Genomic DNA, 60,948 nt, shown 5'->3' on the forward strand with positions numbered 1-60,948 from the left:
GATCCATAATCATGTGTGGATCCCATCATGAACTCATTGGAATTTGTGTTGCATGTAAGGCAATCTTTCCTGTTGTAAATCTTCCTTTTTTTATGTACATATATTTTGAAAAATATGAATAAACATGAAATTTTAAAGCTGCTGAACTGTAGCTTATATTTAAAAGCTTCTAGTATACCCTTAAAAGTAGCTAAGTGTTGCATTCAGCTGAGTCTTTTCTACTCCTTGGAATAGCTGCTGTCCATTTTCCTTTTTATTTATTCATTTTAATTTTTTTAATGTTTATCATTGAGAGAGAGAGAGGGAGACACAGAATCTGAAGCAGGCTCCAGGCTCCAATCTGTCAGTGCACAAGGTGGGGCTCGAACCATGAGGTCATGACCTGAGCTGAAGTCCGATGCTTAAGCGACTGAGCCACCCAGGTGCCCCTCTGTTTTCCTTTTTAAATACAAACTCCAGTTAATTTGCTTTTGAATTCTTCATCTGGATGGTAAATGATGTTTCTAGATATATTGAACCTGATTACTTAATGAATAAGAGGTTTAAAAAAATCATTTTGCATTTTATTGAGGTCCTTGTTTTCAAGATTGTAGATTGCTAATGTTCAGCTATGTCCTTAGACTAGGAAAAAAAAAATACAGTCCTACAAAAGGGTTGATACACCCTATAGACCTGATCTTAGAAAGTATTTCTAATTTCTCTTATGCTATTTGGCAGGTAATAATTCTTAATTTCTTAGACCTGTGCTAAGAATTCACTACTCTTCTGGAATCAAAAGTTGGAGGATTTGGGTTGGTTTCTTTGTTTTATGATCCCACTTTTAAAAAGATACTTTGAATAGTCACCTGGTGGTTATATTGTCCAGCAGGTGCTCCAATTTAGGGTAAGAAGTTTATGAGATCATTGGGGGTCCTTTCCCACTCTGCCATTCCGTAGTGAGCAATGTCATAACTTGGTCACGTCATGACAAAGTTCAGGTAAGGACAAAACTGTCCTTGCTTCAGCATCTTGTAAAGGGAGATGACAAGAGGGCCGCTCCATCTTCAGAGAAAACCCCTGTTATCAGAGACGGACAGGCACCTTACTTCTGTTGAGATAAAGAAATGTTTGGTTTTTCCTCCCTTCCAGGCATTCTAAAGGAGTAGAATACATAAATTTTACTTCCATGTTACAGAAGGAAAAACCGCGAACTCCAGAGGTAATTCTGCATGGATCAGTGGCCTCAGGACTCTCTGCTGGTGACTTACGAGCTCAGTTATAGTGTTTCACATACTTTTTTTTATGTTTTATTTCTTTCTGAGAGAGAGAGAGAGAACATGAGCAGGGGAGGGTCAGAGAGAGAGGGAGACACAGAATCCGAAACAGGCTCCAGGCTCTGAGCTGTCAGCACAGAGCCCGACGCGGGGCTGGAACCCACGAACCATGAGATCATGACCTGAGCCGAAGTCGGACGCTTAACCGACTGAGCCCCCCAGGCGTCCCTCACAAACTCTTCAACCACCTACAAACTACCTTTGATAAATGGATCTCTGAAAGTACTGGGAGAGAGATTGTCAGCTTCTTAACCTACCTGGGAAAGGAGAGCTTCTGTTGCAAAAAAAAAAAAAAAAATGACACCTTTTCTTGGTGTTAGAATAAAAGCATTCAATACAGATTATAATCATCCACATGGTCTTAATTAAAAGGAAGTCTGATCCATTATAAAGCTTAGAAAACAAATTATGTTTTAATCATGTCTATCGGGTATAATTAACCAGAAAATTACCTGAAAGCAGGAACTAGGTAATGTGCCAGTACCTTTAACATTCTTTCCATCATTCTTCTTAAAAAAGTTTGTCAGCCCTAGTTTAGGTTTGCTAACCTATTTTTTTGTACCTACTTTAAAGAACCTATTCTTGCCCAGGCTGTGATAGTCTTGCCATCCTGTGGCAGAGTGGGAGAAAGAGCTTAAGCCAGCCATATGCATGAACTGCTGTATTTAGCCAACTAAGAAGAGCTTTAAAAGTTTAGGATTGTAGTGGAGATTTCTCATCTTTGGAACCTGCAAAATGATATTAGTTTATTTCTCTTTGGGTTAAGCAAAAATCCTAATTGTGTTCATGACGGGAAATTCTCTTCTTAATTAGAAAAAGATCATTAATAAGCTCTTCCCCTAGAGGTTCTGATTGACGTTACTTCCCAGCATGCAGTTCGTTTTGTATTTTCTGGGTAGAACAGATGGTCACTCAGTTCTGCGGAGCTGAAGCTAAAGAGCCCGGACTGTGGGAGCTCTTGGCTTAGGAACTGCTTGACGGACTGTGCTTAGAAGCCAGGAGAGATGGCTAAACGGTGTCCCTCAGCTGCATGGCATTTGCCTTTTCTAAGAAACTAATCTCTTAACATTTTTTTTCTCTGTTAAATCCTTCTGTCATTTTCCACAGATTCGTCACTGTTTTTTTGCTGGAGAAACTTTCAACCTTTGATTATTTAAGTTTATTAGCTTAGTCTGAACTGCTCCTAGTTTTGTCAACAACCAGTATGTGAAAGGAGGCTTCAAAAGGTACCTTCCCTAATCATTTTCCTCAAAAACTGCGATTCTCTTTCTCTTGATACTGTATATAAGTGTGTAATTAACACTACTTGCTATTGAATCTTTGTTTACCAAAGAGACCTTTCTCTGATGCCTTGAGTGTTCACTAAAGTGTAGTTACAAATTTGACTTGTTAATATAAATAATAATAGTGACAATAAAGCCGACTCTAATTGAGTTCCTTCTACAAGTCAGGCTCTGTACATACATTATATCATTGAATCCTTGCCACCTTATGAGATGGTCATTGCTTATTAGGCCCATTGCTTATTAGGCCCACTTTACAGAAGGGAAAACTAAGGCACAGTGTGACTCAGAAACTTGCCCCAGGTCATAGTCAGAATTAAACCCAGACTCTGAATGCAGAGCCCTCTCTAGCTGCTCTGCTCGGTTTTCTCCCCTTGGCAATTCTTCAAGTTTCTGAGTTCCCTCATCCCACAGCCCGGTGACTCTGTTCTGCTCATGGAAAACAAAGGGCTTGAGAGTGGAGAGGATTTGGAAATGAGATGAAACTGTCACGTTTGCTTCTCGGAGTCACTGTGGCTTTTGTTTTAACAGGTTCGGTAAGAACCATCACAGTCCGATCTTGGATCTGTGTCACCCAACCAGTAGGAATGTTGTCTCGGCTGACCTAAGTCAGGATCTGGGTACTGTGCGAGTGCCTGGTCATTCGCACATCCTAGCCTTGGGCTACTTCCGGTTTCCTCGCGGTTTCCTTACTACAGGCAAGTTCGTTCAGTTCGCAGGATACTGATGCCTGTGAGAGCTTTTCCTCCAGGAGCTACAGCTTCTATCAGAACTTTGACATTATGAGCTGGAATATTAGTACTCCTCGCTCGCTCTCCTCCTCATTCTGGGAGAGACCTTAGTCATCTGGCCCCCCTGCTATCCTGGGCTGCTTCACCCCCAGTACCAACAGCTTCTCTTCCCTAAAACCCAGAGAGTTGCTCACCCATGTTACTGTTGAAGAATTTCTGCCCTGATGAAATTCTTCTTTACATCAGACCTAAATCCCTTACACTGCCTGTCTGTGTAGCTTAAATCTGCCGGGATAGTATATAAAACAGGAAATTTTCATCAGTTCCAAACTGAGATGGTCCCCTGGCTAGGGTGCATCCCTCGGGTCAGTATCCTAACATCTGTAGCTGTGGTCCTTGGAGGCTGCATCACGTACTAGCTGTGGGGCCTTGGCCAAGGCCCTTCACCTCCCTGAGCTTTGGTTTCCTCATGTGTAAAATCAAGGTGTTTAAATCCACCAGAGGTCTAGGCAGCCATCAGCTGCCACTTGGGCCAGAGCTGGCTGTGGGTGAAGAAAGGCTACAAAGAAAACTGCCTGCTGCATGTGTTTTTGTTTTTGTTTTTGTTTTTGTTTTTTTTTAAGTTTAAGTAAGTAATCTCTACCTCCAGCACGGGGCGTGAACTCATGACCCTGCGATCGACAGTGGCGCACTGCTGCTACTGAGCCAGCCAGGTGCCCCCAGTTTTCTTTATTTTATCTGTCCCTGGCAACAAAGTCTCTAACAAGTGTTTGTGGAGAGGGGTCCTCTTCCGACCTACACCTTTCAGTTGGGAAAGTACGAGGATCCATTCCTCATTCCCCTGCTACTCAAATAGGGTAACAGGGAGCAGTAAGAGAAAATGCCTGTTTTGAGGGCACCCATTTTATTCCACTGTGTTGGTGGCCGTGGGGTCATTATGTTAATGGTAAGATTGAAACAGACGGGAGTGCAAAGCCCACAACAGTTAATAAGATAAAACTAGATCCCTAGAAATAAAGAGGCGGCGGCAGCACTATGTGGGCTGCTCGGGGGGATCCTCAGGGCAGGGCCCATTCACTCTCCTCCAATAGCAGAAGCGCTGCCCTACCTGGGACCCTAAGACGGGCGCCCACAGGCTGCGTCCCATTTGGAGCTAACGGTGCAACGACACGTCGCTTAACCCTCTGGTTCCCACCTGGAAAAGTGGTACCATTTCTCTGATCCTAGAATCTCCACGCTTTGCCAAACCAGAAGACACGGGAAGAGGAATCTGGCCCTGGGGTGTTGCGGTCCACTTTCTGAATGGGTGGAGGGGAATTTTAATCACCGTAGGACGTGTGCTTGGGCTGCTCTAACAAAGTAGCACAGACCAGACCAGGTGGCTTAAGCAGCAGTTTGTCTCAATTCTGTAGTCTAGAAGTTCAAGATCAAGGTGTCCACAGGGCTAGTTCTTTCTGAGAGCCAAGGGAAGATCTGTTCCAGTCCTCTCTCTCCTTGGCTTATGGATGGCTGTGTCTTCACTTTGTCCTTGCTCTGCGTCTGTGTCTACATTTCCTCCTCTTTTTATATATATAAAGTTTATTTATTCTGAGACACAGAACGCTCAAAAAAGGGAGGGGCAGGGGTGCCCGGGAGCTTGTGCTGTGGAAACCAGATGTGGAGGAGACGGTGCGCCGAGGCCTGCTGCCAGCTCACGGGCTTGGCGATCAGATCTGAAATGATGTGATGTTACTTCCCACTCACATTCATTAGCTGGCAAGTCCAGTACCAGATTCTGAGACTTTAGAGAAAAGGGAAGATTGCAATAGCAAGCTCACGGCTGGAGTTTAGTAACGACCATTGACTCATCAGGAAATAGCCATGTGTGCCCTAACATGTTCAGGGATCATGAACCCAGCACCCTAGCTTGCCTTTGTTAGGCGTGTGTGTCTGTCATCTCTTCTTCTGCTTCATAGAAATGACTCCTTCGGGCTTCCTGCAAAAGTGAGTCATTAAGCCAATGGATGAAGTTCTTCTACCCTGTTGGCTCCCGGGAGCTGTGCTGTCATGAGCGTAAGTGGAGGTACCTGGGGCGGATAATGATGCGGTGATGACCGTTGTGCGCCGCTGTCCGGCACGGAACTAGGTTAGCCTACCCAGGAGATGGCTGACATCCACTGAAGTTGGTTTCTTTTGATCCAAACCTCAGCTTTTATATCTAACAGACCCTTAGTAAGGCGGCATGCATAGCAGAAGCTTGGACTTTCTGTGCTTTTCTTGGAATTAGATCAACTGAACTTGGTAACCTGGGAGAAGAGCTCAGGTGAGCAGTTACATTACTTTGATACATAAATAGAAATGAAGGAATGAACTTCATATGTATAAATGCATTTGGTTTTGAAACATTGTATTCTTGGGGCACCTGAGTTGCTCAGTGAGCTAAGCATCCAAGACTTTCACTCAGGTCATGATCTCATCGTTTGTGGTTCGTGAGTTCGAGCCCCACCTCCGGCTCTGTGCTGACAGCTCAGAGCCTGGAGGCCGCTTTGGATTGTGTCTCCCTGTCTCTCTGCCCTTCTCGGGTTCACACGGTCTTTCTCAAAAATAAAACATTTTAAAAATAAATTAAAAAAAAAACAAAAACATTGTATTCCTGAGGGTAAAGACCAATAAAAAGGGGATCTTTGGTGGTCAAGAGCCAATGTCACATATGTATTTCACACATTATCTTTCCAGGTTCTGTTTTGTTGTGAATCTCAGCATCTCTGGGACCTAGCACAGTGCCTGCCGCTGAGACCTTGACCCTCTGTCCCCTTATCCTGAGAAAAGTTTAGAAAGCAGAATTCTCTGATTTACCTATTTCACCATCTGAATTTAATTTCTTGGTCTTTTCATTTTGACCTGAAACAAATTCCCGTCACTGTTTTAAAAAGCGTGTGCCTCGGAGCTAATTGCATGCATCCGAAACTTGTTAGAGCCATTAGTTAATGCAACTGTGGCTTGTGTTGTTTTCTCTGAAAAGTCAAAGTAGGACTGCGAATCTAATAATTGGTAAGCCCTCTATTTAAAATTTACATGTTTCTTTTTTAAAGAAAGCTAGTAAGAATTAGCCCTTTATCTTTTGTCTGACACCAGCTAGTATTAAGTATTGAGTGTTTCAGTCACTGTGGGTCAGGAACTGTGCCAAGCACTTTGCCCAGGAAATTCCCTGGAATCCTCACGTCACTATGCGTCAGGTGTTAGTAACACTCACAGATGAGGCACTCGGGATTACAGTGATTAAGGTGTTTGCCCAAAGTCCCACATCTAATAAGACGTGCCCGAAGCTGGGGCCAAGCCCCTCACCAATATGCCCCAATGCTGCCTCTGGAAGGGCATGCAGATGCTCTGGGCAGACAAAGGGAATGCCCAGCACAGAGGTGTGGCTCAAACCAGCCTCCTCCCCACACTCACCTGAGGCTCTCAGCCCCAGGCTTTATTTCTCTGCCTCGCCCACCTCTGTCAGGGTGCTCACTTCCTGGGGTGCAGCCTTTGCTCTCCCACTGGACCTGAGCCCCATCCCTTTTTACTGAAGAGTGGCGCATGGCCGACGTCTGGTGTTTCCTCTCTGCGGTGAAATTCACGTTTCTCATACACCAAAGTCTGGGCTGAACTGGGTTTGCAATTTATTTTTTGGCACCTACAAGGTGCCTGGCCTGATGGGAACAAAAGTGCTTTCCAGTTCAAAGCAGTAGCTGACACGCTGGCTGGATTTGCTCACCCGAAGGACGGGGTCACGGCCCCTGTGCAGTGACCAGCGTTCACGCCGAACTGAGTAGACTCAATGGATCCTCCTAGGATAAGAGCCCGGCGGGAAAAGGATGAGGAAGAGAATACGCGATACCCTCTACCATCTGAGAGCGAGGGGAGGAAAGGTGAGGCTAGCCCGATTGCTGCGGAGACCCGGTCCTCGGCGCATTCACTCACTCACCTAGACCACAATCACTGAACGAACCAGGCTCTGCCTGCGCACCGGGGATGGAAGCCCCTCCAGACCGGTGCCGCTCGCACTCTAGCAAGAGGAATGGGGTGAGCAGCAAGCGTTGCGAGGGCTCTCCAGAGGTTAGAGGAGTCACTGGTGGTCTGGGAAGGCTTCCCGGAGGAGGAGCTGCTGAAGTCGCCGCTTGAAGGAGGAGGAGCTAGCTAGGGAGCAGAAGGGAAAGGTCTCTTCAAAAAGGGGACCGCCAGCCGGGGTAGAGGGGCCCCGCGGTGGGCAGAGATGACCCCTCAGGCCCTTTAAGGCGGAGCGCCGGGGCGCGAGCTGGCAGGGGCGGTGCGAGGGCCCCTCGCGGTCGCTGATTGGGCGGCGCGCTTGATCGGAGCCGCTCCGCGGGCGCCGATTGGTGAGCGAGGGCCGGGCGCCGCCGCCAGGTGATTCGGGGTGCTGGTTCCCGCGGCCACGTGGGGGGCGCCGCGAGGCGGGCGTCGGAGACGCGCAGGACGCGCGGGGGGTGCGGCGCGGAGCAGCGGCGACGGGACTCGAGACGCGGAGGCCGCGTTGAGTGAGTGCAGGGGAGCCGGGCAGGGGCTGGGGCTGGAGGGTCGGGGGGGGCGGGGGGCNCATCACCGCCACCTCTGCCGTCACCGCCGTCGTTCCTCCGCCAGCGTCCTGCCTCGCTCGCCCCTCGGTCGGTGCGCGGAGTTTCTCTGCCCCGGGCCGGGGACGGTCAGCCCCAAGCCCTGGCCTCAATCCGCAGGAAGCACATAAGAGCGGGAATGATGACCCGCGTCGGGCAGCGCTCTGTGCCTCCCCGGCGCTGGCCCCCTGCGTGCCTTCGGCCTCACTTAATCCCGAAAACAGCACTTTCCGCTCAATGTCGTCTGCTTGGAGCGCCATCCTCGACCACCCCATATGAAATAGCACCCCCCCAACACCCACACCTCATATCCTCCCCACCCTACTCTCTTTTTCTCCAGATCACTTAGGTCCCCTGAAAGGTTGGTATCTAGTACCCTCACCCCGACCCAGCTTGGGTGTTCCCCAAGGGCTGGGACTGTTTTCTACCTGGCCCGTAGCTGGCGGTTGAAATATTTTCAGAAGGAACAATTAAACAACCCAGAAGACAGCTGCTATTATTATCCCCAGTTTACAGTTGAGGAAATGGAGGCTGAGAGGTTAAGTGACTTGCCCACGGTCATACCAGCCTTGTGGACATCAAGATCTGTGACGTTGATCTTGACCTCTGGCCGCTTGGTCCAGTCCCCTCCCACCTGGAGGCCAAGGGCAGGTGAGGGTGGCAAAAGGAGTGTGTTGGTGGCAAAAAGAGAGAGGCTCTTCTGTGCAACTGAGCCAGAAGTGGTGGAGGTGCGGCAGGTGGCCAGACGGGCTCTGGCAGCCCCGGACCATCTGGGCAGAGAGGCTGTCAGAGGAGAAAGCAGCTAGTTTGGCTGCTCACGATCAGCCCCCAGCACCTGAGGTGCTCCGGGCAGCTGGATAGACTGGGACTCACCAAACCCCAACGTGGACCCCTTGCTTACTTGGGAGGGGGGTGTGAGGACACTGCCATGGCCCAGGGGAAGAGCCCACAGAGACCTGGATTTCCTTCCCCCCACCTCCCACTTCTGCTGTGTGACCTTTGACAAGTGGCTTCACCTCTCTGAACTGCCCTTTGCTAAGCCCAGACTCCAGGCTGAGCGGTCTCCCAGGAGGCTGTAAAGGTGGGCCCCGCCATGACTCAACTCAGCTATAGTGCGGTGCAGTAGAGGGCTTCTGCCTTGCCCCTCGGGGCAGCCATCTAGTGCCCTGTCTCTAACCAGGGCCCCCTGGAAAGCCCCAGGGGAGCAAGAGAAGATTCCCAGCCTTAGAAAGGTGTCCCCTTAGAAGGTGCTAGTCTAGCCAGTCTCCTGTGTAAAACCTTGGAAAAACAGTTGTGCTCCAGAGCGATAAGTGGGTGTTTGTGCCCAGAATGAGTAAGCAGGTCTGTTTCCCGGGGTTAGGGTGAGCCTGGGGCCCTCAGTGGTCTCTCGAAGCCCCCAGTCCAGGCTTGGGGCTGAAATGCACTGGGAGGGAGGTTTGGGAGGGAGGGAGAGGAAGAGACAAACTTCCAGTTTCCTGGGGCATGTGGGGGGGGGGGTGTCAGGAGATGGTAGGTGGTGGGGCCTACCCACCTGCACCGTCCGGACAGTGGAGTGGCCCCAGGCAAGCTGCCGCCCTGGGTCTGGAGGGAGGAGGCGGCTCGCAGCCCCGGCGCAGCTGTCTCGGCTTGTGTGGGAGCGAATGTGAGTGTGCCTGGGGACCCATGTGGCTCTTTGCTGCCTCACACCCTTCTCGTCTGAGGGGCTGTGTCAGCACAGGGAGGATGGGAAATGTGCTCCTTGTCTCCCCCTCCTCCCATCCCTCCTCCCATCCGTTGTCGTCTCACCTCCGTTCCCACTTCCACTGGCTGCCCTTCATCTCCTCTTCTCTCCCTTTTGCCCCATTTGGTTTTTGGCCTGTGCCTGCGGGTCCAGGGCATCCCAGCCCCTGATGTGATCGTGAAGGCAAACGGCGAGGTCACTGGAAGCCCCAACTTCATACCTGGACTGGCAGCCACTTGCTCTTGTGCCAGTTACGCATCTAATTTAGTGTGTTTCAACATAAAATGGGTGCTAGTTAATTGACGTGATGTCCGAAGAACAGTCAGGATCACAAAGCAGATGTGAGACCAGAAAAGCAGGAGGGACGAGGGCCCAGGAGGAGTAGGAACACAAAGGCATCGAGGGGACCGCGCAGCTTTTACTTCGGGCTCTTCTGGTGCCGGCCCCTCACAGAAAGTACGGCAGCGGGTTGCTCGCGGAACGTGCTGGAAGGCCGCTGCTGCCCCTACCCTCACTGAGCCTGGGGCTGAAGGTCTGAGCTGGAGGAGGTAGGGGCCCTTCCCGGACTCTAGCGCTGGGAGTGTCGATTTCTAAGCACCCGCCCGAAGGTGGGAAAAGTGTAAAGGGGACACACCCATTTCCGGCGGGCCTCCTGATGCCGCCTGCTTTCTCCTGGAGGAATCATTGCTCCCAGGCAGGCCTCTCCTTCTGCCTTGCTCTCCTAGCCTGGGAGGGCTTCCAGTCTTCCGGCGTCAGCAGGGCCCGGGGAGTGGTCAGACCTCGCTGTCTTCCTGAGCTCCCTCCCAAACAGCAGGCTTCAGGGTCCCCCATCCTCTGTACCTGTCGAGTGTCGCTCCACGCCCAGATGGCGTCATGCCGGGCGCCTGCTCCTCCATTCAGCGCTTCCCTCCTCACGTTATGCCAGGTTTGGGGAGGAGGAAACGGAGGCTCAGAGAGGTGGAGCAGCTTGCCCAGACTCACACAGCATCTGGACACACGTCTCTCTGATCCTAAGTGCAGTCTGGCGAGACAGAGCCAGGCGGGATGGAGGATGGAGGTGGGGGGTCTAAGTGGGCCCCAGCGAAAACTAAGAAAACTAAGGCAGCGAGTCACTGGGGACCCGGGCAGAGGCAGTCAGCCATTCTTTCTCAAGATGCCTGGACCTCACGCTCCCTGTGCTCCAGCGGTGGTGGTGAGCTCTCACGAGGGACGTGGGCACTCTCCGGGTCCTCGAGGACAGTCTAAGTAGGGGAGGGTTCCTTCTCTCCTCCACTCGTGGGTCTGGGAGAGGGGCCCCAGGAAAGACCAAGCCCTAGACTGGTTTGCGGGNCAGCCCGTGCCCGGCCTCGGCAGCTCCGGCCCTCCAGCTCATGGGTCACTCCCACAGGTGACAGAGCTCCTGGCTTGCAACTGCTGTGGCTCCCCACCGCCCACAGGGCACAGCCTAAATTCCCTTGGTGTGACATTCAAGGCTGATGCTGGCCCGGCTCTGGCCCACTCTTCTGATAAGGTCTTCCCATCCTGTGACTGCCCACTGTTCCGGAAGCTGTCTTACCCCTCCTCTCTTCTGGTGCCTTCCCAGTCTGTCCCCCTGCTCCTGGCACTACAGGCTGGTTACAGGACCCTCGAGCCTACTTCCACCCCGGGGCAGGCCCAGCCCAGCGCACAGAGGTGTCGGTGTTTGACCCAGGGTGTGGACTGCCTCACCCCTACCTTCAGCTCTTTCTCCCAAGCTCACTTCTCAGTGAGGCCTTCCTAGCTGCAGTCGGCCCCTAACCGGCATTTCATAGCCTTCTCTCTGCTTCATCATGGTCTAATGTGTGGCATATCTTTTTTTTTTTTTTAACTCTTTTAAAGTTTATTAGAGAGAACATGGGCACATTCATGAGTGGGTGAGGGACAGAAAGAGAGGGAGAGAGAGAGAATTCCATGCAGGCTCCATGAGGTCAGCGCAGAGCTCAACTTGGGGCTCAAACCCACAAACCATGAGATTATGACCTGGGCCCAAACCAAGAGGCAGATAGATGCTCAACCCACCGAGCCACTCAGCCGCCCCTAGCAAGTTCCTTTTCTTACTGATTGATTAGTTCACTTTCTTCCACACGAGAATGTGGGCTCCCCAAGGACAGGAGGGAGGCTGTCATGTTGTTCTGGGCTGTGTGTTCCCTGTGTCCCCAGTGCCCGGGACACTGCCTGGCACACAGCAAGCGCTCGGAAGGATTTGGGAGATGAAGGAGCTCACTGGCCTCTGAGGGGAGCAGTGTGGCTCCAGTACGTGGGAACCGTCCCTCTCCCCTGCCCTTTGCAGCCTCCTGTCCTGTGGAGCTCCAAGCTGGGGACCCTGGGGGCCATGCAGAGGGCCGGGGCAGGGGGCCGGAGAGCCTCTGACTGCGGCCCCGCCCCTCACCGGCCCAGGTGCATCACCAAGTTCGCCCAGGTGGGTGGGGCCGCCCCCGCGGTGGGGGGCACTGTGGTGGTGGTGACTGAGGGATGACAGATGCCTGGGGAGTGGGGAGGAGCCCTTCCTGTGTCTTCCCTCCCTTACCCGGGCTCCAGAATGTGTGCGCGCACAGGTGAGATGGGGCGTCAAAGTGGCTCGGGCAAAGCCACCTGCTGGGAAGCGGCAGAGCCTCCGAGGCCCGAGCACGGTGCTTCGGTGCTTGGTCACTGTCCACAGCTCCCCCCACAGGGCAGAGTGTGTCGGGGGAGGGGGGGATTTGGCGGATGGGATCAGGAGCCATGGACCTGCCTTGCCTCCCTCCCGTCCTCACCGCACCCCCAAGCAGTACGTGGGCTCCTTCTCCGTGGACGATCTGGACACCCAGGAGAGCGTGTGGCTGGTTCAACAGCAGCTGTGGGCACTGAAGGTAGGGCGCCGGGGAGGGCACGTCCCTTGCGGCCATCACAGCCACGGAATGGCCCCGAGACCGTCCAGTCCAGCCCCCTGGTCACGGACACGGAGCAAGTGAGGCCCAGGGAGGGACCACACCAAGGCCATTCTGAGAAGTGGACCCAGTGAGGGCCACACCCAGGCACCCATAGCTGTGTCCCTTATGCCAGGGGACCCCTTCCCTCCAGCAGTCGTGACCTGTGTCCCGTGGGTGGAAGCCATAGATGGGACCTGTGGGGAATGGTCATAACACGGCTCTGGCCCTGCTGGGGGTGTGGTGCGGCGGGAGCCATCCACACTCAGTCCCTTCGCAGCTGGGGCGGGGTTGGCTGACCGGATGTGGTGACTGGTACTGAGGCGGGGCGGGGTGGGGCCTGGGAGGTAATGCCTGCCCCGTCCAACTCTCTCCCGCCTAGGACTGTCCCCGACGCCGGGCCGTCATCCTGAAATTCAGCCTTCAGGGCCTCAAGATCTACAGCGGGGAGGGTGAGGTAGGAGCCCGTGTGGGTGCAGCTGAGGACTGGGCAGGACAAGGTGTCCTACTCCCTCAGAACGCACCGGGCCCTGCGCCACGCGGAGCCTCCCGCCGCCCCAGCCTGCTCTGGGCCTTTGAACATCTTCTCTCCCAGGGCCCTGCCCTCTGGCAAGCCCTCCAGGATGTCCGGGGATTCACTCCTGGCCGGAGCGTCAGGACCGTCAGCCCCAGCTTTTTGCAGGTCCCCGGGCCTCGCTGGAGACCCGCCCAGGGTTGGCCTGTGGGCCGTGGCCGGACTCAGGCTGGAGGCGGGGCAGGAGCCGCTCCTCCTGGTGCAAGCCAGCGTGTGTTGAACGCCAACCTCGTACCCCACGACCCCCAGGCCACTCTCCTAGGACTATGGTGCAGATTGTGTCCCAGACGTGTCCCAGCATCGCAGGAACCCCGGGGCCAGGTCCCGTGCCACGTGCAGGAGGTCTCACTGACCCTCCCCCACAGCCCCGTCAGAGAGGGGTACTGTCCCCCTTAACAGTTGTCTCAGGGGCTCAGAGGGCCGTCCTTACGTGCCCACGGCACACAGAGTGGGACAGAGCTGGGACCCAGACCTTGGTCAGCCGACTCCAAAGACCAGGCGTGGGAGCCGCAGGCGTGCAACCCCCTGGCCTGCTGCCACTGTCTTTCTCCGTGGCCCTGCAGGCCCTGAACTCTTCGCCCCTCAGTCCCAGTGACGATCCCAAGCAGCAGGTTGGCAGCGGAGAGCAAGGGGCCGAGCCCAGAGGCCATGTGAAGGACGAGGGTTCCCCTGTGAAGCAGGGTTTGGGCAGGCCTGGGAGGGGGGAGGAGCTCCTCCGCCGGGAGCGGGGTGGGCCCTAAGCTGGGCGAACAGGCTGGAGAGGAGGCCCCTGGGGCCGGCCGGCAGGTGCGTGGCGCCCAGGGCGGTGGGACTGATGGAGGCCACCCCCTGCCCCGCCCCACCCCAGGTGCTCCTGATGGCTCATGCTCTGAGGCGCATCCTCTACTCTACCTGGTGCCCAGCCGAATGCCAGTTTGCCTTCATGGCCCGAAACCCCCAGAGCCCAGCCAGCAAACTCTTCTGCCACCTCTTTGTGGGCAACCAGCCTGGAGAGGTATCGGGGGCCCGGGGCTGAGGCTGGGGTGGGGCGCGAGCTGCGCATCAGCACAGCCTCTGGGAACCAAGGCCTTGGAGGACGGAGCCACGCCGGCCTGGCCCCCTCCCAGCAGGCGCTCCTTGTCACACCTGCTCCTTCTGTGGCTCTGCCCGCTGGGGACTCCACAAAAGCAAGTCCATGGCCTCCGCTTTCCCGGGGCCTGGAAGTAGGGATCAGGACATGTGCTCAGAAAGTGGATACACACCCTTGCCAGGCCTTTGCTCACGCTGTTCTCTCTGCCCGGGATTCCCTTCTGCTCCTGGCAAATTCCAGCTTGCCCTTCAAGGCTAGTCCGTGTGTCCGTGAAGCCTACCCTGAGTCCTCTAGGCCACTCTTCCCTTCTGAGGTCTTGTGACATGAGCCACACTGTAGCAGTGGTCTGTCCCCGATGGTGGACAGTGGAATTCTGTGAGAGCAGAAGTGGGGCCAGGAGGTCGTGAACCACTCTAGTGCTCTGCCCCTTAGACTAGAGGGTGAGTGGATAGACCCTGGAGGTCAAAGCCAGTGTGACGACCATGAACAACACAGCCTTGGCTGCCAGGTGTTTGGCAAGCAGAGGCTGGGCTTGGGTCCATCCAGCAACCATTTGCCGCCACCCCTGTATCCCAAGCTGTGTGCTTGGCTGCTGGAATGACAGGTGGCTGAGACACTGCTCTTGATCTTCCGGAGCTCACGGCTCCAGTATGTTGGGGCTAGAAGACGCGTGTGGTGGGTAGAATGTACAGGCCCCAGAGCGGTGGGCCCACGCTGGGGGCCTTCTGTGCTCCATTTCACTAAAGGAGCACAGGGAAGTGGAGATGAGGACACTGAGGCACAGGGGTGCCAGGCTCTGCCCAGAGTCACACAGCAGCCCCTAAATGACAGAGTCAGGATTGGACCCCAGGTTGTGTGACTGGAGGGCCTGGGCCCTTCGCCACTGCTCTAAGAGGGCACTGACACAGCAGGTACGTAGGGGTAGGGGTGCTTTTAGCTTAGGTATTCCCAGCTCCAGGCACAATGTCTGGAACAAGGCAGGTGCCCAGTTTTTGTTAAATGAATAAAGGAAGCTGGTAGCGGGGGACTGCATGGTGGTGAAGTTTTGAGGGATAGGTAGGAGTTTTCCCAGGAAGAAGGCGGAAGAGGATCCCAAGTCAAGGGGCTGTTACATGCACTGATGGTGAGTGGCTTGATGCCTGACGGGTTCCCCAGGAAACGTGCCCCAAGTGAGCCAACTCCCTCCCCTTCCCTAGGTCCAGATCTTGCACCTGCTGCTCTGCCGCTCCTTCCAGCTCGCTTACCTCTTGCAGCACCCTGAGGAGCGGGCACAGCCTGAGCCCTGCCTGGCGTCGGCAGGGGACATGTCCCTGAAGCCACCGTCCAGCCCTGGGGGCCCCCCTGGCCTAGTACGGGAACCCTTCAGCCGTGATCAGCTTTCACAGAGTGTTCATGCCCTGGTCTCCCTCCGGCGGCTGCCCGCAGAGGCACCTGTGGGCAGTGGGGTATGCGGCAGCCCAGCCAGGGAGCGGGCAGTGGACAGGGTCCTGGGCGAGGGCTCGGGGGTCATAGGAGGGGAGTCCTGCATGTGAGTGGGAGGGGGCTTTGCCCGACCTGACCTGGCCAGGCCTGAGTCTCCCTGCCCATTGTGGGCCCCTCTTGGTGCCCTAGAAGGAGCTGCCAGAGTCAGAAGGCCGTGGGGGCACCCGCCATGCCCGCCTGGGGAATCCCTACTGCTCGCCCACGCTGGTGCGCAAGAAGGCCATTCGCAGCAAGGTGATCCGCTCCGGGGCTTACCGCGGCTGCACCTACGAGACTCAGCTGCAGCTGTCCGCCTGGGAGGCCTGTGAGTTGCAAAGAGCTCGCCTGCCCTAGGGTAGCAGGGGCGCGGGCCTGACCGTCAGTCAGAGAGGCTGGGCCTGAGTGTGGCTATGTGCATATCCACGTGGGTATGCTTGTGGGTCTGCAGGCCAGGGGGCTTGCATAGGTGGTTTGTACAGCTGTGGGTGTGCTTCAGCTGGTGAGTAGGCGTGAGGGGGGTGTGCCCTGTGCAGGTGTGTCTTTGCTGGGGGCGTCTTGGTGAGGAGACAAGCATGGGGGGTGGGGTCTGTAGTGGTGGGGTGACGGTCTGGGCTCGGCCCTCTCCCTCTGACCCCTGGGTGGTCTCCATAGTTCCTGCTGCGTGGGAAGCGTGGCCCCGGGGGCCCGGTGGTCCCTCGTGTCTGGTGGAGAGCGAGGGCAGTCTGACGGAGAACATCTGGGCCTTTGCTGGCATCTCCAGGTAGGAGGGGCCTGGCCTGGCCGGATGTCCAGTGGATTGTGGGCTCCCCCAGGGCCGTGACATGTGCACATTTCTGTAGATAGCAGAGCCATCCTGACCTTGGTGGCCTCAGGCCAGAGACTCTACTGGGCCTCAAATTTCTCAAATGTAAAGTGGGAATAATAATAGGACCTTCATCGCAGGTCTGTGGAGAGGATCAAATGGGGCAGCTCAGGTCGAGCTCTCAGCACCTGGCCTGTCACAGGGCAGCAGCTGCCTAACCATCAGCTCTTCAAAACTCTCCCGATTGGGCCTTGAAGCCGTCAGCAGTTAGGGACCCCCTTAGAAGCCTCTTAGGAAGGAAGTCTAAAAGCTTCCTTTGGTGGAGGGCCTACTCTGGGTCAGGCACATTTTCCAGTTACGCCATTGCCAAGGGGAGCGACCTGAGGCCAGGACTCCCGCCTTCAGCCTCTCCCTGCTGCTCTCCCAGGCCCAGTGCCCTGGCCCTGCTGCGGAGAGACGTGCTTGGGGCCTTCCTGCTGTGGCCCGAGCCGGGCGCCAGTGGCCAGTGGTGCCTGTCGGTGCGGACGCAGTGCGGTGTGGTGCCCCACCAGGTCTTCCGGAACCACGTGGGCCGCTACTGCGTGGAGGTGAGTGCTCAGCGGCCCGCTCCGCCGTGGCCCCGCCCCTGGCCCTCAGGCCCCTCCCTCCCTAGCCGTGAAGGGCCCGCCCTCCAGCCCCCTCATCTCATCACGGTCTCCCATTGGCAGTTCTCTCTGGCCACACCCCTTACTTAACGCTCCATCCTGCCCTGCTGGCCCGGCCCCCACTGGCCTGGCCCACTTGGCCCCACCTCTCTCTCCTGGCCCCGCCCTCAGGCCCCTCTCTCCGGAGTGGTCTTTTGGAGGAGACCTCCAGGAAAGTCTTGGGCCCAGGTGATGCCTCCCACTTCTGTAGGAATCCTGGCTTTTAAAATTGGCTTTCCCACACCCTACCCCTTTTTTTTTTTTTTTTAGCTGAGCTGGAAGCTGACTCAGAGAGGGCAGGGGCTGGTCTAAGTTCACCCAGCCTTGGGGATTCTAGGCCCGGAATCTTGACCTGACCACAGGTGTCCGGGAACTGGATGTGCCCCCTCATCACAAGCTGAACGGCTCAGTCCTGGCCAGGCTGGCAAGACAAAAAGAGAGGAGACGATGTCTGGCTCTGCCGTGAGCGGGACAGTGACCTCTCTGAGCTTGAATTTCCTCCCTTCTGGGGTGGGGCAGGATCCCCTGTGAAGGGGTGGTTGGCATCCAGAGCAGAGCCATAGGGAGAGGGAGCTGCAGCTTCAGCCCTTTCCTCCCTAGCACCTGTCCGCCGAGTTCGCCAGCCTGGAGGCCCTGGTGGAGCACCACGCTGGGCCGGGGCGAAGCTTCTTCTGCTCCCTCCACCTGGGCCGCCTGAACCCTGGCTACGAGGAGCAGGACCGGGGGTCCCAGGGCAGGCCCCCCCGCACACTGCGGCCCCTTGGCCATGCCAAGTCCGAGGCAGAGCTGCAGGGCCTGGGCTAGGAGGCCTGTGCCCCTCCCCACTGGCCCCCCCTCACCCTGGCTCCTGGGTCTCAGCGGGCCACCCTGCCCTCTGCCGCCTCGCTGGTCACCAGTTCCATCCAGTCACTCTGCCCCTTGGACCAGTCTTCCATCACGTCACTGCCTGTGGTGGGGGTGGGGAGCCCTGGCACTGGGGATTGCCCGTGGCTTCTCGCAGGGCAGGACGTGGCTGCCGAGACTGCAAGAGGGGCGGGTAGAGCTCCAGGCTTCCCTTAACTTGCTAGGTGACTTTGGATGCTTATCTCTAGGTTTCACTTTACTCCTAGGAGGGGAGCTCCCTGAGATGGACAGGAAGGTTTGTTCACACGGGACATGCCCCTCTCCTGAGGAGGCCGGGCCTTGGGGCCCCGACTGGGAGTCTCCCGAGCGCGCCTGATTGAGGTTGGCAGCCGTGTGAGGGAGAGGTGTCTGGGGAGGCAGGAGTGAGTCCTCACTGTGGGCAAAGACCCGGGGGCAAGCCACGCTGCCCATGAGAGAAACGGGACTTGGAGGAGCTAGTGGGCATGGCGGCTGGGCTGAGCTACACCCAGGCTGCCAGAGGGAGCATGCCCCGTTTCTCACATCATACGAGGTTGAGGGAATCTTTCCTTGAGTTCTGAGGACTGAGGGTTAAGAGGGCGTAGAAAGGCAAGACAGATGAAGAGCCTTGCCCCCCAGGCCCATGCGTAGCCGTCCCCACAAGGGACGTGAACCAGCACACAGGGCAAAGAATCTCTGTGTTGCTTAGAAAGGCTGGTTGGTCTCCACTCAGAACCACAGGGTTGTGATTCCTGACTTCTGGGGGGGGTTCCCCCATCTCACCCCTCCCTAACAACCTGAGAACGACAAAGACCCCCCCCATACACATACACATGCTGGCTCATTTCCTTTGTCCATTTGACTGGCAGGGGCCAGCAGTGAGCCCCAGGTGTACGGGGGTGACCGGGGCTCTATTCAACAACTCCTACAGGCCTGTCTGGGCCTGGGCAGTGCCTGGGAAGCCACCTGATTTGGGTCCACTTCCCATAACATGGCGTTGGCTGGCTCGGGTTGTCAGGGGCTACCTCACCAGCCTAAGCCCGCTGGGACTGGGTCACAGTAGAGCCATCCAAAGNAGCTTGACAGACAGACATGAATACCGAATTATTTAGGGAGCAAGTTCACTTCGGCTGAATTTCTCTATTCGTGAGGCAGAGGCTTAGTCACGAATGTGGGGGCTGCCATCTCCCCCATCCGGGAGTGGGATGTGACTGTTCAGTGCCTTGAAAATGACAGATTTCTGACTCCTGGAAGGGAGAGGGCGGCCCTGACGGAAGAGGGAAACAGGAGGACCCTCAGAAAGTCAGGCCTGGTGTTCCCAGCTTACAGCCTCCTGCCCCGGACACGGTCTTGTCAAAAGGGAGAAAAGGGATGGGAGGAAGCTGTCCTTTGGGGGTTCTTTTCCCTGGTACCACAGCACCGATTTCATATGGAATGTGAGTGGGACTCGTTATACGGCCATTTCCACCAGAACCCACGGTCCTTGGTCTCTAGCGGGAGGCGTGGTCTCCCATTTCGCTGTTAAGGAAAGGGATTTGCTGAGATGGTGTTCAGGCTTGCAGCACCAGAGACACCTGTTGAAGAAGACCTGGTGACTGGCCCAGGCTTAGGCCAGAGCCTCGCTCTACGAGAGATGGGTTTGGTTGCACAAATCATCCATGTGGACAAGGTGTCAGGAATGTTCTCAAAGCACTTTAACATCTTCACACAGCATTCATCACGTGGTATAAACAGAGCAAGTTTCTTGACCCATGTGTGCAGACGCTTCAGTGTCTTGATCATAAATCAGCTGTCTCTTTGCTCCAACCAGCACCACCTGGGTAGCCAGCTCTCCTTACCGTGTGCACTTGAAACAAATAAAATGCATTTCTTCGGATTGTCTGGTACAAACTTTTCCTTTGAAAGGCAAGGTCTTTGTCCAGTTTGCCTGTCTTCGTTTGCCAACCATACCTTCAGCTGGTGCTGAATGGTGAACCAGAGATCCCGTCCTGGGGAGTCTGGGGGCTCAGCACGTCCTGAAGGAATAGGGCAGGTGGGATTTATTCAAATCATGTCACCAGTTAAAACCTTCAGTGGGTATTTCCCACAGGAAAATGACAGCTGCTATTCTGGCTCCGGGGACGTGTACTGAAGGGGGGTGGGGGGGAGGAGGGAAGGATATGGTCCTGGCAACTGGCAACCTCTTCAGCCAAAAGACTCTGTCTCTCAAAAATGGTTTGGTTTTGTGTGTGTGTATGTTTTTAATATTTTTTAAATGTTAATTTGTGAGAGAGTGCAAAATAGGTTAGGGGCAGAGAAAGAGGGAGACACAAAACCCAAAGCAGGCTCCGGGCTCTGAGCTGTCAGCATAGAGCCCAACGCCCAGGCTCGAACTCATCAACCCCGAGATCATGGCCTGAGCCGAAGTCCCATGCTCAGCGGACTGAGCCACCCAGGCGCCCCGTTTTTGCGTTTTTAACCTGGGTCGTAGAAAAACTAGGGAAGCATTAGAAGGAAGCTTTGCTCTGTCGGAGGCCGTAACGGGCTCTGGGTGGCCGGCCCTCTCCTGAGTCAGTAGAGGGATGTGGATTAAAAGGCCGCAAGGTCCTTGTCCCCCTTCTTAGTGGACCCCTAGCCCGCGAATGAGGCCCCGCCTCCTGTATTTCTCCGGAGGCGGAGTCAAGCCTGGCCTCCTTGGCCTAGCTGGGCAACTTCGGGCCAGTTGCTTAACCTCTCTGAATCGGGCGGTGGGGAGCAGAGAAGAGAGCGGACGTGAAGCTCTGGTAAGGTGGGGGCAGACGCTCCAGCAAAGCGGGCCGCCCGGACCCGCCCCCAGCTAGGAGACGCTCCTGCAGCGGGGCGCGGAGAACGCTCGGGCTCGCCGGGAGCCCGCGGCTGTGACGCCACGGTGTTGCCCGGCAACCGCGANCCCGCCGCGGCGCCATGGCCTCCGAGTCGGTGAAGGTGGTGGTGCGCTGCCGCCCCATGAATCAGCGGGAGCGGGAGCTGAACTGCCAGCCCGTGGTGACGGTGGACTCCGCGCGCGGCCAGTGCTTCATCCAGAACCCGGGCGCCGCCGACGAGCCCCCCAAGCAGTTCACCTTCGACGGCGCCTACCACATGGACCACTTCACCGAGCAGATCTACAACGAGATCGCCTACCCGCTGGTGGAGGTGAGGGCGCCCGGGAGGCCGCCTCCGAGGACCGGCGGGCAGAGCTGGGGGCCACCCCAGGGGGCCTGAGCGGGACCCCCGTCCGGAGCAGCGTGGGCGGACACCGCTGGGTTGGGCTGAAGTCTTTTGTGTAGGCAGGACACGGCTGGGAGCCACCGCCAGCGCCCACGTCCGGGTCTCCACCGTCCGCAGCGCCAAAGCTGGTCCTCACGTCCACCCCGCCCAGGCCCCGGCCCTCAAGAACTCCAGCCCCCAAGACCCTCTACCCCCAGCCCTCCACCATCCTCTGAGGGCTTCTCTAAGCGCTCTAGCCGCTGCCCCCAGCCGCCGCCGCCGCCGCCGCCGCCTCCCAGGCCATGGCCTCTGCTTCCTCCCCTCGGGGTTCACAGTCCCCTGTCTTCCTCCCTGGGTCAGGTCAAGCCTGCGGGGGTGCGGGTGGGGATGGGGATGGGGAAAGACCTCTGCTTCCCCCCTTCTGCCTTAGTCTTGGAGGAATGGAACCCCTTTACCTTTGGTCTAACCTGCCATCTTCTCCAACACACTTTGTCACCCTTAAAAGGGCTTTTGCTTTCCAGAGCCCTCACACGAGGTGGCTCGTGCATTTGGGAAATGGGGAGACTGAGGCCCAGAGGAGGGAAACCTCGCCAGGCTCCCACCGTGGGTTTCTAGCAGAGGTGTGGCGGCAGCTCTGCCCCCGCCTTCCGGACGAGGGCTCTTCCTCGCTACCAGCACCTCCCCACCTGTTCACTGCTCAGCGGGTCACTAGTTAAGTGAGATGTCACAGATCGTCCCACAAAAAAAGGAAAAGTTTGGGAAATGCCGCGCACAGTCCCCCTCTTAGTGAAGCTGCACAAGCGCGTTACGGCCCCTGAGGCTCTGGGGAGTCTTGCAGCAAAGAAACTGGCTTGACTTACTGAACCCAGCGTTTCCAATACGCATTTTATGACCCTTTTTTGTTTCCACTGGCACGGCAGTCAGCACCCTCCAGGGCACCTCCAGGCGGCCCTGCCTCTTCTGCGAAGGCTCAGTCTAAGCCCTTGACAAGGACCAAGTGTTCTGAAGCCCAGAACTCCCCAGTGGCCAGGGCCGGATGGAGGCGATTCCCCCGGGGGACTGAGGGCAGCTCCGGCCAGGTTGTGGTCCCAGACTCTGGGGATGGCCTGGTTGCCCTGCCGTCCTGCACTCCCAGCCCAGAAGGGAGCTGAGGGGTTGTCTGGTCCGCCCCACCTCCCCATTGGGTCCCTGGATGACCACCCAGTGGCAGGAGCTCACTCTTCCCAAAGCAGCCCCCTTCCCCCTTCGCTGCTTGGCTCCTAGAGGACCACCTTCAGCCACCTGCCCTGGCTCTGTCCCTGAGGCCACACCACCACCCCCGTTCCCTTGTCCAGGATTGGCCCCGCAGAGATCTGAGGATTCCCAGATTGAGTCCTCCTTGGCCTTGCTCATGGGTCCCTGCCTCATCTTGGAAGTCATCCCCTGGGGAAGCCCCCCTTGTCAGGGTCCCCAGGAAGCCCCAGCCTGGAGTGGGGGACACTAAGGACACAGTGGCTCGATCAGATCTCTCCTGTCGCTCTCCCTGTCGTCCTGAGTTCCACCAGGACTTGGGATTCTCTTCCAGAACCTGCCTGTGGACATCACACAGAGCTTCAGACCCAGCACCACATACATTCTTTTTCATTCAATCATCCAGTCAGCTGGCAGACAACATCTCCAGGCCAGGCCCATCCTTCGCTTGCTCGGGGAGCGCGGCCCTAAAGAAGACCTGGCTCTGCCCTCAGTGAGGCCACGGTCAGGGGGAGGAGCAGCTAAGCTAATAGCTACCGTCCAAGGAGATGAGTGGGAGGAGAAGCCTGGAGGATTTGGGCAACATAGAGAACCTGGGCTGAGAGGGCATAGGAAAGGAGGGGAAAGCTGGGAGGGATCCCTGGAAGTGGTGAGATTTAAATTGAGACCTTGAAGGATGAGAAGAGTAGGTCAGGCAAGGGCCTTCCAGGTGGAGCCCAGCATTTGATTTTCACAAGATTCTGGATGCGTGGAGAGCTGGCGTCCTCATTCCTGGTGAGGAAACCGAGGCTGAGAGTATCACAGAATGAGGGTGGGTTTTTTATTAGTTTATTTCTTTATTTTGAGAGAGAGAGAGAGTACAGGGGATAGGCAGAGAGAGAGAGAGGGAGAGAGAGAATCCCAAACAGGTTCCGCCCTGTCAACTCAGAGCCTAACTCAGGGCTTGAGATCTGTGAGATCTCACAAACTGCGATCGTGACCTGAGCCCAGATCAGGAGTGGGACGCTTAACATTCTGGGCCACCCAGGTGCCCCGTGGGGCGGTTTTGATACCAGGCACAGTACCTGGTCCCCGTGCTCCCTTTTGCTGCCTCCCATTAAATGAGCAGCATGCACAGCAGAGGCAAAGCACAGCTCAGGTGGCTCTGAGCCGGGAGCACCGCACCACTAGGGGCTGTGTGCTGGTGCCCCGGGGGTCAGGGCCAGATCCAGGGCTCCTGCCGCCCCTCCCCCGTCCCTGCCCCCGGCCCTCCTGCCCAGGCCCTCGCCTCTGTGTCCTGTTGCACAACCTTCCTGCCCTTTTCTTTCCTGCGTCTCCAGCCCTTAAATCCAGTCCCTATTCCTGATCTTCTCTGGGCCTCTTTGGCCCCCTTGGGCGCTGTCCACCCCAGACCCACCCTTCTGCCCCCTTAGCACATTCTCGCCGGATCTGCTCCCCTCCACACCTGCCTGCTGCCTGGTCTCTGGGCTCTTTCCCAGCCAGAGGCTTTGCCATCCGCCCCTTCCTCCCACTTCACACCCGTGGCCTTTGAGTCACCTCTGATGAGCCGCCCTTCCCCCCACCCCACCCCCACCCCCGCAGCCCAGGCACCTGGGCTTCNTCGGCCAGATGTCAGTATAGTAGAAGCCAAAGGATTCGGTCACTCGGTGGGACATTCAGCTGGGTGCTTGGGAAGGGGGCAGAAGGGGAACAGGAGGCGACTTAGGACAGATGTTTTTTTATTTCAGTTGCAATAGTTCTATGTTTAATGTGACGTAGGAAAAATACTTAGCACATCCAACCTGTAATGCAGTTTCGTGGGAATTCTTGCTGAGGGTATGAGCAGGTGAAAAAGAGAGTTAGTTAGCAGTTGGTTTCCTGAGAGTCGGCCTGTAAGGAATAGAACAGGGTGGGGGCGCCTGGGTGGCTCAGTTGCTTAAGCGTTTGACTTCGGCTGAGGTCATGATCTCACAGTTCGTGGGTTCGAGCCCCACATCGGGCTCTGTGCTAACAGCTCAGAGCCTGGAGCCTGCTTCAGATTCTGTGTCTCCCTCTCTCTCTGACCCTGCCCTGCTCATGCTCTCTCTCTCTCAGAAATAAAAAACATTAAAAAAAATTTTTTTAAAGGAATAAAACAGGGTGACATGCAAAACCCTGGGTAGAAGGACAGAGCAGCCAACATTTGGGACCATTTCGCCGTGCAAGCCCGTCCCTTGTGGATCTGGAGGTATCCCTTGATGGGTGAAACCTTTTTGAAATTTTATGTTTTGCCTTAAAAATGCATGTTAAAATGGTTTTTTTTTAACTTAAAAAAATTTTATTTATTTTTGAAAGAAAGAGAGAGACAGAGTGCAAACCAGGGAGGGGCAGAGAGAGAGGGAGACACAGAATCCCAAACAGGCTCCAGGCTCTGAGCTGTGAGCACAGAGCCTGACATGGGGCTCGAACCTGAGGACAATGAGATCATGACTTGAGCCGAAGTCTGACACTTAGCCAACTGAGCCACCCAGATGCCCCCAAAATTGTTTTCTACTTCACTCCAGAACTGTACTGTTCTGTCGAATTTTCTGCAATGGTGGAAATATTCTGTATCTAGGCTGTCCAAGTAGGTACCACTGGCCATATGTGGCAAAAGCACTTGAAATGACGCTAGTGCTACTGAGGAATGGAATTTTGTTTAAAGTCAAGTTAAATTGAAATAACTCATGTGGCGAGGGGCCCCCACATTGGACAGCACTCTAGAGCAGCGATATCCAATACACGGATAATGTGAGCCACATACATAATTTAAATTTTCCAGTAGCCACATTTAAAGTAAAAGAAGATGCGCCTCGTAGTTCAGTCGGTTGAGGATCTGACTCTTGATATTGGTTCACGTCATGGTCCCAGAGTCGTGGGATCGAGACCCACGGCAGGCTCCGCGCTGGGCATGGAGCCTGCTTGGGATTCTCTCTCCCAGTCGCTCTGCCCCTCCTCTGCTCAAGCTTGTGCGCTTGCTCACTCTCTCTCTCAAAATAAAAAAATAAAAATAAAAAGTGAAAAGAAAGTAATGAAATTAGTTTTAATAATAGATTTTTATTTAACCTAGAATATCCAGGGCATGATTTCAAGGAAACATACTGATACATGTTGTCATTGTGCGACATCAGTGAGAAACAGTTTACATTCTTCCTTCCCGCTAAGTCTTTGAAATCAGACTTTGAAACCAGACGAGTGTCTTAGAGTGTCTTACATTGTAACATGTTGCAGACGCTAAAGTATCAACAGTTCAAATGAAATGGGACAAAAGATAAAGTTCTGTGTAATGGGGAAATATTTTATACTGCGTCAGTTAAAGGTAAATTAACTAAAATAAAATAAATTCAGTTCCTTGGTCGCACCGGGCCCGTTGCTAGTGTGGCTGGTGGCTACTCTACCGGACAGCGAAATGATAGATGTTTTTGTATAGAATATTTTCCCTGGGTTTGGGGGACACTGATGCTCTGGGCCCTGCACCATGGTGACCCTGCATGTGTCCCCAGTGGTGGCTCCTGGCCGGGTGATGGCTCTGCCACCGCCTCTCCCCCACCGCAAGGGGCCGGGCCCTGTGTGCAGAAGCTGTGAGTCGTGACTTCCGGGCTCCTTCCCCAGCAGTCCCCCGGGATCCCGAGCCCCACGTTGGCCCACAAGATGGGTCCTTGCGGTGTCACTGGGCCCAGATGCCAGGCCGGATGCCCGTTCTCGTTCTGCCCCATGCTGAGTTCTAGAATCGGTGCCCTCGTGAGCTCCGTGAGGGCAGGGACTGGGGTTCCGCCTCGTTCACTGCTGTGTCCGCAGCCGGAGCGCCTGCGGATTGAGTAGATTGAGCAGATGAGTGAAAACGTTTCAGGGTTGCCACCGCTTTGCTTCCTTTCTCCCCTCCCCCTCGCCCAGCTCCACCTGCTCTCAGCCTCTGACCTCCCTGCGCCCCCTCAGCCTGGAATGCCTTCCCCTTCCTGTCACCTGTCAGCTCCCCGCCACCCCCCCCTTCCACCCTCCGCAGGAAGGTTCCCCACCTCGCACTCCCTCTCCTTTCCTGCTGCCCGGACCTCCGCCAGCACACACCCCTCCCCCTCCCCCTCCCCGGGCCTGGTGTGAGGGTCGCTTGCACAGGTCCGGCTCCACCACGTTTCAGGCAGACATTTAGCCAGCGCCCCTGTATGCCAGCCTTCCGTGTTCCGGTGCAGGGAGTAGTTCGCATGTAAACCTCACCACAGGCTTAGAAGGAGGTGCTGTTCTGATCCTGAGGGGGAAACTGAGGCTCAGTGTACCTGGGTAAGACTGGGTCCCCGGGCACACAGTCAGGAAAAAGGTGAGGCTGGATTTGAGCCCCTGAGAGAGAGGCCAGGCTCCACCGCACAAGCCCTTAATGCCACACAGGGGCAGTCTTCCCCACCAGGAGCTGATTGAGGACAGAGCCGTGACTTATCTCTGTACCGCATGGCCAGCCCGGGGCCATCGTAGGAGGGGCCCTCAGTCTGCCATTTAGGAGGCGGCTGAGTCCAGCGGGGCTAAGCGGCTGAGCCCCGGGGTCTGGTCCTCCCACGTAGGGTGTCACCGAGGGCTACAATGGCACCATCTTCGCCTATGGCCAGACGGGCAGCGGGAAGTCCTTCACCATGCAGGGCCTGCCAGACCCGTCCTCCCAGAGAGGCATCATCCCCAGGGCCTTCGAGCACGTTTTTGAGAGCGTCCAGGTATGGGCCCCCTGGAGGGCAGGGGAGGGCTGGGGGCTCTCCTCCCTTTGATGTCGCCTCTCCTGCCATGATGTCCTTTCCGTGACATCCTGGCTGCAGAAGGCTTCGGGTGCTGGGGCAGGTCTGGCAGCAGGCACTCAAGTGTCTTTGCTCCCCGTCCACCGCCTGCAGTGTGCAGAGAATACCAAGTTCCTGGTCCGGGCCTCCTACCTGGAGATCTACAATGAAGATGTCCGTGACCTGCTGGGGGCTGACAGCAAGCAGAAGCTGGAGGTGGGTGTGCAGGTGCGGCGTGGGCAGGTCGGGGCTGGTGGAGGGGGGCTGGCACCAGGCCGTGCTCCCCCAGAAATACGTGGAAGGTGTCCCGAGGGCACAGGAGCCACTTTGGACTAGAGCAGGGACTTTAGAACTTGAATTTTGGAGGCATCTCCGAGTCCATGTTGTAGGTGNACTGTGAAAATCTCTAAGGGCTCTTCAAGCTAAAAAAAAACCAAAAACAAAAAACGGTAACGATCTTCATTTATTGAGCACTGTTCCCTGCCTGCTTTAGGCACTTGATCTTTTTTTTTTTAATGTTTTATTTATTTCTAGGCGAGAGAGAGAGAGAGAGAGAGAGAGAGAGACAGCGTGAGCAGGGGAGGGTCAGAGAGAGAGGGAGTCACAGACTCTGAAACAGGCTCCAGGCTCTGAGCTGGCAGTCAGCACAGAGCCCGACGCAGGGCTCGAACCCACGAACCGCGAGATCATGACCTAAGTGAAAGTCGGACGCTTAACCGACTAAGCCACCCAGGTGCCCCTTTAGGCACTTGATCTTAAGTCACGGTCATCTTGTCAGGTAGCTGTTATTATCCACAATCTGTTATTATCCAGGGTGGGAGGGGACGCTTAGCTTAGTTAGCTTGCCTCAGTTTGTGGCCCAAACTGGATTTGAACCCAGATCTTTAAGGTTCTGAATCAACCATCCCATTTCACTGTTGGTGGCCTCAGATTCTGGGACTTTGTTCCCTTTCGAGAGGAGTCTGATGTGGGAGCACCCCAGGACCGATGACACGACCTTATAAAGTAGTTGTGGGGGCTGAAGAGGGTGGTGCTGACGAGCCGCAGAGCACAGGCGCACAGAAGGCCATCAGCGGGGGTGCTTTCATGCCATCAGGATTCCAGGAAAGTGACCGGGGCTCTCAAAGTGGAGCCTCTAAGGCGTCAAGGACCACCCATGACAGAAGAAGTCAGGGCTGGCTCGGCTGGTCACCAAGAATCACACACGTTTTGTGACTTTTCTCCTCTTCTAAAAAGAGAAAGAACATCATTTCCCAACAAGGTGCAGCAGCATTAGATGCTTTGAGAGGGAGTCTATACAGAATCGCAGAACTTGGCTGACCCTTTGGGGAGATCAGCGAGGTCAGGTGACCTGCCAGGACTGGACAGCCAGTTGGTGACAAGGCTGGACCCGGGTTTAGGCCTTCGTATGAGGCCTTGGTCGTGTGTCCTATCTGAGCTCTTTAAATGCTGGGTAGGCCAGGGCAGGTCCAAGGAGGAGAGGCCTGCTGNCCTAGGGGCCCACAACCAGCACTGGGAGTGAGCTCTCCTCCTTCAGGGTCAGAACGACCAGCTGAGGGAGCATCTCCCCTTAGGAGTTTGCCATGGGGATTCCCATTTTATAGGTTAAAAACAGTCTGAGAGAGAGAAGGTGACTTGCCTGAAGCTAGGAAGCCACAGAGTCAGGGTTGGGTTTTTTTTTTTTTTTTTTTTTTTTTTTTTTTTTTTTTTNGCAGTGAAGCAGCCTGCAGGCTCCGAGATGTCAGAACGGAGCATGATGCGGGGTTCAAACTCACAAGCCGTGAGATCATGACCTGAGCCGAAGTTGGACGCTCAGCCGACTGAGACACCCAGGCGCCCCTGGGTTGGACATTTTCGATGACTAACTACTAAAGTCTTCCCGGGGGTGCGTCTGGACAGCCATGGGGTGGGGGGGCCGCACGAGTGAGGAGAACCCAGTGCAGGGGTGCTGCAATGACTCCCAGCCCTCCTGCCCTGCGTGACCTCCAGATCCGACAGGATGTCAGGGTCACCTGGTTCCCCCCCATGTTGGGGCAGGGCTGTTTCTCTACTCAGCTTCAGCCTCCTGCTTGCCCCCTGACACCCACCCCCCTCCACTTGCCCTGGGCTCGCCTGGGGTGGAGGCGGGGTGCTGTGAGTTCCTCTCTGACCAGCGGCCACTCTGTGATCCACGGGAACAAGTCACACCTCAGGGAGCAGCAGTCTTGAAAATTGTGTTTGTTCCAGCCGTAGGGTGGGAAATTCCTTAAAAATTTGAGCTGGAAAGACCCACAGAGAGCTTCTAGTCAGCCCGTTCCTGGTACTGATGAGGACAGTGAGTCCCGGGGAGGGCAAGGGACTTGGCCAAGGCCACACAGCTCGTCACTGGTAACGGTGTTGGTACCAGAACCTGTGAGGGGCTTTCCTCCCAGTATTCTTTGGGGTCAGCAACCTGGGAAACCCCTAGGGCAGTAAGAAGCCAGCAGTGGGGTTCCAGTCAAGGGAGGCACATCCATCGAGTGATTCATTCCCTCAGCGAAGACGGGAAGTCGTCCTGGTGCTGGCTGTCAGCCACGGGCTACCCGGTCCCCATCCTGGCTGGGACCCGGCCTGGCCCCTCCTTCTCAGCTCCTGACAAACACAGCGGTGCTTTGCCCTTTCTGGCATGAACCCCCAGCCGCCCACCTGGAGTCTTTCTAGTGTCTTCTATATCCTAGTGCCAGAGCGGCTGAGTCATAGCTCAGCCCCCGACAGGGTAATGGGGAGAGGAGGAAGGCACAGGGCATTGCTCCCTTGTGCCAGTCCCAAAAGGCCAGCCTGGGGGGGATCAGGGTCCCCTGCCAACCTGCGCTGGGACAGCAGGAGGCCCTCCTCCCCTTCTTCAACACCGGGGACCCTAGAATGGCTTCGGTTACCCAGACCCTGGGCCGCACGCCTCAGGCTTGGTGAGTCAGGGCTGCCCGGGATGGGGGGCGGGGGCCGCCAGTGACAGCCGCACTCTGAGACACTCCCCACAGGGGTGGGGGGGGTGTGGACCCGCCGCCTCCTGGAGAAGGTGCTGAGGGTGCTCCTGTCGACCTCAGAACAGCCTTAGGAGTGCTGTGCTGATCCTTTATTGCAGAGGAGAAAACTGAGGCTCAGTGCACCGAGTAAGACCAGCCCCTGGGCACAGTCAGGAAAGGGCGAGATTGCACTGGAACCCAGGAGGCCAGGCCCCACAGCACAAGCACCGAGCCCCAGGGCCTGAGAGTTTTGGTGTTTAGAGGTTAGATCAGCCAGGGCGAGGAGGGATTTGGGGAACCAGAATGGGCAGTGGAGGTGAGGCCCCGGGGAGCCTCTCAGTGCACTGGGGGGCAGGGTCAGGAGCCCCTCCTCCATGCTGGCGGCATCCCAGCCGTTGCCATGGTGACGGGCTCTGGGTGGTTTCAAAGAGAGGACTAGTTCCCCAGGCACTCAGAGCCTCCCAGGAAGAGCAGGGCTGAGGCCAAGGGGGGGGGGCCAAGATGGTGGGGGATCTCAAGGTGGGGGAGCAAGCTTTCCAGAGCCTAAAAATAGGGCTGCGGCACCTTGACAGGAGGTGCCCCCCTGACCCTATGCCCTCAGCCCCCCAACCCCCACTCCTCTTACCTGCTCCCAAGAGACCGCCCCCATCCATCTCGCGCTGTGCTGACAGCTCCCCCTCCACGTACCCACAGACCCGGGTTTACCTCCATCCTTTTCTGAGTCCTCATAGCGGTCTTAACAGAAGTAGGATTTGCTGCCATTTAACAGATGAGGAGACAGAGGTGGAGAGAGGCAAACTGGCTTCTCTAGCCGGCAAGTGGCAGAGCCAGGTCCCTTCCCCAGGTCTGCCTGACCAAGTAGCGGATCGATCGCCTCTCCCGGGGCCCAGGAGCAGCCGCTGCCACGGGGCCTGCTGTGCGCAGGCAGCTTCCCCGTCCTGGGCGCGTGGCTGAGGCCAAAGCAGGCGGCAGTCGCTGTGAGACGCTGGGGCAGCACTTCAGGCCCGCTTCGGGCCACCCTCTGCAGGGTCTCCTGCTTCAGTCCTTGGTGCTCCGTCCTCACCCCCCCGCTTCTAGGTCAAGGTCGGCCCTTTATCATCACGCTTCAGTTACTACAGGATGCTGCAGCCTCTCTCCACAGACTGCCTCTAGAGTCTTCTATGGCCTGTGACCCCGCTGCTGTCCTGGCACTAATAGCTGTGTTATCTTCAGCAACCCACTTAACGGTTCTGTGCCTCAGTTGTTTTTCCGTTCCCTGAAGCCCAGTCCTTCATTCTGGGTCTGGCCATTTCTCCGCACGTAAGCAGATAGGGCCAGCCCGCGTGCCCCCCCAGCCCCCTTGCGGCAGGGGTCCGAGCCCACCGGGGACCCTGAGGCTGCCTGGAGCAGAGCACCTGAGCCTCCCGTGGCTTAGACCAGGGAGAGATGACGTGTCCTAATTCACTCTGCTCTTTGCCAGAATAGTTTTATTTCCTGACACTTGACAAATATTTCATCTCATAGCTCTGTGTCCGCAGCAAAATAACTTGGCTGCCTAGAGAGGAAGCAGGGAGCAGTCAGATAAATTAATTTACTGGCTGCCATCACGCTGATGGCTGGGGGCCCATCCGAGCCATGGGCCAGCGGGAGTTCTTGGCAGCAAATGGCCCTTCACCAGCCATGATCCAAGGGTCTGGAAATGTTCCTGCATCCCTGGAGCCACAGCAGAGAGGGGATCAGGAGCCGTGTTGACAGGGCAAAAGAGAAGACTTCAGAGCCCTTGGGTGATGACAGGGTCAGCCCCTGGCAGCTGAAGCTCCCAGTCTGGAAACTTCCTTCATAATAATAGCACTGGTGACAGCAGTGAGGACAGCTGCTGGCATTTATGAGGCACTTGCATGTGCCTGGCACTGTGCCTCACATCAGTTGGGCCTTATTTGATGAAACGTCACCAAACCCCGAGAGGTGGGTATCTCACACCCATTTCACAGATGTGGAGACTGAGGCCTAAGGGCAGTTAAGTCACTGTCCCGAGGTTCCACAGCAGGTAGGAGGTGGGGTGAATCTGAGGCCAGTTCCACCAGGAACAAAGCCCGGGCCTGTTGCAGAAAATCTGAGGGGCCAGCTGGCACGGCGGGAGGGCACAGGTGGCCCGAGCTGGGCCCTTCCCCGGATTCCGAGGGGATCCCTGGCCCTAGCTGGCTCTGACCCACCCCTGTGCCCCACAGCTGAAGGAGCATCCGGAGAAGGGGGTGTACGTGAAGGGGCTCTCCATGCACACGGTGCACAGCGTGGCCCAGTGCGAGCGCATCATGGAGGCCGGCTGGAAGAACCGCTCGGTGGGCTACACGCTGATGAACAAGGACTCCTCGCGTTCCCACTCCATCTTCACCATCAGCATCGAGATCTACGCTGTGGGTACGTGGGGCCGGGTGGGCGCCAAGGGGACAGGGCCCCTCGAACTGGGAGAAGACTCTCGAACTGCCCGGAGGCAAACCCAAGAGGCCCCTCCCGTGTTCGGGCCCATATTTCCAGGATAAGTGGCGTGCACAACAATAATGGTAATACTAGTAGCTCGTTCACAGTGAGCACTTACTACGGGCCATGGAGTTTCTGTGCATTAGCTAATTTCCCCCTCACAGCAACCCTGGGAGGTGGATACCAACATCATCCCCATCTTACAGATGAGGAAGGCGAGGCCCCCCCGACTAGACAGTGTCAGAGCTGGGCATCGATCCCGGGGCTCTGTCTCCAGGATCTACCCCCTGGACCTTTTAGGTTGTCCTTCCAGGCAGTGCTCTCCACTCTTCAGTCATCTCCCTCTTCCTTCTTTCTGGAAGAGTCCTTGGGGAGGGAAGAGGAAGGGAAGAAACGCATTTTTGTTTCTGGCCTCCTGTAGCTGCCATGTGAATCACTTCACAGACTTCTGTGTAAACCCCACAATAGTCCTAGATGCAGGCAACTTCATTCCCATTGTACAGATGAGAAAACTGAGGCTCTGAGAGGTACAGTGGGTTGCTTGTGCAGGGTTCTGCAGCCAGTAAGTGGTGGAGCTGGGGTTTGAAGCCTGGTCTCTCTGACATCTGGGTTTCCCCACTAATACCGCAGCTGCCTCCCTGTCTGTGATCCATCATGAATAGAACCCTCGAGAGCACTACAGTAGGATGCAGCCTTGGCCCAACCAGAAGCATAATTCTGGAGAGATCCCTGACCCAAAGTCAAGGCCGGGGCACCTCCTACTGCATCACTCAGCCTGTGTGGGTACCTGGCTCCGAGTCAGATCACTTGGGTTGGCTGGGTCTGAGTCTCCTCGGGGTGCTGCTATGGGGAGGGTGGGGTCAATGAGGTCACGGCCTCACATGATGAGGTGTGAGCAGGGGCAGGGTCTAGGGCAGGGGAGGACAGAGCCTCTGCCCCTTGGTCTTTGCAGGAGGCTTTGGAGGTTGAGGCAGGCTGCCTGGCAACAGGCTTTCTGTGGAAACAATCTTTTAAACAAATTTAAAAGGTGTTTATCATTTCCATTTTAAAATAAGTTCAATAAAGATAAGTTAGGGATTAGAGAAAGGTGGGGAAAACTACTCAGAAGCACAACTGACTATTAGTATTTGAGCATATTGGGGTTTTTTGGTCCCTTTTTTTTTCCCCTATGAAAATTATAAACACGATCGGAATCGTACACCGTACATAGTTTCTCCTCTGCGTTTCATTCCCCGTGCCGTTACTGATCATTGTTACTGCCATTTGTTTGTGACTATGGGTGCTGCCTGAGGGACAGTGTATCACGAATGCTCCTGTCTAACCATCCTCAGAGGGCTTTAAAGTTGTTTCCCGTTTCAGGGTGTTGTAAATAATGCCACGATGAACATCTTTGTGCACAAACCCTTTTCTGCATTTAGAGTTATTTCCTTGGATTACATTTCCTGGAGAAGACCTCCTGGGGCAAAGGGTATAAACCTGTTTAGGGCTTGTGGTTCATTCTGCCAACAGCTTTCTTGCTTTCTTTAAGTTTATTTATTTATTTTGAGACAGAGAGAGCACAAGCAGGAGAGGGGGAGAGAGACAGAGAGAGAGAGAGGCTGATAGCGTAGAGCCTGATGTGGGACTTGGTCTCACGAACTGAGAGATCATGACCTGAGCCCAAGATCAAAAGTCAGATGCTTAACCGACTAAGCCACCCAGGCGTCCCCAGCCAAGAGCTTTCCAAAAGCACAATTCCAAGTTCCTCCTTCCTGCTGCTGCTTAAAAAAAAAAAAAAGCCTCAAACTTCAAGCCCCTCGCACGTCCAAGCCTCTACTGGGTGCCCACCAGACTGTCTGTTTCTTTACTTCAGGTCGCTGTGCACATGGGCAAAGCTAGGCCAGTTCTGGTTTCAACCAGCAGGAGACTAAGGAGGAAGCCCCTGGCCCTCTGCCTGTCCCCTCGCATCTCATTGGAAACTGAGTCAAGCGATTTCCCCCAAATTTCATAGCTACTAAGAAATAGAATCAAGATTGGACCCCCAAGATCTGTGCATTCAGTCCCCGTGCTCTAAGCCCCTGCTGCCAGCCGGGGCCCGACTCCTGTCACCCTCAGCACCTGGGTCTGCCTTGCCCTCATGGCTTCAGTCACCATCACTGCAGAATTGGGCTTGTTCTCAGGGGGAATGAACCCCTGCTGTGTGCTGGGACTGACTCTGAAAATGTGCTGTCAGTTTACTTCACTCCTCCCAACAACCAGCCCCAGTGAGGACTCGTTGGTAGTTTCATTTTGTTGATGTGAAAATTAAGGATCAGAGAGGTGCATGGCTCTGCCAAGGCCACACAGCAAGGAGGAGGCAGGGGTGGGTTGGGAAGAGCCTCTAAAGCCAGTGTCTTTTGCCTTGAAGGATACAAGGTGCTGGTGACCCAGGCTTCCCAGGAAATCTGGAGGGGCTATGGTTATCACTGAAAGAAGTCTTACTGCACTCAGAGAATAGTCTGGACCTCCCAGCCCCTGCTCCCTAGTCAGGCAGCCCTGTGTTCTGATCTTGGACTCACCACTTAGCAGTGGTGTGACCTTGGGCAAGTCAAATGCCCTTTCTGAGCCTCAGTTTCCTCATCTGGAAGATGGGGACAGTAATTGTGCCTCTTTCACGGGGCTCCTGCGTGGCTTACATGAGACCCTTGGCGGGCGAGAGCGCTCGGGGCCTGGTGGCTGAGTGCCCTTCCCCTCTGCCGGGTCCCTCTGCAGATGAGCGGGGCAAGGACCACCTCCGGGCAGGCAAGCTGAACCTGGTGGACCTGGCGGGCAGCGAGCGGCAGTCCAAGACGCGCGCCACAGGGGAGCGGCTCAAGGAGGCCAGCAAGATCAACCTGTCGCTGTCGGCACTGGGCAACGTCATCTCGGCCTTGGTGGATGGGCGCTGCAGACACATCCCCTACCGGGACTCGAAGCTGACTCGGCTGCTGCAGGACTCGCTGGGGGGCAACACGAAGACGCTGATGGTGGCCTGCCTGTCGCCTGCAGACAACAACTACGACGAGACGCTCAGCACGCTGCGCTACGCCAACCGGGCGAAGAACATCAGGAACAAGCCACGCATTAACGAGGACCCCAAGGACGCCCTCCTGCGCGAGTACCAGGAGGAGATCAAGAAGCTGAAGGCGATCCTGGCCCAGCAGATGAGCCCCAGCAGCCTGTCAGGTGCGTAGCAGGGGGAGGAGGGGGCAGAAGGGCCCAGGACTCAGGAGAAAGGCTCCCTCCCTTTGTCTTCCGCTTCCAGCTTCCCATCTGAGAGACGCGGAGGGAAGGCCACACCTCCTCTCCACTTCCTGCCTGCATAGCTTTCAAAAATATTTTTTTAATGTTTGTTTATTTTTGAGAGAGAGAGAACACAAGCAGGGGAAGGGCAGAGAGAGAGGGAGACACAGAATCTGAAGCAGGCTCCAGACTGTCAGCACAGAGCCTGACGCGGGGCTCGAACCCAAGAACCGTAAGATCATGACCTGAGTGGAAGTTGGAGGTTCAACCAATGGAGCCACCCAAGCGCCCTGCATAGCTTTCGATCAGTCAGAGAGAGCCCTGCGTGTGATGGCCGGACAGTGCCTGCTCGCTGACGGTCTCAGGAGGTCTGTCTGGCCTGTTCTGTCCGCTGCAGCCTCCATTGCCTGATCCCCGCCTCCAGGCTGCACACCCACCATCCGCCCCCACTCCCCGCCCCGTCTCCGCAGCAGCATCATGCTGCGCTGCTTAGCAGCTGGTGACTCATTCCCCCACGTCCCACCCTGTCTCCCACTTAGGCACCTTGTGATTGCAGCTCTCACACCCAGGTTTTTGGCTGTCATCTGGCAAGTAGAAATCTATACCTGCAGCACAGGCTTGTCAGGGTCCTTGCAAACTCCAGGGGTTTTTTTGCCTGAGAATCCCTTGGGGAACAGAGCACAAAAGAGCCCGAGTCCATCTGTTCATTCATCCATCTCTCCACCCACCTTCCTTCTGTCCCTCCCTCCTGTGTACCCGTTCATCCACTCATCCATCCACTCTTCCAGCTACCCATCCATCCATCCATCCACCCATCCATCCATCCATCCATCCATCCATCCATACATACATACATACATACATATATACATGCATATACCTACCCAGCCAGCCACCCATCTACCCATTCACCCACCCACCCAGCCATCCCCCCATCGACCCACCTATCTACCCATTCATCTAGCCATCTACCCAGCCATCCATCCATTTACCCAGCCATTCACCCATCTACTCACCTATCTATCCATTTATCCATCCATCCACCCATCCATCCATCCATCCNCCATTTAACCCACCCATCCATTCACGCATTCCATCTACCCACCCCATCCATCCTGCCATCCATACCTCCACCCACTGGTTCACTCCATGCCGTCATCCATCCTTTTATCTGTGCTTCCACTCATCCATTCACCCATCCATTCACGGCTCACTGAGCACCCTCCTGGGTGTGGACCTTCCCGTCAGCCCTGGTCTCGCTGTGGTTCCTGGCCTATTTCTGTCTTACTGTTCAGCCAAACTTGAGACACTCGTGTATTTCCCCGGCCCCAGTTGCTCTCCCTTGCGCCTCGTGCGGGCAGGCCCTGCGCCCCGACACCCTGAGCCTGCCCCCGTCGCCCCCCTGTCCTCTTCGTTCAGTCTGGGGATCCCGCCCCAGGCAGGCCTCCCCTGTCAGCTCCCTTAGCCAACACACCCCCCCTCCTTTTTCTTATTAACGTTTATTTTGGTTTTGAGGGGGGGAGGGGCAGCGAGGGAGGGAGAGAGAGAGAATCCCAAGCAGGCCGACAGCAGTGAGCCCAATGCAGGGCTCAAACCCACAAACCGCGAGATCATGACCTGAGCCGAAGTCAGATGCTCAACTGACTGCGTCACCCAGACGCCCCATCCCCTCCCTCCTCCTTGAAACCCTTGGTTTTGGACGCCCTGTGTCCTGGTGCTCCTCCTCCCTCTGCTGCTGCTCCTCAGGCCCCTGGCTGAGTCCTCCCCTCTCCCTACCCCCATATGGGGCTCACTAGGGTCGGGGCCTCCATCCTCACCTCTCCCCACACTCGTTCCTGAAGTGGCTTCACCTCATGGCCTTAAACCTCATCCCTGCTCCCTTGGCTCATGGGGGGCCCCCCAACCTGGCCGTGGGGCTGGTGTCGAGGTCTTATTTCATAAAGGGGACTGGGTGGGGGCTCGGGGAGGTCGGTGTTACTCATGGTGGAGGGCCGCAGGGGGAGCATCGTGTTGGTCGGGGAGGAGGGAGGAGCAAGGGGGATCCGGAGCCAGAGCTGGATTGGAGCCGTTACTGAGGTTTCTGTGGGGAGGGCGGGGCGGGAGCAGCAGCGTAGGCCTGGATGGTTTGAATGATTCCGGGGCGCCTGGGCGGCTCAGTTGCCTAAGTGTCCGACTTCGGCTCAGGTCATGATCTCACAGTGCATGGGTTCGAGCCCCGCGTCGGGCTCTGTGCTGACAGCTCAGAGCCTGGAGCCTGCCACAGATTCTGTGTCTCCCTCTCTCTCTGCCCCTCCCCTGCTCGTGCTTTGTCTCTCAAAAATAAATAAACATTAAAAAAATTATAAAAAATCGAGGGGCGCCTGGGTGGCTTGGTCGGTTAAGCGTCCGACTTTCGCTTAGGTCATGATCTCGCAGTTCGTGGGTTCGGGCCCCGCGTCGGGCTCTGTGCTGACTGCCGGCTCAGAGCCTGGAGCCTGTTTCAGTCTGTGACTCCCTCTCTCTCTGACCCTCCCCTGCTCACGCTGTCTCTCTCTCTCTCCTAGAAATATATAAAAACATTAAAAAAAAATTATAAAAAATCGAATAATTCCCATGGGTTGGGGCTCAGGGGCAGTCCTTGCTCATCTAGTCCTGGCCCTCAGGGGGTTAGGGCAGGGGAGATCCCGGCTGGGAGTGTGAGACAGAAAGGCGGGTGTGGTGTGGACTTGGCAGTGCTTGGCTGGCACGTGAAAGGTGAGCTAATAACGGCTGGCAGGTTGTTGACTCTCTCTAGGAATTAGCCGGCCCCGCGAAGGGCTGTCTCTCCCTTGCCGGCAAGTCCCCCACGATGTCAAACATCACAAAATACAGAAAATGTAAAAAAAACAAAACCAAAACCCCCAAAACAGTGACTACACAGTGCCCCCTGAATGCCAGCCTTGAATATCCAGCTGTTTCGTGAGCATTTCAAACGCAGCGTGTCTGACCCTGAGCTCCTGATCCTCCCCAACCTGCTTGTCCCCACTCAGGTGATGACAACATTCTCCTTCCGAGTGTTCAAGCCAGAAACCTGGGGTCGCCCTTGATTTCTCGTTTTCGCTCAAACCCATATCCAGTCCAGCAGTAGATCTGGTCTCTACCTTTAAGATAATGTCCAGAATTTGTTCACTGCGGTCCCGAGTCGCTAGCATCTCCTACCTGAATTACTGCCGAGCACAGCCACACCCCAGTAGGTATCCCAGTGTCTGCCCTTAGGCCCCTCAGTACATCCCCACGCAGCAGCCTGGGCGGTCCTGTTCAAACGCAAGTCCTTTGGTTGCCCTGCGCCAACTCTCTGTGGCCTGTTTACCCGAGTCAAAGCTAAAGCCCTCAGCACGGCTTCCAGGGACCCCACGATCCACCCCATTCCCTCTTGACTTCCTCATCACCCATTCTCTCCCTTCCTTGCTCCGCTCCAGCCACACTGGCTTCCTGGCTGTTCCTGGAACAGTCCACGCTCTCATCTGCCACAGGACCTTTGCACTCACTGCTCCCTTCTGTCTGGAAAGAATCTCTGCCTACTTCTCTCTGCCACCTCCTCCAGGTCACCGCCTTTGCCTTGCCTTGTCTGAAAGGTCTTCCTGAGCATGCTATGTAACCCTTCCCCTTGGTTCTTTCTCCTGAGCACCCTCCCTGCTCTCTTTCTGTTTCTAGAACACATCCCCTTGTACAGTGCTGGCATTTTGCTTATTTATTTTATGTGCTTCCTTCCTCCAACTGAAAACCCAACGTGGGTGTGGAGTTTTGTCTGTTTTGTTCCGTGCTATGTCCCTGTGCCGAGAACATACAGGTGCTCAAGAGATATTTGTTGAATGACTGAGTAAATTAGCATTCTGTATAGACACGTGCTTGAAATAAATTCAAAACTGTGAAGTCTGTTTTGAATAAGCATGTAGTTGTGTCTTTATGGATTTCTGCTTAGTTCCTGCAAACCGTGTGCACCTTGGTCACAGCCCTGGTTTTCCATCTGTCTCCCAGCCCTGCTGTCTAGTCAGGCACCCCTAAGCCCTGTCCGGATTGAGGAGAAGCTGGTGCCCCCACCTGGGGTCCCCGCCGACACAGAGGCCGAGAAGCAGCTGATCCGGGAGGTGAGCCCCTGGGCAGGTGGGAGAATGGCGGGCAGCTCAACAGGCTGAGGCTCAGAGAGGTGCCATGACTTGCCCAAGGTCATGCAGCTAAGGAGAGTCCGAGCTGGGATGTGAACTCGGGTCCTGACTGCAGAGTGCAGTCCATCCCAGGTCAGGGCCTGTATGGGGGGAACCGGGAGGGGGGCGGGGGCATCTGCAGGAGCGCCGTCTCTCCTCGGTACCCCAGGACGGGTGACTGTGGGCTGCTGGGAGTGGAGAAGGCCTTCCGGGTGGCGGGAATGGGCTGTCCCCCGGCAGGGGGGTCGGAGTGGAAGGGAGTTGGGCCCCTCTGCAGGTGCCAATGAGAGCCGGGCAGCCCAGGTGGGCAGTGGGGAGCCCCCAGGCACCCATTGGACCAGTGGATATGTGGGGTGCTGGCCTCCCCGAGAAAGCTGTCACCTAGGGGCACCTGGGTCGTGCTCCCACGTGTGTGCCTTCCAGCATCTCTGGAGAGCAGCAGGGTAGGCGATAGTCATACACGGACTGACAGGTGTCGAGCTGATCCTGGAGGAGGGGGACTTATGCAGCCTGACTCGGCACAGCTTCCTAACTGCCTGCTTAGGCTCCGTCCACACGCCCCGCTGGCTTCTGGAGATTCCTGCCAGCCTAGGGTCCCATGCAGAGACCTGAGCATGGGCCTGGGACACTGGCTCTTTCCCGGTGGAGGAGTAATGCCAGGCAGGGACAGCTCTTCAGGGACTGGGGTCTGGATATGTCTGCCTCTCAGCTGTCACCTCAGGTGGGATCAGCCCTGGCGCCCCTGGGAGCCCTCACGAGGCCATGGGGGCCTAGGGCCCAGCGTCTGGGGGGCAGACAGGGTAAGGCCTGGGAGTCTGAGTCCCATGGGCTGGAGGACTGGGAGAAATCCACCCCAGTCCCCAAGGGCTGCCCATGACAGGCAGAGGCTTTTACTCCTCGGGGAGAGGCGCGGTTGTGACCCCTGATGGCCTTTGTCCTGGCCCCTGTGAAGATCCTGGGAGCCCAGGGCTCACTGCCCTTCCTCTGCTCGCCTGGAGGGTCCTCTAACATAGGAAGCCATTGAAACCCGGCCTAATGCACGGGAGTGAGGGTGCCATGTGGAGAAAGGTTTGGGGCAGGGGGAGCCCCTGGGGGGCAAGAGCGGGGGAGGGGACGGGCTGGGAGGCTCTTTGCACCAGACTGACGGTGACCGCAAAGATGGAGGGAGAAGCAGAGGAATAAAAATGTATTTCATCCTCGATAGCCTGAGCACCATTTGGCTAAAACGTATTTATTGACACGCACAGGCATTCATGATATACTGCTTTTTTTCTTTCATTGTGATTTGTTGCTAGTTTCATTTTTTTTTTTTTTTTTAAATTTACATCCAAGTTAGCATATAGTGCAGCAATGATTTCAGGAGCAGATTCCTTAATGCCCCTCACCCATTGAGCCCAGGCCCCACCCCCACCCCTCCAGGAACCCTCTGTTTATTCTCCATATTTAAGAGTTTCTTATCTTTTGTTCCTCTCCCTGTTTTTATATTATGTTTGCCTCCCTTCCCTTATGTTTCCCTTTTATGTGTCTTAAAGTCCTCATATGAGTGAAGTCATATAATATTTGTCTTTCTCTGGCTGACTGATTCCGCTTAGCGTCATACCCTCTAGTTCCATCCATGTAGTTGCAAATAGCAAGATTGCGTTCTTCTTGATGGCCGGGTAATACTCCAGTGTGTGTGTGTGTGTGTGTGTGTGTGTGTGTGTGTGTGTGTGTACATCTTCTTTATCCATTCATCCCACATGGTATATTGCTTTGTGGAAAGATAGAGTATAAACAAATATTATATAATTAGCCTGTTAAAAATGGAGAGTAAAGTTCGGAAGGGTCCTCACCAGCCAGGAATCATCCCAGGGTGTGTAGACCATTTTAACTTGTGGCTTATCGGTATTTCCTGGGTTGTTTGAATGCCAGAAACACAGAAAGCTGTGTTGTGACGCAGTGATGTGACGCAGCGCCCCCCCACCATGTTGCCCCCCCACCTCCAGGAGTATGAGGAGCGCCTGGCCCAGCTGAGGGCCGACTACGAGGCAGAGCAGGAGTCCAGGGCCCGGCTGGAGGAGGACATCACTGCCATGCGCAACTCGTATGACGTGAAGCTGTCTACACTGGAGGAAAACCTGCGAAAGGAGACAGGTGGGTAGCCAGCTGGCCCCCCTCCCCGTTTTACTGACATCTGTAGAGCACTTTCTGCGCACCAGGCTCAATGCCGGGTACTCCTCACAACAGCCCAGCAAGGTAGGAACCAGAGTTACCCTCACTTTATAGGTGAGGAAACTGAGGCACAGAGAGGGTAAGTAAGTTGTCTGTGGTTACACAGCCGGTACAGTGGCGTCAGGATTGGAACTCAGGCAGTGTTCTCACTCACGCAGCGTTGCATCTGTGACACCTTGGCCACAGGCTGGGTTGACGTATCGCCCATGTTTCGTGGGTGAGTTCCTTTCCTGGTGTCTGTGTGTTCTAGTCTCCTCACCCTTTTGAGCCTACCTGTTATCAGAGCAAACACATCCCAAAATAAGGACACTGTGATTAGCGAGAACTTTCACCTTGCTGGAAATTTTCATTGTCTTTTTGACATTCTAGAATGTTCCACCCTATCACTATCATTCAAATACCTGTGCTGCCAGGCAGCTCAGACCTCCTAGTACTCCTCGAAATACCGTAAAAGCCGTCTTGTATCGATGACGGTGTTAGCCAGTCGTGGGTACCATTTATCGGGCACCGCTGTGTGCCAGGTGCCCCCTCGGCGAATTAGGGTGCACTGAGCCCCACGTCACCCGTGTGCAGACTGAGGCTTGGCTGCAGGCCACTGGGCAAGGGAGTGGGTGTCTTTTTTCATCAAGGGGACCATCAGGACTCCCTCAGGGGAGCCCACGACCCAGCGACAGAGAGGTAGGTGGACGTAGTGGCAGTGGGCTGGGAGCACGGAGGTGGCCTGTGTGCTGCAGCTCCGTGCAGGCCGGCAAACCCGGAGGAGAGGGAAAAGCAGGTTCTAGTGTTTTCTGTCCTGGAGTGCTCCTCCAGTCCGCTTTGGATGTTAGGCCTCTGAGCGACTTTATGTGGTCTGACATTCCCCTACAGTGTCCATTTACCTCCCACGGAACGTGTGTGTCCTGTGGACAAGAGCCCTGAGCAGGGCACTCCTGCAGGGGCCCGTCGGGGTCTCGCGTGTGAAGTCTGCTTGCTGATCAGGAGTTGTCAGCAGTGAGACCCACAGGGCAGTCACCTTATGTGATAAGAGCAGTTCCAAGGCAGGGTGGTGGCTGGGGACGTCAGAGAATGGACGTAGTGCCAGTCAGGGAAGACTTCCTGGAGGAGGTAGGAGGAGATGGGGCGTGAGTTCTGGAGATAGAAGAGAGGGCAGAGATGGGAGGCCAGTATTTGGGGGCCTGGGAGGCTCTCTGAAGCCCATCCCTTAGAGATGGTGCACTTGGGCCGGCTCCCAGGGGGCCCCTCACCCTACTCTGGAAGAAGTAAAGGGAATCTCCATTTGCAGAGGCTGTCCTGAAGGCGGAGGTCCTCAAGGCGCAGGGCACGTCCAGGGCCGAGTTTGCCAGCAAGTCTGAGTACTTGCCCACGTTCCACTACGAGATGGCCGTGAAACCGGAGGTCTACTCCATGCCGCACTCTCTGCCCGGCGAGGACGTCTCCGGCACCGAGGTCTCTCCCGGGTTCGAGGAGCTGCCAGAGGCGGGGGCCTCCAAGTCCGAGGCGGGGTCTGACGGGTCTTCCGCGCTCGAAGAAACCTCCGTGTCCGAGGCCTTCCTGGGGCCCCAGGAGCCCTCCGACCCGGAGTTCTCCGTGCCCGAGGTGGAGGCCAGGAGCAGATATTTCCCAGACGAGTATCTCGGCCAGGAGGCCACGGAGCCCCTGCTGCAGGAGGGGCACGTCCCCGAGGAAGAGGGGCCGCCGCCGCTAGCCCTGGACCTGTTACCGGGCCTGCGCGACCCGTTTGCTGGGGTGGAAGCCAAGCTGGCCAGGCTGTCCTCCACCGTGGCTGCGGCCCAGGTGCCCCTGGCAGACATCCCCAAGGTCCCCGCGCAGGTAGCTGATGTCGCCCAGGCCGCCGTGTGGGAAGTCAGTGGGTGGAGCTCAGCTGGGGACACACAGGTCACCAGGCACGTGCAGATGTCTCACCTCTGCTGCCCTGGCGCCACCGCCGCCGCTGACTCTGCAGTGGCTCTGGCTTGGTGGCCGGCCTGCGGGCTCCGGTGTCCAGGGCCCCGGGAGGGGAGAAGCTCTGTCTCGGGCTCTGCACACTGGGGGGCGGAGGGCAGGAGGGATGGAGGCAGGAGGCTCTGCCAGGTGTGCACCTGTTCTGCTGACAGAGGGATACCCGTTTGGGGGATGTGCTGAGTTGCCATGGTTACGCTGAGCTGCCAGCCCAGAAAGAGCCTGCCCTCGTGCAGAGAGCCCGCCCAGCCCTCGTGTGGGAAGGCAGCTGCAGTTCAGGGACCCCCGCCCCCTGCCCTGGGGGTCTGGTGAGGCCGCTCTCCCAGCCTGCCCCTTTGTCTTGTCCGATGCCTTCTCCCCTTTCCATCCCCTGCGATGTTTTACTTTCTCTTCCTCTTCTCTCCCTTTTGTCCTTTTTCCTTTTCTTTTTCCTTTCCTGCATGCGCATGTGCGTGTGTACATGTGCATGCACATGTGCGTGTGTGTGTGTGTGTGCGTGCAAAGAACGCAGGCCTTTGAGGCAGACAGACCCAGGTTAAATCCCAGCCCCACCGCTCACTCAGTTGTGCAACCTTGGGCAGTCACCTTTCTGGGCCTTGGTTTCCCCTTCTGTAAAATGAGGATGCTGATGTGAGCTTCACCGGAGATAGCGCAAGCAGGGAGCACAGGGGAGAATACTCCCTCCCCCTTTCTCTCTTCCTCATTCTCTCATCTCCTCGCCCCTGCTCCCTATGTCTCCTTAGCTGTGATAGGAGGAGGTGGGGGCTTGATGAGGCGTGGGGCTAGGGGCGTGGGGTACTGAGGGAGGTCAGGGAGCGGAGGATGATTCTGGCCCACTGTCCCTCTCTGCTCCCCCCCTCCCCCGCCGGCCTTCTGCAAGCACCCCTCCCTGATGGATCTGCTGGGGCCTGATGGGGATGACGTTAGGTCTGAAGCCAAGACGGCTGACTACCTTCTGCTCAAGACTGTGAGTTCCTCCCTGGGCCAGACCCTCAGGTGGGGGGAGGAACTCCAGGAGCCTGGGTCTTCCCGTGACACTCTGGGCCTCAGTGTCATCATCCACAAAACAGGAACCATGACCCCAGCCCTCGCTCAGCTTATCAGAGATGGCCTGTGTACAAATGGAGAAACCGTCCTCTTATTATTGATGTGATTAAGAGGCCACCACTCGGCAATTTTCTGACTCCCCTTGGCCTGAGGAGCTCATCTGAAGCACGGAGGCCCAGTGTGTGCTGAGGGCGAGGGCTGCGGGCAGGGGCCGGGGTCCCCCGGGCGCTGGCAGGGACTACCCAGGTCCCGTTTTGAACACTGCTGCTCTCAGACCCCCCACCCTTTTCTCTTCTGCTTAAGAATCACAAAAGGCCACAGGGAATGAGGGGAAGGCTTTAAATCTGCCCATGTGTCGAGAGAGAAAAATATCTGGCAGCCTCCGGACAGGGTCACTGGGTAGGAGCTGGTACACTTCAGGTTCTCAGTAGATGCAAGGCGGGGTGGCCAGGGGAGCCCTGGCTGTAAGGTGACATTGACGTGGGACCCGAGCAGGAAGAAGGCGCCAAGGGCAGAGCATCGAGCCAGGGGGATGGCATGTGCCAAAGTCCTGTGGCTGGGAAGATCTTGACTTTCTCAGCAATGGGAAAATGAAGCCAGAGAAGCAGCAGGGGGAGAGGCAGGGGGAGGGGGAGGGGAGGCAGAGGGGGGAGGCAGTGAGAGGCACAGAGGGTACCTGAAGGCTATGGAAGAAGCTGGATTTAACTGCAAATGCACTGTGAATCTGTAATGGGTTCTATTCAGGAAAGAGCTGGGATTGATACGTATTTGGAGAAAATTGCCTGGCTACCACGGAGAGCCTGGGCCTTCAGGTGGAGGAGAGTGAGATGGAGACTGTTTCAGGATGTTGGACGAAATGGTGGCAGTAGGAACCCAACTGGACGCATAACTGGGTGCCTCCAAGCCAGAAGTGATCCATCCCAGACCGTGAGGGGCCCACACGCCCCCACCTGGAATTGAGGCCGCAGTGAGCTTGGGTGCAGGGGCCGGCCCCTCAGCCTTCACCTTGGTTTCTCTTTGTGCTCAGGAGGTTGACCGGGGCCCAGAAATGGCCAAGGAGGTGGTGTCGGCAGCAGAGCCTGGCATAGGGGCCGAGGCTGAGGCCCAGGTGGCCTCGGAGGCTCAACCTCAGCCCTTGCTGGTCATGACAAATATGAGAAGGGATGGTGTGGGCATGGAGGTGGCGGTGCTGACCGACGACCTGCTGCCCGTTGTGGACCAGCAGCAAGTGCTTGCCCGGTAAGTGCTGCTTGGGGCTGGCAGGACCCCGTAGCGGGACAGGACAGAGCTGTGCCCTGGACTTGGGGATGGATCTATCCAGATCCGGGGCTGGAGAGGCCCCAATCCTCTGTCCAGGAGCAGAGGGACAGGGATGGTGCTGATCAGTGGGGTGGGCAGGGCTCTGCTCAGGGAGCCGATGGGCACCCCCAGACTCCATCAGGCACCTGCTCCAGGAGAAAGGGAAGGGATTGAGTCTGCCTGGCATCCACAGGGCCTGGCCGTCAGGTTTCAGGGATCCCAGGGCAGGGTGATGCAGGTGCTCCTCAGCTCCCAGAGAGCCTCCGGTGCCCTCCTGATGCCAGACCTGCTCGCCCTAGGGACCAGCCACCCCAAATTCCCTCAGATGCTGCCTGCCTGGGGAGCGGGGATTTTTTTCTTCATTCTATGCAGATCACTTCACATTTCTGAGCCTTGGTTCTCACTTCTGTAAACGCAAATAACCTCTGTGACAAAGTCAGCACCATGGTCAGGGGCTCAGCCTCCTAGTGGTGGTAGATTTTGTCCCATAGTCCATGGTTCAGCTGTGAACTGAGCAGCAGCTATGTGCTGGGCACCAGGGCTCAAGGAAAAATGAGCTCCTGACTTGGCCTTCAAGGCGCTCACGGTCTGGGGGCGGGGAGGCAGATACCCAGGTCCAGGGAGAGCCAGCTTCCGTAGCAACCAGCAGCAAGTGGGTTGTGCAGTCGACTGGCCTCGGTTCCTTCCACCTCCACCACTACCTCCCGTTACCACCTGGGTCCAACTTAAACCTCCCTGTGCCTCAGCTTCTCAGCTACAAAATGCTGATAGTAGGAGCTCCAGCTTGAGAAGCTCATCATGAGGGTCCAATGAGACAGTGCCTGCAGAGACCCAGCGGTGGTGCCCGAGGAAACACACAGCACCTGTGGCCGTGTTCAGGGTGTGGTCTGGGGTATCGTCAGGGAAGGCTGCTTCTGTTTCTTCGAGTAGTTTGCTTAGCGACACTCAAGTGAGGTTTGCAGGACAGATGCCTCAGGGTGGTGTTTGGGATACAGGGCACAGCCCAGATAGCACTGCTGTGCCAGGCGGAAAATGTGGGCTCTGGGAGGCCGCTGGCGGGTGGCGGGTGGGTTGGCTCTGCATCCGCAGGGAGATTCTCACCCATCCTGTCGTGCAGTTGAGCGCACAGGCTTGGACTTGGGCAGATCTGCCTGGAGCCCTGGTTCGGACCCTGGCCAGAGTCAGAGCCTGCGTCTGTCTGCGCGAGGGGTTGTTGCACAGACCCCACGGCGACCTGCAGGACAGCCAGGGCGCGGGGATGGCCACCCACGGTCACGTGTGCTTGCTTCTCCGTGCGGCAGTTTGCAGCTGCTGGAGCAGCAGGTGGTTGGCGGGGAGCAGGCCAAGAACAAGGACCTGAGGGAGAAGCACAAGCGCAGGAAGCGATATGCGGACGAGCGCAAGAAGCAGCTGGTGGCCGCCCTGCAGAACTCGGACGACGGCGACTGGGTGCTGCTCAACGTCTATGACTCCATCCAGGAGGAGGTGCGCGCCAAGAGCAAGCTGCTCGAGAAGATGCAGAGGAAGGTGAGGCCCCGGCCCCGCCCGCCTCCCCCTCCGCACCCAGGTGGCCCAGGTGACGCTAGGCGGGCGTTCGTAGTTCCCGCCTGGCCGGAAGTGGGCGTGTCTCAGCTGTGGGGGGGGCGCGAGGGGGGGGCAGTGTGTGTGACTCAGCAGGGAGTCCATCATCAGCAGGGAGTCGGGCAGGACAGCGCCCGTGAGAGTGCCCGAGACAGGTACTCGGGGAGCCTGGCTCCGTTTTTATTTTCTCATTGTTTTAAAGGTTTTTTATTTATTTGAAGACACAGAGCATGAGTGGGGGAGGGGCAGAGAGAGAGAATCCCAGGCAGGCTCCGAACTGTCAGCACAGAGCCCGATGGGGGGGCTCGAACTCACAAACCATGACCTCCTGACCTGAGCCGAAACCAAGAGTTGGACAGGTACCTGACTGAGCCACCACGCACTCCTTTTTCATTCTGATCGAAGTATAAACATACACATCGCAAATGTGCAACTTAATTCATTTCCACAAAGTGGATGTGCCCAGGAACCCAGCCCCCAGATCGAGGAACTGAGAGCATTAAGAGAACCTCAGAAGCTCCCGGGGCCACCTTGGGTGAGGGGCAGGGGGGTTCCCATGGAGGCAGTGACTTCTGAGGTGGGACCTGAGCATTAAGAAAGGCCGGGCCCTGTCGTGTGTCGTGACCTGAAGGAAGAGCCTTCCAGGCCGAGAGAGGGGCCAGTGCCGAGCATGTTAGCGGCTGCAGGAACACAGGAGGTGAATGTGACTGAGCGCAGGGAGTGAGGACAGGACCCAGGAGGACGAGCTGGCACCTGCTTCTCTCAGCACCCTCGGGTGCCCCCTCGGCCGTCTGCAGGGCTGTCCCTCGTCCCCACCCACACCACCAACTGAAGGATCTCAGCAGTGGAGGCTGATGCTTTTCTCTCTTTGATCCTCTGTAGTTTTTAAATTTTCTTGGCTATTTTCATGCTTTTTATTTTTATTTTTTTCAAGTTTATTTAGAGAGAGAGGAGAGAGAAAAAAAACACAAGTGAGGGAGGAGCAGAGAGAGAGAGAGAGAGAGAGAGAGAATCCCACATGGGCTCCACACTGTCAGCACAGAACCCGAAGAGAGGGTTGAACTCACAAATCGTGAGATCGTGAGCTGAGTCAAAGTCGGACGCTGAACCCACTGAACCACCCCGATGCCCCCCACCCCCACTTGATACCCTTTTTATGTTTTCAGCCAAATCTGTTCTTCCAAGGATATCGTGAATTTGGTCTATGTACCTCAGTTTTGTTTTGTTTTGTTTTTTAATTCTTTCTGGAGTTCTGTTAATGTCTCATTTTACATCTTCTTCGCTTTTTCGTCCATTTCCACTCTAAGTGTTTGGATTGCTGGCTTGAAATGTCCCTATTTGTGAATTTAAGGAGATTTTGTTCCAATTGGGATGCTGGGGTACATTTCGGTTCCGCGTGCTTGTGCTTTAGGGAGGGGATTTTCTTCTGCTGAAATGCTTTGATTTTTGTTTTCTGTTTCTTATAGTACCTTTGCTTAGCTACTTCTGCTCTTTCCTGCTTAGTTTGCAATGTCTTGTGTTTTCTGCACTCTGGGGACCAGCAAGCAGGAAGCAGAGGGGAAGGTTCCGGCAGCTGGCTAGGTTTGCTCAGTCGATAGCGCCCTCTTCTGTTCAGACAGTGAAGTGCAGTGTTGAATAGACTTCGTCCCCTATTGCTGCGGTAGCTCACATAGCACCACAGACAGAGTTGCCTAAAAGAACAGCTCTGTGGGTCAGCATCCAGCTCTGGCATGGCTGGCCCCTCTGCTGAGAATTCCAGAAGGCTGCAGCCAAGGTGTTGGCAGGGTCAGTTTCCTTCTGGAGGCTCTAGGGAAGAATCTGTTTCTAGGGCATCTGTTGACAGGATTCTATCCTATGTGGTTGTAGGACTGAGGTTCCCATTTCCTTGCTGGCTGCCTGCTGGGGGTCATTCTGTTTCTAGAAGCTGCCTGCCTTTCCCAGCTCATGGCCCCCCTGAAGGACAGCCAGGGCCAGCCCCTCCCAGACCTCAGCTCTCTCACTCTACCCTTGTCTCCTTCGTCTGAAGCATCACTTCTAAGGCCTGTTCTCTGCCCGGCTCTCTGTTCCCCTTCTGCAAGGCCTGTGTGGTTACACTGGCTTCACCAGATGGTCCAGGGTAATCTCCCCGGCTTGAAGTCAACCAAGTAATGACCTTAATTCCATCTGCAAAGTCCTTTTCACTGTGTAAGATAATATATTCACGGGGATACCTGGGTGGCTCAGTCGGTTAAGTGTCCGACTTCAGCTCAGGTCATGATCTCACAGTTCATGGGTTTGAGCCCTTGCATTGAGCTCGCCACTGTCAGTGAAGAGCCCGCTTCAGATCCTCTCTCTTCTTCTCTCTCTCTGTCCCTCCCCCACTCATTCTCTCTCTCTCTCTCTCTCTCTCTCTGTCTCCGTCTCTCTCTCTCTCAAAAATAAGTAAACATTAAAAAAAAACAAAGATAACATACTCAGAAGCATGCACCAAGGGTTGGAAATTCCAAAAGTTCACTCTGACTTTTGGGTTCTATTTCTCTCCCTCTCTCTCCGTGGGAGGGGTCAGTGTGTCTTTTGTGATTTTCTCTTATTTCTGCAGGACTTTTAACTTCCCCCTCCAGGGGCCTCCCACCTGTAAGCAGCCTCCAGAAGCAATGCCTTGCAGAGACTAACCCCTCAGTCTCTACAGAGACTTGCAGAGACTCCGTCTGGTAGAGTCTGACCCACATTCCAGTCTCTTCCATCAGTTTCGCAGCATCAGATCCATTGTTTGGTATTTTCCCACTCAGAATGGGGCTTTCTCGCTTGGGGAGTGATTTTATCTGCCTTCCATCACCCTGCCTTCCCCCTCCCACACTTTCCTGGGTGCTTTCCCCTCCTCCCTGCTGTGGGGTGGGCCCACGAGCTGTCTGCTGGGCTTCCGGTATTTCAAAGCTGCTGGTGTTCTCTGTGTTTGGATCAGTAGGTTTTATTTTCTCTCTGTTCAGTATTGTTTTGAAGGGCCTGTCTGGAGAGATTCAGGTTTATCCCTGTCGTTATCCCCAGGTATCCAGAACATATTTTTTAATGTTAAAAAAATTTATTTATGAGAGAAAGGGAGAGAGAGAGAGAGAGAGGGAGAATCACAAGCAGGCTCTGTGCTGTCAGTGCAGAGCCCGATGCGGGGCTCGAACCCACAAACCGCAAGATCATGACCTGAGCCGAAATCAAGAGTTGGATGCTTAACAGAATGAGCCATCCAGGCCCCCACTTTTGTTTTCTTAATATAGGCAAATACGTGTGTGTGCCAATCTGCTGCCCTTACACATACATACCCTCCCCCTTCTTAGATAAAGACACTCACCTCTCCCTAGTCCTTTTCACATGATGATCCACCCTGGAGGTCACTCAGCAGCAGGATCTAGAAATAGTCCTTTCCTTTTTACTGCTACATGCTGCCCATCGTGAGGGTGCGTCATTGCTTATTCCAGCAGCCCCCTCACCTCTCTTTTTTTAGAATGTTTACTTATTTTTGAGAGAGAAACAGAGTGAGAGCAGGGGAGGGGCAGAGAGAGAGGGAGACACAGAATCCGAAGCAGGCTCCAGGCTCTGAGCTGTCAGCACAGAGCCCGACGCGGGGCTTGAACCCAGGAACCGTGAGATCATGACCTGAGCCGAAGTCAGACGCTTAACCAACTGAGCCACCCAGGCGCCCCTCCAACAGCCCTCTCTTGAGGGACATTTGGATTGTCTTCCAGCTTTTGCCAGGAAAAAGTGCTCTGCAGTGAGTAATCAGCACACACTGCTTTTGTATTTGGGGTAGGTTTACTTTGGAATCAATTCCTCCAGCTGGAGTCAGTTGCTGAGATGGAGAGGAAATGCATATGTGACTTCCTGTAGCTACTGCCAACTTCTCCTCCCTGCAGGTGACTCCCTTTGCGGTTCCACGAGTCTGTACCAGTGTGCTTTCTCACGGGCTCGGCAATGCATGTTTCTCTTACTGTCGAGCCAGGCTGGCCATTCCCTCCTATGTTTTAGGGACGGCTGCGGTTCTGAACTGGGCTCTTTTGCTCATTTCCCCCTCAGCAAATGCTGCTTCCTTTCCTTCTCCACTCCTAGAAGCTCTTTACAGCAGGAGCATTGTAGTTTATACTGGGGATATTCATATTCCTTGGTCGGTGACCAATTTCTTCCTCTGTGATATAAGTTAGAAACATTTTTGTTCCGATTTCATTTGTCTTTTTACTATGCTTTATGTTGTTTTTGTCCTGCAAAAGTCTTTTTTTTTTTTTAAGTTTTACTCTGTCAAATTAATTGACATTCTATTATCGCATATAGATTCTGAGTCACCATTGGGGAAGTTCATTTATGTTCCCTTCTAGAACGTGTATAGTTTCTTTCTTTCTTTTTTACATTTAAATCTCCGATCCACTTGGAATTCATCCTGATGCATGTGTGGGGAGCTGATTCAATATGAGGTGTTCCGGGTTGCTCTCCAGGTTTCCCAGCGCCATATTTTGAAAAGTCTGTTTATTCTCCACTGACTTCAGCTGCTGCCTTTATCGTATGCTAATGTCCTATAAGTGCTTAGGTGTATCTCTGATTTTCTATTCATTTCTCTTGTTCTGTCCATTCATGTACAAGTGCAAGCCAGTGTATTCATAGTAATTCAGGGGCTTTATACTATGTTTTGTCATTTCACAGGACTAATCCTCTGTCAGATTTTCTTTTCTATCCTGGATATCCTTTCTTGTTGTTTTTTTTTTCCCCCAAATGAACTATATGAACAATTGAGCTAGTGCAAAAGAAAAGGGGGAGAGAGACAAAGACGAAAATTGATGGAACTTTTGGAGGAATCATAATTTATAAATTAGCATGAGGGTATTGATACCCTTATGAGGTTGGATTTTCATGTTCAGGAACATGGTATGTCTTCTGTTAGTTCAGATCAATTTTTGTGTCACTCAAGAGTGTTTTATAAATTTCCTCACATAGGTTTTGAATGTAATCTTGTTTATTTCACACCTATTTTTTTTATTTGTATTTTTTTAAATTTGCTTTCCTCTGTGGGTTATCCTCTTCCATTATGTCTTCTCACTGGATTTTATTTGTAAGGTGAAGACTAGGGGTTTAAAAAGTACCTTTTACAAGTCATTGTGAAATAGAAGGGAATACCTCCTAACATTCTGTAGGACCAATGTCACGTGATAACAAAACCATACAAAGACATAACAAGAAAACTACAGACTAATATTTCTTATGAATACAGACACAAAATGCTCCACAAAATTCTAGCAAACCAAATCCAACAACATGTAAAAAAGATTGTACATCCCACCAAAGGAGGATTTATCTAGGAATCCAAGGTTGGTTTAGTATCCAAAACTCATTTAACACAAGACACCATATCAATAGAATAAACAAGAACAGCCATATGATCATCTTAGTAGATGCAGAAAAAGCATTTGGAAAAAAATCAACATCTGTTATTATAAAAACATTCAGGAAACTAGGACTAGAAGGAAACTTCTTCATTCAGATAAAAGGCATCTGTGAAAAATCCACAGAAAACATCGTACTCAATGGTGAAAGACTTAATGCCTTCCGCCTAAGGTCAGAAAGAAGACAAGGATGTCTGCTCTCACCACTTCTATTTAACATTGGGCTGAAGGGTCTAGCCAGGTCACTTAGGCAAGAAAGTGAAATAAAAGTCATTGAGTCTGGAAAGGAACAGGTACAAAGATTTCTGTTTGCAGATGACATCACCTTAGGTAGAAAATCCTAAGGAATCCACCAAAAAGAACCCAAAAAACACCTAACTACTTCAGCAAGGTTGCAGGATACAATATTAATAAGCAAAAAGCAGTTATATTTCTACATACTCGCAATGAACAATCTGCAAATAAAATTAAGAAAACAATTCCATTTACAACACATCAAAAAGAATAAAATACTTAGGAATAAATTTTAAAAAGAAGTGCAAAACTATATGCTAAAAATTAGCAAACACTGTTGAAAGAAATTAAGAATAACTAAATAAATGGAAAGATATCCCATGTTCATGGATTAGAAGACTTAATATATTTTTTAAAGTTTATTTCTTTGTTTTGAGAGGGAGAGAGACAGAGCATACAAGTGGGGAGTGGGGGGGGCAGAGAGAGAGGGGGGAGAGAGAGAATCCCAAGCAGGTTCTGCACTGCCAGTATAGAGCCTGACGCAGGGCTCAAACCCATGAACCATGAGATTACGACCTGAGCAGAAATCAAGAGTCAGATGATTACCCAACCACCCAGGCACCCCACGAAATGGAGCATTAATTGCCCACCTGCGTTCTACCAAGCATCCTCTGCTTTCAACTGGTTACATGTGATGACCCATGAATTTGAAACATCCTCTTTACTAATCAAACTGTATCTGCTCTTTAAGGAAACAGACTGTGCACCCAGGAGTCTTGGGGCTCTGGGAGAGCATGGTTATAGTTGCAGCTGGGAGTCACCTGTGACCAGGGCAGGAGATCACAAAAGTCTGGAATCCATAGTCAAATCAGGGTGTGTCTGACTCTTAAGCCAATGTCTGTCACATTGTAACTTGATCGTGGCAGTGGGAGAGCACACACTGAGTCTGAGAATTTGCGCCTCCACTCCCCTTAGGAAAAGGCTTTAAACAATTCTCTGAGATCTTTTAGCATGTGGTGACCCCAGTGTTACATGTGGAGCCTTCTAAGAGGCTCCTAGATAAAATGCATTTGTGTGGGATCGTCCCCAAGGGCTGGCATGGGGGGCTGAGGAGCAAGTTCTTTTCCTGTTTCCTGCAGGGCTGTGGACACAGTAGGTGCTCATCTAGTGCTGGTGGAGAGACGGGAGGAGGGCGCCGGTGGACGAGGCGAACAGATGCCTGAGGCTGGAGGCTCAGGCAGTGGGTGCGGAGGGTGGACACCTGGTAAAATGGCTTGCTGTCCTCCCCGCTCGCGACTGTCCCCCCCTTGCTTTCAGCTTCGGGCAGCGGAGGTGGAGATCAAAGACCTGCAGTCGGAGTTTGAGCTGGAGAAGATCGATTACCTGGCCACCATCCGCCGGCAGGAGCGGGACTCCATGCTTCTGCAGCAGCTCCTGGAGCAGGTGCAGCCTCTCATCCGCCGCGACTGTAACTACAGCAACCTGGAAAAGATCAGGCGCGAGGCCTGTTGGGATGAGGACAATGGCTTCTGGAAGCTCCCTGAGCCCATCATGGTGAAAACCAGCCTCCCAGTAGGTCAGGCGCTTGGCTGTCCCCTCGATCCTCCCCGCAGTTTGCCCTCCTGCTGGCTGTGGGTGCAGCGGGCCCGAGGCCCGGGCTCCAAAGCGGTGGGGGCCTGAGACAGAAGGCATGTGGGTTGGAATTTCGGCTCCACCACTCCCTGTGTCACCCCTTTGGGACTCAGTGTCCTCATCTGTGAAATGGGGTTTAGTAACTGCACCTTCCGTAGAGATTGCTGGGTGGCTTGACCCGTGTTAATGCCCGTAAAACCCTCTCAGCGCCAGGCCTGGCACGTGCCGAGTGTGTGGTACATTTTATCACCATGACCATCATGACCATCCCCCCAAACCCTGTGGAGGACAAGGATTTTACATTTCAGGAGACAGAATCTCAGAGTGAATTACTTAGCCGGAGTCCCAGGCAGAGCAGGGAGTTGCAGGACTGGGGATAGGACCGGGCCGTTCAGAGTTTCAGGCCTGGTTCGCCTTTTGCTTTTGCCACTGACTTCCTGTGTGACGTTATGAAGGTCACTGTTTGTCTCTGGGCCTTGGTCACACAGGAGGGGCTGCTGAAGGTGGTCGGGAAGGCCCCTCCACCTCCGCGGCGTCTCAGTAAGGTCAGACTCTCAGTGCTCTTTCTCCGGCCTCAGAGCTGGGAGCACTCAGTCTTGTGTCCCCTCCCCCCAGTCAGAGAATGTTCTTTCAGCTCCTGCATCCTTGATGCTTACGGATGGCACTGACACTCCCCCGCCCGAGGGCCGGCCAGCTCCATTGCCCAGGGTTCCCCTGCCCCCACAGGCCTGCTGCGTTTTCTAGAAGCAGGGGAATGGCTGCTTTGACATCTGAGCCCTCCTGTTGTCTGTTTTCCAACGTCCTCCCATGGCTCAGGGCTGGGAAGCGTAGCCCCCCCGGCCCCAGGCCTGAGCCAGGCCTAACCTGCCAGCGTGGGGATGTGCTGCCGCCCACCCTGTCCAGACCAGGCAGCAGTGACTTCAGCTTTCATTTCTCATAGCAGTTCCAACAGGGCCACAGAACAAGGCCGTCCGCAAAACCTCTGCCGCAGACAATGGNGGGCAAGGAGTGGGGAGCGGGCAGGGCTTCGTCCCCATCCTGCACTGGGTCACTGTTACCATAGGGCACTGGGCTGTTGCTTTCCTCCCTCGGTCCTTGGATCTAATGTCAGCACTGGATTGTAGAACTTGTGGTTGATCTTGACCTTGTGTCCAAGTTAACTGTTCCCTTGGTATATAGATATCCCATATCTTAAATTTAAACCCTTAGTACATGTGGCTTGGTCACTTCATGGCTGAGATGGAGAACCTGCTTATGGAAGAGAAATCTATTGTTTGAGAATCGGCGAGACCATGAATTCCTTTTTTCTTTAAAAAAATTTTTAATGTTTATTTTTAAGAGAGAGAGAGAAAGCAGGGGAGGGTCAGAGAGAGATGGAGACACAGAATCGGAAGCAGGCTCCAGGCTCTGAGCTGTCAGCACAGAGCCCGACGCGGGGCTCAAACCCATGAACCGTGAGATCATGACCTGAGCTGGAGTCAGACGCTTAACCGACCGAGCCACCCAGGCGCCCCTAGACCATGAGGTTCTTGATCCCGGCAGGGTGTTAATGTGTGAGAGCTCCCTATTCCAGGATTTCTCTAGAGGCTTGTGGGAGTCCTGGACCAGCAGTCATTTCTGTCTTGCTGGTCTGACAGGGTCGGGACGGTCCGAGCCCTAGTACCCGCTTTTCTTTCTTTACCCATTGTTTTCCTGGCAGAGCACCAGGGGGTGTTAATTGCCTCGAGCTGGAAAATGGTTTGCACTCACAGCTGTAAATGTATTCACTCTTTTAATTTATGTAAGATTTTTGTACACAATTCTCAATTCTTCAAGAGATGACAACAAATTTTGGTTTTCTACTGTCACGTGAGTGCATTGGGCCCCAGCAACGTCACAGTGTGAGGAACAAGCGCTGCAGTGTTTTAAAAAAAAAAAAAGGACCTAAGCAGGAGGCTGAGCCTGGATCCTTTGTATGTAACTCTGTGGGCCCCCAGACCCTGCACTGCCCTCATTCAAAGGCACTTACGGCCCCAAGAGACCGGAAGGAAAGTAGGTGGTTCAAGGCAGCCCGTCCTGCTGGTGAAGGACAGAACCTTTGTCTTCAGTCCCGGAGGCCAGGCAGTACATTCCGGTTCCCTGGACCCTTGCTGGTGTCCTGGGATCAAAGGGCCCCCAGGGATCCATGAAACACTACTTGGGATTCTAAAGTCACTCTATTCTCATATCGCCCATGTTGTGTATGACCACAGAAATATACGTCCTCAAAGCAGAGGTCAGAAAACCTTCCGGTAAAGCACCACACTTTCCTGTGTGTTTCTCCACCTCTCGGTTCTGCTTCCCTTGGAATGCTGGCTTCAGACGCAGGCAGGCTTTCGCTGCGTGGCCGGCAAGATGGCCGCTGGCAATTGGCGCTCCAAGAGGAAGAGACCCAGTCTCCTACCCGCTCTTCACCAACACTTGTGGGAAGATTCTGATCAGCTCTTCTTGGGTGAGGGGCCTGCTCTTGGACCAGTGACTATGTCCAGAAGATATAAATATATTTTTAATGTTTATTTTTTGAGAGAGAGAATGCTCGCACACAAGTAGAGGAGGGGGAGAGAGAGGAGGCAGAGAATCCCAAGCAGGCTTCACGCTGTCAGCACAGAGCCCGACACGGGGCTTGAACCCACGAACTGTGAGATCATGACCTGAGCTGAAGCCGTATTCTCAACCGACTGAGCCACCCAGGTGCTCCCAGGAGATGTAGTTTTTTGTTTTTTTTTTTTAAGTTTATTTATTTTGAACTGCAGCGCTTGTTCCTCACACTGTGACGTTGCTGGGGCCTAATGCACTCACGTGACAGTAGAAAACCAAAATGAGCAAGCAAGTAACTGGAGGAGGGGCAGAGAGAGGGAGAGAGAGAATCCCAAGCAGGCTCTGCACTGTCAGCATAGAGCCCGACGCAGGGCTTGAACCCATGACCCATGAGACCATGGCCTGAGCCGAAATCAAGAGTTGGACGCTTAACCGACTGAGCCCCCCAGGTGCCCCTGGAAGATGTCGTTCTATGACTGGTTCAGTCTGGGTCACATGCCCAGTTGTGCAGTGAGGGGGTGGACGAGAGGGCGCGGTGGTGTGAGGACACTCTGAATGATCGCCGGAGCAGGGCCATGCCAAGGAGGAGAAGGGTAGCCCCTGAAGGAAGAGATTCAGGCTGAGGAAAACAAGCCCACTATAGCGGTGAAAAATCAGTCCTTGGTGATACGAGGCTGGACCAAGGGTACTGTATTACCTATTCTGTGAATGCGCCGTGGTGGGTTTGGGCTATGGTACTGCCCTTGCCCCTGACGGAGAACAAGGCACCTCCCATGCCAAGAAGCTCCCATGGGTCTGTGGCTGGAGCTGTGACTCTCCTGCCCTGAGCTGCCCGGACCCCACCCCAGCACCCCAGGTGAGGCTCAGGGCAGCCCCCAGCCCCCTACGCTTGTGGAGCTAAGAACTGTACAAACAAGGGGTCTTGACCCACGAGGATCCGGAATCTCAGCAGGAGGAAGACCGCTACAAGCTGATGCTGAGTCGCAGTGACAGTGAAAACATCGCCAGTAATTACTTCCGGTCCAAGCGGGCCAGCCAGATCCTCAGCACGGATCTCATGAAGAGCCTCAGTGAGTGCCCCGCCCGCCCGCTGTCCCCCGGCCGCTCCCCGGGGGAGCCCCTCCTGGTCCTCTGCCCACCGGGAGGGGCATACTGGGTGGACTGGCGCCAGGCCTGGGTTGAAAACCCTTTCCCTTCTCTGAGCCTCAGTTTCCTCAGCTGTACGCTGAGGAGGCTATACCTACTTCTCGGGGTTAGATGAGATGATGTGGGGAAGCGACCCGTCCCGGGCCTGGCACGGAGCACGTGTGTGTATATGTAGTATACGTGCCCTGGCCCGTGTCGCATGGGTCTGGCTCAGCCGCTCATTGGCTTCTGCAGGTGCCGGTGTGGTGGCTTTCTCCCACTGAGCCAAAGGGGGCAGACAGGGCCACAGAGGTGAAACATTTTTAAAGGCAAGAATTGCAGATCACTTTGTTCTTTCATTCTGGGAACCAAAATCAAAGACCACAGAGTGTCTAATAAGGTATCAATGAAAAGCAAATCTCAGTCCTACCTTGAGGCTACTGAAGAGGTGGAGTCCGGCAGAGTTGAGGAACAGGAGGGGAAAATGGCACAGGAAACAAATGAACATCACATGGGGACCCGGTGTTGTGTCCGTGTCGCAGATGAGGAAACTGAGGCTCCGAGAGAAGTCGCTCCCCAAGGTTGGGCTCCGAACACAGGCTTGTCTGGTTCGAGATCCCAGGCTGCCTCAGTCGGAGCCTTTCACACTCCACACTCCTGGCCCAGAGCCTTGCGGGGGGGGGCAGCCAGGGACCAGGCCTCCGGCGGGGGGGGGCGGGTGGGGCTCCCCTCCCTGTGTCCCTGGCTTACCTGCTCCCCTGCTCCCTTCTCCACAGCCCATCGCAGCTCGCCTCCCGGCCTCAGCTCCCCACTCAGCAACACGTCGGCCATCGTGCCCATGCAGGCGCCCGAAATGCCCCAGCCCCGGCCCTTCCGCCTTGAGTCCCTCGACATCCCCTTCACCAAGGCCAAGCGTAAGAAAAGCAAAAGCAGCTTTGGCAGTGAGCCTCTGTGAACTTGGCCTCCTGCCGCTGCCCTGCCTTTGAGCTTTCGTGAGACTGCCAGGGCAGCCCCAGCCGGGCCTCCTCCCGCCTGCCCCCACCGTGTCCGGGAGCCCATGGGGACCCTTGCCCTGGGAAGAGCTTTCCCTTCCCTGTTACCCAGAGAGCCGCCTCTGCCCGGACTGTCAGCACTTGGGAAGCTGCCCCCCCCACCCCCCACCCCCGCAGAGGTGCCCTCCGGGCTGTCCGCGCCTTGCCAGTGTTCTGCCTGCTCACTGCCACAGCCCGCCAGTTCCTCTGTGCCTCGATGGGCTCCGAAACCTCAAGACTTTCACCAGCAGCCCCGACAGAAGTGGGGGGCAACCTCCGCATGGATCAAGGACAGTCTCTTGGCGATGGATGATTGTGCCTCCACCAGGCCCCCTCCCCGTGCCTTCCTGGGGAAGCCGGGCATCGTGGGCACAGGAGTCGGGGAGCAGCTGTGCCCCTCTGTCCCCTCCCAGCCAGTCTGTGGCCTAGAGGAGGCTGCCTCACATGAAGCTGCCCCAATAAACTACCTTTTACCCATGAGCTCCCCTTCCCTCGACCCTCTGACAGTGTCACTGGGGCCCCTCCAGCCTGGCCTTCACAGGAAAGCTCTTTCTGGAGCAGGGTTTGTTCTTTTTTTTTTTTTTTTCTTAAATTCTTTTTAAAGTATTTCTTTATTTTTGAGAGAGAGAGAGAGTGAGCAAGGGAGAGGCAGAGAGAGAGAGAGGGAGAAAGAAAATCCCAAGCAGGCTCCACACTGTCAGTACAGAGCCCGACGGGGAGCTCAGACTCATGAACTGTGAGATCATGACCCGAGAAATCAGAGAGTTGGACGCTAAACCGCAGGGGCCCCTGGAGCAGGGTTTCTTAACTACCCGATGCCTCTAAAACA

General features: G+C 55.2%; 3 protein-coding genes and 1 long non-coding RNA gene across 5 annotated transcripts in view; 3 read left to right on the plus strand and 1 right to left on the minus strand.

Moving 5' to 3' along the window:
* Positions 1-141, plus strand: part of HP1BP3 (heterochromatin protein 1 binding protein 3) — a 37,324-nt gene extending 37,183 nt beyond the window's left edge. For both annotated transcript variants that reach the window (XM_077775788.1, XM_077775790.1), the window contains one exon: positions 1-141. This exon is cut by the window's left edge and continues 1,663 nt beyond it. The gene's annotated coding sequence lies outside the window, so the exon portion shown is untranslated.
* A 6,808-nt stretch (positions 142-6,949) lies between these two features.
* Positions 6,950-7,576, minus strand: LOC144241064 (uncharacterized). Its single transcript, XR_013337960.1, has 2 exons — positions 7,277-7,576; positions 6,950-7,139 (listed from the first exon to the last, which is right to left on the minus strand). It is a non-coding gene; the product is annotated as an uncharacterized LOC144241064 (long non-coding RNA).
* A 242-nt stretch (positions 7,577-7,818) lies between these two features.
* SH2D5 (SH2 domain containing 5) lies at positions 7,819-19,085 on the plus strand. The gene is made up of 10 exons (XM_077775697.1): positions 7,819-7,847; positions 11,951-12,079; positions 12,426-12,509; positions 12,949-13,023; positions 13,988-14,134; positions 15,406-15,654; positions 15,821-15,995; positions 16,322-16,430; positions 16,900-17,059; positions 17,756-19,085. The coding sequence occupies exons 2-10, from the start codon at positions 11,993-11,995 to the stop codon at positions 17,957-17,959; spliced, it is 1,290 nt and encodes a 429-aa protein (XP_077631823.1). The 5' UTR covers positions 7,819-7,847; positions 11,951-11,992; the 3' UTR covers positions 17,960-19,085.
* A 1,850-nt stretch (positions 19,086-20,935) lies between these two features.
* On the plus strand, positions 20,936-60,599 carry KIF17 (kinesin family member 17). The gene is made up of 15 exons (XM_077775820.1): positions 20,936-21,169; positions 27,001-27,147; positions 27,319-27,420; positions 32,393-32,582; positions 35,373-35,825; positions 39,879-39,988; positions 42,031-42,178; positions 43,539-44,086; positions 45,096-45,182; positions 46,290-46,501; positions 47,863-48,088; positions 55,093-55,351; positions 56,348-56,415; positions 58,913-59,033; positions 59,865-60,599. The coding sequence occupies exons 1-15, from the start codon at positions 20,939-20,941 to the stop codon at positions 60,041-60,043; spliced, it is 3,081 nt and encodes a 1,026-aa protein (XP_077631946.1). The 5' UTR covers positions 20,936-20,938; the 3' UTR covers positions 60,044-60,599.
* The last annotated feature ends 349 nt before the right edge of the window (positions 60,600-60,948 follow it).

This window comes from Crocuta crocuta, unplaced genomic scaffold, assembly GCF_008692635.1.
Source record: "Crocuta crocuta isolate KB4526 unplaced genomic scaffold, BGI_CrCroc_1.0 scaffold127, whole genome shotgun sequence".
NCBI lineage: Eukaryota > Metazoa > Chordata > Mammalia > Carnivora > Hyaenidae > Crocuta > Crocuta crocuta.

Coding starts and splice junctions, on each gene's coding strand:
- SH2D5 (XM_077775697.1), top strand. CDS start 11,993: ATGCAGAGGGCCGGGGCAGGGGGCCGGAGAGCCTCTGACTGCGGCCCC. Junction 12,080..12,425: donor GCATCACCAAGTTCGCCCAG/GTGGGTGGGGCC, acceptor CGCACCCCCAAG/CAGTACGTGGGCTCCTTCTC. Junction 14,135..15,405: donor TGGGCAACCAGCCTGGAGAG/GTATCGGGGGCC, acceptor CCCCTTCCCTAG/GTCCAGATCTTGCACCTGCT.